This window comes from Mesoplodon densirostris, chromosome 2 (genome assembly GCF_025265405.1).
Source record: "Mesoplodon densirostris isolate mMesDen1 chromosome 2, mMesDen1 primary haplotype, whole genome shotgun sequence".
NCBI lineage: Eukaryota > Metazoa > Chordata > Mammalia > Artiodactyla > Ziphiidae > Mesoplodon > Mesoplodon densirostris.
Genome location: NC_082662.1, coordinates 105,691,583 through 105,763,671, shown reverse-complemented (window position 1 = coordinate 105,763,671; position 72,089 = coordinate 105,691,583). Strand labels below are relative to the sequence as shown.

The window sequence follows — 72,089 nt, the reverse complement described above, 5'->3', positions numbered from 1 at the left end:
ATAGACCTCAGGGCAGGGCAGAATCCTGCCTGTTCACAGAGGATGGCTTGGACCAAGTTCTGAAGAGAGTTTCTGAGGAGTGAGGATGACAGGATTATGGTTTGCTTTCTTCTATGCCCTTTTTGGTTCATGTAAGCCACATGTTGGCATTTGAAGGAAAATGGTAGGCATTTCAGTCAGTAGAGGGGAAAAACAATTTCTTTTGACCACATTGTTCTCTTCCTAAAGGAAGCACATTGATCAAACATATATTTCATAGATCAGTCCTCACAGGAAGACTCTACTGTAGAGTCATCCTAGCTGGCACAGGAATTCTTACCTGTTCGGAGGTCACAGATCCCTTTGAGAATGATCTCTCCCCAAGAAACACCCATTAATTTGGGCATACAATTTCAGGAGATTCTTAGACCCTTCATAAGGCCTCATAGTAGTTCACGAACCCCAGGTTAAGAAGCCTGTTTCATCTGACTTCTGGACCAGAGGCTGTAGATACTGAATATGCCCCCAACACCATGGCACAGCTACCACACTGTGGAGGACTTCACAGCATGAAGAGTCCCAGGTGGTCACCCTGTACCCCCTGCCTCTTCCAGCAGGATCTGCAGCTCAGAGAGGGTAGTTTGGGGTTACCAGCCTCTCTCACGGTGTCCAGAGGTTTTTCCTCTGAATACGTACATCAAGCCTGAGTATTTTCAAAGCTTCCTTAAGGCTGAAATTAAGGTCCAGGATCCTATATGATCCAAGAGCAGCTGCTGGCTGAGACAGAAGCAGGCTCACCGGGAGCGACTCCCAAGAGGTATGCCGGGGAGAGAAAGGAAAGGGAGGAAACTGGAAACACAACCTTTTGTTCTAAAGAGAAACGGCAAGATGGTGTCTGATCTGGGGATACAGTCACCACAGTTGGCCTTTGAGGTGAGGACGGAGTGTTTATCTTCCGCAGATCTCCACAGAGCCCGCGAGAAACAGACAGCCTCTTTCACCGTCATTTGTAAGGATGCAGCAGGAGAGAGCATGGGCAGGGGAGGAGAGAACATTCAAGTCGCAGTAGTCCCTAAAGATAAGAAAGACAGGTTTGTATTATACACTCAGGCATCACAGGTAATGAGCGGTGATGCGACTGGAAACCCGAGGTCCTTTGCAGTAGTGGGGCTGTAACTGCAGTAGTTCCAGCCTACCTCCCCATGATGCCACTGAAAAGTGCAATAGGACCAAGTGGACCAGATGTGTTTCCTTGTGTGGGTTTTAGGCCTGTATGCAATTCTCTCCCAAAGGTCCGATCTGCCCCTCAGACTGTCTTCATCCCAAGCTTCAAATAGACTGAAAAATATTCTGTGTTATACTGAATGGCGCCCTTCTCAAAATTCAGCCTCACTTTGCTACTAAACTGTGCTGGGAGCAAAGTTATACGTCTCTGGAATTAGAGGAGGGAGGAGGGAGGACAAAGCAGGAGGGTACAACAGAAGCTGACGGGAGAGAACACAGTGACGCTTGCAAGGAATTCATCAGAACATCAGATTAAGTCAGCATTTATGTTGCTTACCTTCTGCTGTAAAATTAATTTCCGAGACAAGTAGAAGATACATCCTGCTTGGGGGACATTTAAAATTAATACTGGATTTATGGTGTAGAGCAGGGGTCCACAGCCCCGTTAGGAACCGGGCTGCATAGCAGGAGGTGAGCGGCGGGTGAGTAAGAGAAGCTTCATCTGCTGCTCCCTATCGCTCGTGTTACCACCTGAACCATCCCCCCATCCCCACCCCATCCGTGGAAAAATTGTCTTCCACGAGACCAGTCCCTGGTGCCAAAAAGGTTGGGGACCGCTGGTGTAGAGTTTACATCCTAAAATAGTAGGCAACTGAGGCAGGCTTGTGAGAATGAGTGATAATTTTGAACTCTCACCTCCATCCAGTCCAGTCCAAACGATGGTCCACGACAACAAGGATGGGACATACTACGTTTCCTATACCCCCAAGGAACCTGGCATCTATACTGTGTTCGTCTGTGTCAAGGAACAACACGTGCAGGTGAGTGAGACCTTACTGGTGCTTCCCTTTCGGTGACCTCCTTTCACCCTGGCCCCCCTGGGTTTTGTCATCTTAGGATGTGGAGACATTTCTCACAGGATCAGCTGTATAGAGGACTTGAACAGGATTCTCTTCTTACTTCGCCTCACTTTAGAAATGGCCCAGATTTTGCAGCTCTTATTCTTACGAGAGGATGCTGGTGACCGTAAGAACTCTCTATCCCTACTTTACCTCCTGGCAGTTGTGCTTGTATTTTATCATTCTCCCAGTTTGTTGGAATTCTTAATTTGGGAAAGATGCCTTGATCAGAGGGGCCAATCTACCAGCGGACAAGCATACACACATTCGAGCAATACAATCTAGCTCAGGATTTTCCAGCTTTTTCAGACTATGACCAGACATAGACTTACTGGAATACCATTGGGAAAGTTATGTCCTCTCTTCTTGACTGACCAGTCATCTGTCTGCCTAACCATCTGCCCAGATAATTCTCTACTCTGTTTATATGTATATGCTTGTGTTACCTTCACAGATACATGTAACAGATACATGTAACACTTTCTGGTTTAGAGATTATGAATTTTTAAAAATTGGGTAATACTCAACATGTCCAGCAGAATCTCTGCTGACATTCGAGCTGTCAGAGGTTTCCCCCAACCAGAAATCAACACTGACAGGGACAATAAAACACCACAGAGCATCATGATGTGTTAGGCTTGTGGTCTGTGCCCTAGGAAGACTCATATTCAATAGCTACTTGCTGCTTGCCTAATTACAGGATGTCAGATGGGTTAGGTGGTTTTTTTTTAATATATTAATTATTTATTTGTAAATTTATTTATTTTATCTATTTATTTTGGCTGCGTTGGGTCCTCATTGCTGCGTGCAGTCTTTCTCTAGTTGTGGCGAGTGGGGGCTACTCCTCATTGTGGTACGTGGGCCTCTCATCGTAGTGGCTTCTCCCATTGTAGAGCACGGGCTCTAGGCACGTGGGCTTTGGTAGCCGTGGCGCGCAGGCTCAGTAGTTGTGGCGTGCAGACTTAGTAGTTGCGGCACATGGGCCCAGCCGCTCCACGGCATGTGGGACCCTCCCGGACCAGGGCTCGAACCCGTGTCCCCTGCATTGGCAGGTGGACTCCCAACCACTGCGCCACCAGGGAAGCCCGAGTTAGGTGTTTTTACAAACATTATTTCACTTTTCCTCCAAATCACTGAGGCATAAGGATCATCATCCAACTGGACCGAGAAAACAAACTTGCCACAATACACAGTACCTGTGTGGCAAAATCATAATTTGAACCCATAGCTTTGAACTCCAGGTTGTTTTTAAAATAGATTGTAAACTCTTTAAAGGAAGAGAGATTTAACATTTGAAAGGCTTCTAAGGTGCCAGCCTCTCTGCTTTGTGCTTTTGCAGAACGTGTGGTTCTCATGCAGGGATAGGCACATAGCAACACTTATTAAATATTTACTATTTAACATAGGGTAGAAATTGGAGAATGGAAGTTATCCTTGAAGGAAAAGAGGCAGGAGAGTTTCTAATCTGAGAATTTTTTTATTAACCACAGGCTCTTAACCTTCCTCCCTTCCATCTATCTTTACCAACCCAGAGTGAGGGGATGGGTAAACAGTTGTGTCCAGGATGGAGGGATGGAAGGAGAGGAGCTGGCTCAGTATGTGAGGGGAGGGGGTGTGTGGCTGAGAAACTGGAGAAAGGACCACAGATGTCCTCACCTTGTGGTTGTGTGCTCTATAGTTACCCAAGCTTGCTCAGGAATGGAGGAGATAGAGACCAAGGTCAGTGATGTGAAAGCACAGTTGGGTTTCCTAGTGCGTCAGGTGGTCTGCATGCTGGGAGAGCAGTACGGATTCCTCGACTCCCCCTCTCACTGCATTTGTATCTGGCCCCGTCCAGCTCAGCGCCCAGCTGGTTGCTGTCCCCCAGTCGCTGTTTCCCTCCTGCTGTCCTCGTCCCTCCAGGGACAGGCCCTGCGACTTACACTCCGTTTAGTATGTGTGATGCTCAGCACACCCCTGTTGACTCACAAGGTGCTGTTCTTTGCTCTTGGTCTGAACACTGAAGGGCTCACCATTCACTGTGACCGTGAGGAAACGGCACCGCTCACACCCAGGCGTGTTTCACTGCTGCACGTTCTGCTCCAGCGGAGGCCAGAAGACTGCTCGCTGCGCGTGTGGAGGCACCATGCCGGGTAAGGAGAACCAGTCGCTCCTGAAAGCCCTCGCTCTCCCCCTGCTGCTATCTCCCGGCGGCGGGATCAACTACCACAGCGACCAGCTTCGGGGTGTTCAGACTCAGGCTTTGTTTCTAGGAGTGCAGTCTGTGCATATAAATATATCACAGTTCTAAAAGTTTCATTTAAAGCTTCTTCGTTCTGGAAACTGAAATAGCAAGCTGCAAAGTTCTGAGTTTTTTAGTTTTGATACAGTTCACCAATCCTAGGAGCCCTGTGCTTCTCCTAGAATGCTCGATTTCAGCCTGTACCCTTTCCAACAGCCTGAGCAGTGTCAAAGATGTAAACCCGCTCCGATCCTTTTAAAACCTTACAGAAATTCCAAACAAGGCAGGGATGGGAGAACAGATGAATAAATTAACTGAACCAGGTCTGGCTCTTTTCTTGGGAGAAGGGAGGGTGGGCAAGAGGGTCAGCTCAGGCAAGAGATCTAATTATTGTCAGTATTCTGTGGTGTCCTTACTCCAATGGTGGGCCTTAATAGGCTGTTGTAAACTTTCATATAAACGCTTCAGGATCTATTTTGTTTATTTCTGCCACTCTGCCCTTCCCTTTCATCTAGATTATGTTACAGTTAAAATCCAAACCAGTTCTTCTCTTTGAGTTAGCAGAGTGTTAAAATAACACTCTTCTTAGAACTTCAGCTAACCTTAATTGATTTGCTGTCATCAGTCTTCAGAGTTCTCCTGACTACAGAGGCGTCGAATAGCTTGTTCCTCTCGCCGGGTTTTTATTAGACGTTTTCACGTCCATGAGTCTGAATGTCGCCAGAAGCATTAATTTCCGTGGTAACTGCTGGACTTTCCTCTAATGGTGGTTCTCCCCTCTCCTCTTTGAACCATGCAGGTGGGTACCTAGGCTGTGGCCACGGACACAAAGGCCACCCGGGGCGCCCCCACTGGTCGTGCTGTGGGAAGTTTACGGAGAAGTCGGAATGCGCGTGGGCAGGTGGGCAGAGTGCAGCGAGGAGTGTACTGAGGACGGTGGCCCTCTGACGGCTTCCTGGGTCTGTGGTCACAGCTGCGGCCAGCACGGCTTCAGATCACCAGAGGACCCCTGACCTTACTTCTGAAGAAACTGATGGAATTAAAAACAAAGTGCCTTATATTATACCCTCCAGTCCAAGTACCTTTTTGTGAGTTACTCACTGATTGTACGTGCAGGTAGTTGAGCACCACAGACCACGCTACCTTTCTCTTCTTCTTGGCCAAAGCTGTTTGGGGGGAGGGGAGGCAGCCAGCTGTCTGGTTAAAGTTAATACCAGATGGTGCCCCTCATTAGTGTCCCTTTAAAACATATATACTGTAGTCCAGTAGGAGAGCCACCATACAAAATAGGTAAAATAGATTTGAGAATCATACAGTGTGTATCTTAGTTCATCTTCAAAAGCAGACAGATCTTTGGAACTAGCAGTTGTTAATCAAAGCTGGCTTTATAGGAGGAGTATAATGTATGCATTACTGTTTTAAAAGTGTCAGTGTGTGCATGTTTTTGTATGACTGAGCCCATTCGTTGTAAGTCTAATAAACTCGTTAGAAATAATGTACTCATGTAGACTAGCAATATAGTATGTAGATGTGATCTCAGTTGTAAACAGAAAAATCTAATTGAATAAACTTTGTATCACCCCCTCAAAAAAAAAAAAAAAATGTCCTTTCTGTACCAAGGAGGCTCCTGTTTTGTACAGACATGGAGGTACCCGTGCCATTGGAATTCAGCACTCAGAGGGGTAATTTAGTTCCTCACTTTTTGATGTATAACTTTCTTATTTCTCCCCGAGCTACGTGTTATTTAGATATTTCCCTCAGAGAATAAAAACTTACTTTCCTCATATCCACTTGTTGCTAGCACACTAAATGGATTATAATGTGATATTGCTGTTTAGGTGGAGGCCCGCCACTTCCCCTCTACACTTCCCCTCTACACCTCTACATTCTCATAACCCCAGAGCCTAGAAGATTACTGTTTGGTCAGGGGCAGACACGTAGTCAGTAAATAAAGGGGAATGCTGTTGAAATATGCATTTGCAAATGGACCTCATAAATTCCTTGCAGATGTACTCAGGCCAGGCGATCCAGATACCTCCATCCTCCTCACATCTCTCACCCTCTTTGTCCTTTGAAGAACCGTCTTCAGTTTTGTCTGTATACCTAGGAAGTTAACTGGAAGCTTGGACTCCTAGGGCGTGCCTGCTTAACTGAAGAGAATTCTTGGGAGAGGAAGTACACAGCACTGGTGCCCCAGCCCTGCCGTGGCCTTCACTGTATGTAGTTTGCGTGTTCTTCTGGGACACCTGATTTCTTATATAGCAAAAACTCAGCATGTATTAAATATAATTATTGAAATCTGCAATCTAAGATCCATTAAGAAGTAACTCATTGGAATGGTGAATTGGGTCAGGCAAAGGACGTGAAATAATTAGACAAAACACACGGTCAGGTCATCCTGGAAAAATTTCCTCCTTAAGGCTGATAGACGTGAGCTACATTGTAGCTGTAAATACGAAGATATGTACTGTATGTTCTCCCTTTTCTGGAAAGATTCCCTTCAGCCCTCTCTCTGACCAAAATCTGATATTCCCAGAAGACCCTGATGGCCCTGTAACCCTCTGAAATTATTATTTGCTCTTCCTCACTCCTTATAATCACTGGGCCCAGAGGTCAGGTAGGAGTCATTCCCCCTTTTTCCGTGAAGATTTTAGCACCAAACTTGCTGCTACTCCAGTACTACTCCTCATCAGTCTTAGGAGAATTCAATATCCATGAAGACATCTTAACTCCATGACTCTAATGTTCCTTTTTCCCTCTCCCAGCAGTCAGTCATACCCTAGACCTTGATTCCAGCTGCTCCCTCTGCATCTCAATTTCAAGCATCCTGCAACCACGACCTCCCATCTTTCCAGCTCACCCACCTGACTCTACTAATTCTTCTACCTCCCTAGAATCCCCAGTGCAGTGACCACCTTCCCACTATTCCCCTCCCCCGCCTCATGTCCTTTCCTTCATCCTCACTCAGTTTAGACTCTACAGAGCATCATCACACTCTTGCGTGTAGTCTCCCTCTGTCCTTTTTGCCTGGCAAAACCCCAGATTAGATCCAGATCTCCATCTAACCCAACTGAATGATCCTGGAGAAAAACACGAATGTATGATGACTAGTCTACCTTTAAATCTATGACCACTGATCTTGATGGGCTCTTAGCATGGCCCAGTAGTCTGACATGTCTCTAGTCCATTTATTCTCCACTCTCCTAGACAATTGTATTTCCTACTTTCTTCTCCTCAAATTGCAGTTTGTACTCCACTTCCCCTCTCCACTTATGATCTTGCTTCCTATTTCACCAAGAAAACAAAAGAATTCAGAAGAGAATTTCCTGACCTTCCCACCATATCTACAAATCTACCTATATGCCTATCAAAAGCAAACTTTTATATGAGCTCTCATTCCATCTCTACAACCCAGGAACGTTGCTCCAGTAATTTCCCCCTCTACTGGATTGCTAATTTCAGAAAATAAACATGCTACAATATTCCCTATCTTAAAAAACAAATTTCCCTTGATTTTTTGTATGAGACTTCTAGGGCTGCCATATAGAATACCACAGACTGGGTGGTTTGAACAACAGAACTTTCTTTTCTCATAGTTCTGGAGGCTGGAAGTCCAAGGTGCCAGCGGGGTTGGTTTCTCCTGAGGCCTCTCCCTGGCTTGCAGATGGCCACCTTCTCCTATGTCATCACGTGGCCTTTTTTCTGCACATGCATCCCTGATGTCTCTCCCTCTTATTGACACCAGTCCTACTGAATTAGGGTTCACCCATATGATCTCATTTAACCTTAATTATCTCCTTAAAGGCCCTCTCTCCAAATACAGTCACATGGGGGGCTAGGACTTCAATCTATGAATTTGCGGGGAACACAGATCAGTCCATAAGAATTTTTTCTTCCCCCTCTGACAGCTGCTCCATTTTTCTGCTTCCCTTTAAAAAGACCTCAAAAAAATTTTGTTTGCTATCTCTACTTCCCCTACTTGAAGTCTCTCTTGGATCTAATCCAGTCTTTAATCCTCACCACTCCACTGAAACAGCTCTTGTAAAGGTCACCTGTAATATCCATGTTATGGAATCCAACGGTCAGTTCTTGATCTTTATCTTCTTTGACCTGTCAACAGCATTTAACACAGCTGATCACTTTTCCCTTCAAGAAAGATCTTCTTCACTTGGTTTATCTGGCATCACTCTTCTTTTAAAAAATAAATTTATTTATTTATTTATTTATTTTTGGCTGCATTGGGTCTTTGTTGCTGTGCACGGGCTTTCTCTAGTTGCGCCGAGCGGTGGCTACTCTTTGTTGCGGTGCGCAGGCTTCTCATTGTGGTGGCTTCTCTTGTTGTGGTTGTGGAGCACAGGTTCTAGGCGCGTGGGCTTCAGTAGTTGCGGCACGAGGGCTCAGTAGTTGTGGCTCGCGGGATCTAGAGCACAGGCTCAGTAGTTGTGGTGCACGGGCTGAGCTGCTCTGCAGCATGTGGGATCTTCCCAGACCAGGGATTGAACCCGTGTCCCCTGCACTGGCAGGCAGATTCTTATCCACTGCATCACCAGGGAAGTCCCGCATCACTCTTCTTAATCACTTATCTCATTGACTTCCTTTCTCTAGTTCCTCATCTCTCCAGTCCCTACACATTTAAGAGCTCCAAGGATTAGTTCCTGCATTTTTATCTTCCCCCCACTTCCTAGGTGATTTCATCCTCTCATGAGTTTAAGTACCTTTTATACACCGATGACTCCTAAATTTATCTCCAGCTCCAAACTCCATATGATTATATCCAAGAGCTTACTTAACATCTCCACTTGGATGTATCATAGGCACCTCATCTTTAAGATGTCTAAAACAGAACTCTCCATTTCCAATTCTCACTGCCCAACTGACCACCAACACCAAAGTGTTTTTCCTGCAGTCTTCTCCATCTCTTTGAAAGGAATGTCCAAATCCACTCTTACAGGGGGTGGAGCCAGTCACCTTGGAAACATCCTTGACTCCCCTCTCAGGCATTACATCCAATCCACTGGCAAATCCTATCTGCCATCCCTTCAAAATACATCTGCTGAGCACTGCTCTCTGCCTACACTGCTAACCACACCAGTCTGAGATACCATGATTTCTCACCTGGACTTTTGCAATGGCCTTCTAACTAGTCTCTCTGCTTTCACTCTCAACTGTCTACAGTCTATTCTCCACCCAACAGTCCTTTTAAAATACATCAGATCATGTCACTCGTCTTGCTCGACAACCTCCAAAGGCCTCCCATCATACTCAGAAGAGCCTTTACATCAGCATGTAAGACCCTGCAGGACCTGGATCCTTGATCTTCTCTCTTTCCTACCCATCCCCCCACCCCCATCACTCTTTTCCAGCCAAACTGGCCTGCCTGGGGCCCCTCAAACTCTGTCTTGAAGCCTTTACAATCACTGCCCCTCCACCTGGAATGCCCTTCTCACGGATACCTAATGATTCACTCTCTCATTTTCCTCAGGTTTCTGCTCCTTTGTCAAATACCATCTTATTGGAGAGGTCCCTAACCACCCTGTATAAAATAGCAACTCCCCACCCCAAGACTCTGTATCATCCTTAGTTTGTTTCATCACCATCTAACATATATATATTCTATTTCTTTATTGTCTGTCCTCTTATCCTAGACCGTAAGGTCTATGAAGGCAGGGGCTTGACATTTATTGACCACTATACTATCCCCATGGAAGACAGTTCCTGGCACATAGTAGAGGCTTAACCAATATTTTGTTGAATGAATAAAGATCTAATTGGTAGAATTTTTGGTTTGGATGTCCTTGGTACCTGTTTCTACAGGCCAGACTTCCCTTCCCTCAGACTGACATTTTTCCTTCAACCAAATACCACTTGGAAAAAAACCTCAGCCTTCTCTCAAAACTGTTGGATAAATTATATGCACCTTAGGGACCAGCCTTGAATTTTCCAATTACCTCAGACATCGAGGGAATTGCTTGCCATGAAGAAGCTTGTTGTTTTACATCATTTTGCCCCATGTGTCTTTTAATGAATCAGATTTCAGAACTGAGGATAAAAAGCTTATCATTTATTTCAGCTGGAAAAAGCTTTTGGTAATTGCATAACTCTACTGTAGATGAAGTTCTACTGCAACAGAAAATTTCTATAAGATACCTAGGTTCTGGCAAATGCCCTAGCCTTTAAGCAATATTAATGGTAACAGTTCCACTACAGATATTTAAAGTTTGTGCTGGGGTGGGGTGGGATGGTGGAGTGGGGCTGTTATTTTATCTGTGCTACAGTGGAGTGTAAACCTAGCTGAAAGACTTGGCAAAGCAAGACTGATCTGCAGAGCCCAAGATTCCAAGGTGAGGACAAAAAGAAGTCTCAGGATTTAGGAACTGTCCCCAGCGTAACAAAGTGCTTCAGAAACCACCTTTGAGTTATGAGCACTGAAGCATCAACAAGGTGCAGCAGCATGTTGTAAGCTATATCTCTGGTTTTTTGGGGTTTTTTTTTACATCTTTATTGGAGTATAATTGCTTTACAATGGTGTGTTAGTTTCTGCTTTATAACAAAGTGAATCAGTCATACATATATATATGTTCCCATATCTCTTCCCTCTTGCGTCTCCCTCCCTCCCACCCTCCCTATGCCACCGCTCTAGGTGGTCACAAAGCACCCAGCTGATCTCCCTGTGCTATGCAGCTGCTTCCCACTAGCTATCTATTTTACGTTTGGTAGTGTATATATGTCCATGCCACTCTCTCGCTTTGTCACAGCTCACCCTTCCCCCTCCCCGTATCCTCAAGTCCATTCTCTAGTAGTTCTGTGTCTTTATTCCTGTCTTACCCCTAGGTTCTTCGTGACATTTTTTTTTTCTTAGATTCCACACATATGTGTTAGCATATGGTATTGTCTTTCTCTTTCTGACTTACTTCACCCTGTATGACAGGCTCTAGGTCCATCCACCTCATTACAAATAGCTCAATTTCGTTTCTTTTTATGGCTGAGTAATATTCCATTGTATATATGTGCCACATGTTACAGGTAGGAGAAAACGGGCCGCAAATTACAGCCTCCGTCCCCTGGGATGTTGTAACTGGATAAACACCTGGGCCGTCTTGGATAACAAACATACACACATACCTGCCAGCCCACCCATTCTCTAATCTCTAAAATTCAGCAGTCACTCAGCTTTACTCCAGAGGATGTATACCTGTGTTAGGTTTTACTCAATTAAGAGGTGGTTGGGTGAAGTGAATGCTAATTAAAAGCAGAATATAGGAAGAGGCATTTCACTCTTTGCCTTATTAGTTTCTACGTATTGATTTCAACTCCTTCAACACTTCCTCAGAGAAGTCCCCCTTAACTAGGTCAAATCCCTGTTCTAAGCCCTCCCAGCCACGCGGACTCCCCCGCCACTGTAGCACTAATCACAATGGCCACTTCGCAGCCACACGTGATGATCTGATTTAATGCCTGTCTCCCCTTCTAGGCTGGAAGCCTCAGGAGGACAGGGACTGTTTTGGGTTTTGCTTATCCTTACGTTTTCAGTGCCCAGGAGTGCCCTGGCATGTTTAATATGTTTTTAAATTAATGTATATTAATGTATATTAATTATTAATGTATATTAATGAATAATTAAGCAGTAAAAGTATTCTTCCCATCCTTCCTTTCATATGTAATCTCTTCCTACACTCAGATTTAGCTAAGCATTCTGGTAAAAAGGACTTAAGCTAGCGAAGACATCATCTTCCCTGTTCCCCGCTAGGGGTTAGGCCGTTCTTTCATTTCCATCCCCGTCCCCTGGCTACTCACTCCGGTGGTACTTTGTACTATAACTGATGCTAATTTCATTTTTACCTATGAAAACATTTTAATTGAGGTCATATGCCTACAAATTCTAAATTCTTATTGTAATTCTCTTTGTGCTTGAAGGAATGCCTTTTAATTCTTTCTGGCTTTCTCTAGGGCTAGATGCTACATAGCAAATAGCAGTACCATATCCCACTCTGTAAACCCAAATTCTCTCAAGGCATTATGGTAGATATCAAGATTTCAGAACACCAGAGGGGCCACACCGAGCACTGGCATTTCCATGACTATCTGTGCAGGATAATCTGGCTTCACCTTTCAGCCCTGCAGAAGCTACTTCATTGCTCAAGACAATCAGAGAGAGGGAAGAGCCCAGTATTCATACGTAGCCATTCCAGATCACATACATGACTGCTAGAGGAAGGGGTCATGTCCCACAAAGACATCATTCTACCTATTGTGTTCATAATAATTGGATGGCAACAGGAGTCCTTGGTAAGGCTTTAAAGGGCCCAGGTTCCATCTAGCCATGGCACGCACGATGCCCTTTTTTGATTAACACTGCCAAAGAGAAGTCAAACTATAAACGTTCCATGAAGGCAACTCTGTCACATAAGAAATACCTTGTAAACTGGGTGCTCAGCAATGTTGCACTTTGGTGACAGATGCTCACCATCTGGCTCTTTCAGCTGCACCCATGCTTCGATTTTATTCTCATATTCCAAGACCTGGCCCCACAGCAATAACACTAGCATTTGGATGGCACTTCATGGTTAACAAGGCATTTACTGTTCTTGCCTAAGTCTGCTGAGGTAGCCAGAGAGATGTAAAAAGAAAATCTGACAGTTATGGTGTCACATAAAGGCAGGCTGGTTGACACTGGCAGAACTCATAGGGCAGCACCTCAATTAGATCACTACATTGTGGGATGCTGCCAACTGCTAGAGGGTGCAGAGACCCACCTTGTCATGCCCTGACCTTAAGGAATGGACTCACAGTAACTAAAATGAACGTGAGCCTGAGACAGACACCAGAATGCTACTTATATTAATTCATGAGACATTTCCACCCCAGGGCTAGGACTGAAGGATGCATGTCTGGTATGACAGTGGTTCCAATTTTTGCTGTATCCGCCTCCCATCGATAGCATCTCCCTGTTATAGGAACACCTACCCAAGACAAGACTGAGTGGCTTTGCTAGCTTAGAATCAGAATGAGGAACACTAGAGAAACTATGAAGGAATGTTAGAGTAGATTACATTGGTCAATGGGCTCTGAATATCTGAAGATTGTAGGTTATAATCCCTGCATCCATCTTCAGACTAAAAGCAAGAACACTTGAACCTCAAAGTTGACACTGCCTCTCTCCTAAACAGTACCTGGAGAGGACACTGACAGTGTTCACCTAACATGCCTTCTGACTGACATGACCCATCTGTCGATCTGGTCGAATGGGGTATGGTGTGTATGTGTGTTACTAAATTCCCAGTGGAGCACAGCGAGCTGTATGCTAATCCTCACATCTTACAGATGAAAGAACTGAGGTGCCTGGGGAATCTGCAACCAGCTGAACACCAGACAGTCAGCAAACAGCAGAGGCAGGGTTTGTATGTTCTTGCTGGCCTGGGAGCCACTTCTTCTCAGGTGACACTCCCTTTGCCCTGGTGTGTTGATCCTACAGCGTTAACTCCCGAAGGGTAATCTTACATCCTCCATTTCCCGATTTTATCAGGGACTTCACTATAGCTGCCGAAGTTCTAAAAACAACGCCCACCAGAAATGCGGAAACCAAAGTGTAGAGAAGTTAATGATTTTTTCAAGGCTACACCCCAGCTAAGGTGAACCTGGAAGTAGAGTTAAGTCAGAACTCTTCCTTCCAGGCCACCTGTCTTTGCCTCTGTGGGCCTTTAGACCATGTCCTCAGAGGGCACCTTTGCTTAAACAGGGCCCAGTGCCTCAGCCCATACTGTGACTGGCTTAACACAGGGTTTTGTCACCTAATCCTAACTCAAAGGAGGGCAACAGTTCTATCTAGGAAGAAATACAATTCTTTCTAGCAGAAATTAGCTGAGTAAGTGTTTCGGAAATGACTGCCAATGGGAAGAAGGGAATCTGAATACTTTCCCAAAGTAAGAAATTCTCAAGAGCTTGTATTAGTCAGGATACAAACTGCTATACAAACAAACACCTAAGTCTCATGGTTTTTTAAAAAAATTATTTCTTGATCATGTCATAGTCCAACGTAGGTGAGCTAGGGTGAGAAGGGAGGCAGATACAGGAGGCTTTGTTCCGATGTCGTTCAGGAACTGAGGCTTACCAGTCTGCCAAAGGGTCCGTGGCCAGCAGTAAGTTAAGAATCTCTGACCTAGTGGCTTCACAAGTCTCTAGGGCCCTGTAGTCATCCATCAGTTCCTTTGTATTCAGTGGGCCAACAAGAGAAGAAACAGCACAAAGAATCATTTGCAAGGTTTTAGAAAGGCAGATAAGAAATGACTTACATCACTTCTCTCCATATTCCACTGACTTAGAACTCAGTAATACGGACCCATGTAACTGCAGTGAAGACTAGGTAATGTAGTCTCTGGTGGCCATGAGGAAAAGGAAATGGGGGTTAGTGAACACAAAGCATTATCTCTGCTACACTGTCAAACACATGTTTATTGGATTATGCCAATGATAATACAAATACTAAATGACACAATAATACTGAATGAAACGATACTAAGTGCTACAAATACTGTGAATTTGTAAAAATACAAATACTAGAAAAATGATACAAAAATTAAATTTTATGGCACAAATACTACATATGATAGCAATATAAAATAATATAACACTAAATGATATGATACCAAATTCTAAATAATACGATGATACAAATACTAACCATCTACATATTACGCAGAGAGCTGCTTCTGCTCAGCCCATAAAGAGATGGTTATATGAGCAGCCTCGTTGGCAGGAGATGAAGAGATGGGATGGAGCCTGTGTTAGAAAAGGCAGTAACATTGGGTCCCCACCAGCTGAGAAGAGAAAAGCAACAGAGGGCTTTTTGAGCTTTTACTGAAGTTTAGGTACAACTCTCCCAGGGCTGTTTTCCAAATTCTCTAACTCTAAAGCATTTTCTCTTATCTGAAGTAATTTATTGGTTTCTATGTCACACATTAAATACGTTGATTGATTAACGTGACTGGTTAAGCAAGTGGTTAACATGGTAACTGATCCTCACTTTGAGGAGGGCTTGAAGGTGAAACTGAATGCCAGCGAGAGCTCAAAGGACCAGGGTTAGGTCATTCTCCCCAGATCCTAATACAAACCAACAATGGCACTATTCTGAGCTCCATAAACAGGAACTTAGATGCCAAAAAGGACTTTGAGATCGGCCAAGGTGAGCTTGGTGACAACTTCTCCAGTTCCTGATAGAATCTGTTTGGCCAAATTTTTCTTTTTTTCTTGGAGCTGCAAGATCTTCTCTTCCACTGTTCCCTCACAAACAAACCTGAAAAATAGATAAGCAAATAATCAAAAACCAAAAGCAGCATATCTAATGACATATTCAAACGTCTATTTATGCTTTAGTTTTTAAATGAGGTTTCTTCCTTTATTTTTTCTTAGGTTTAAGAACTCTATGTTTAGGCGATCTAAACAACTTAGACTAAATATATATCCATTTAAAGTGATCTGACCTTGGACTTCCCTGGTGGCGCAGTGGTTAAGAATCTGCCTGCCAGTGCAGGGGACACGGATTCGACCCCTGGTCCAGGAAGATCCCACATGTCGCCAAGCAACTAAGCCCATGCGCCACAACTACTGAGCCTGTGCTCTAGAGCCCATGAGCCACAACTACCCGCGTGCCGAGAACCCATGCTCCACAACAAGAGAAGCCACCGCAATGAGAAGGCCGCGCCCTGCGACAAAGAGTAGCCCCCGCTTGCCGCAACAAGAGAAAGCCTGCGTGCAGCAACGAAGACCCAACACAGCCAAAATAAATAAATAAAATAAAAATTTAAAAATAAAGTGATCTGACCTCAAATTGATCTTTTATTTCTTTCTGAAGCTGAGATAATTGAGAAGCACCAAAATAAGCAAAAGATATCCTGATCCAAAAAACAGTGTAGAGATCCAGCTTTTACACAAAAAGCTCTATCCTGATAAGGCCAGAAGGCTTAAAGCTTATCAAGTTTCTGCTAGGAATATGTGTGCTGGTTTAAGTACAGAGTGTCTTATCTCTTGGCTAATTCACACTGAAAACAGGTTTTACAAACTGAGGAAATACCACTGTTGTCCTTTATTCACTCATTCAGCAAGTGCTGATGAAGATTCAGTATATGCCATGCAGTATGCTACGTGTAGGAACGGAGATTTGAACATGGTCTTGCAGTCAAAGAGAACACAAAACAAAGACATGAAAATAAGCAGCAACAATAATAATATGACCTGGAAAGCGCTATAATGGAAGTATGTCCAGCGTACAAGAGGAGTGAAAAGAAATCTGTCTGCGGTCTTCAGGGAAGGCTCCATTGACAACTTGACTCTTAGTGTGACTTGTAGGATGAGCAAGGGTTTGCCAGATAGAACAGTGGGGAGGGCATCCCAGGGAATGGGAACATGTGTAAAACCATGGCTGAGTTTTGGAACACGGTCTGCTGCAAGGGTCGTAGAGTCTGGCCAGGGCAAAAGTCAAAAACTATGTTGTACAACAACAGCAGAAGCGCAAGAGGCTGGCGGGGGCTGGATCACGAGTGACTCTGCCTGTGATGCTAAGAAACTTAGTTTTTTTTTTTTTTTTTTTTTTTTTTTTTGCTGTACGCGGGCCTCTCACTGCTGTGGCCTCTCCCATTGCGGAACACAGGCTCCGGACACACAGGCTCCGCGGCCATGGCTCGCGGGCCCAGCCGCTCCGCGGCATGTGGGATCTTCCGGGATCGGGGCACGAACCCTAGTCCCCTGCATCGGCAGGCGGACTCTCAACCACTGCGCCACCAGGGAAGCCCAGAAACTTAGTTTTGAAAGGAGGAAATGGCAGTGGGATGGGAAGAAAGGGATGGTTACAAGAAACACCTAGAAAATAAAATGAATGGATTTGGTTTGTGAAACGAGAGCAAGAAGGGGGAGTCTAGTTTTGGCTCCATGATTAGATAAACAGTGATACTATTCACAAAGACAAGGAATTCAGAAGAATCAGTAGATATGAGGTAGCAGGGAGAAACAATCTCAGCTTGTGACACTGTGAGTCCCTGGAGCATGTACAGTAGTTGCTACATGGGGACTCCTCAACAGGTATTCATTTTTTGAGTTGAATGAGACAAATACATGAGTGAATGAATAATGGGTGTGGATGTGGACACTCAGATTCAGATATTTCGTGGGGATTTGGATATCTGGGCCTGAAGTTTAGGAAACCTTGGAACAGAGTATAGATTTTGGACTTACTGGAGTGGACAGGATTATTAAGAGAGATGCATACAAAGTGAGCTGAGAAGAGAACTAAAGACAAAACAACTGACATAATCACTGTACTTGGTGAAGTTTGGAATTCATTGGTGTCCCTTAGCAAGAGTAGCTTCAATGGAGCGGTGGGGGTGAAAGCCAGTTTGTATAGGTTGAGGAATGAATGGGAAGTAAGTAAAGATAGACAAGGATTTCTAATTATTCAGAAAACTTAGTCATGAAAAGATAGGAGAAAAAGAGGTCCATAACTAGATTGTATTGTACCATTAAGGCAGGTTCTGTTGTTTTTAAAGAGAAGAGGGTCTCAAGGACAGGGGCATTCTACAAAATAACTGGCCTGTGCACTTCAAAAATGTCACTGTCATAAAACACAAAGAAAGATTGAGGTGTTGTTCCAGTTAAAGGGGACAAAAGAGTCATGACAATCAAATGCTACACAGGACCTAGAATTTTCTTTGGCTGGTAAGGACATCACTGGGACAAGTGGCAAAACTGAATAAGGTCCATAGATCAGATATGAGTATTGTATCATTGTTAACATCCTGGTTTTGATAACTTTATTATAGTTATGTAAGAGAATGTCATTTTTAGGAAATGCATAGTTCACTATTTAGAGGTAAAGGAGCATCATGTCTGCAACTTACTGTCAAATAGTCCAGAAAAAATCTTACACACACACACACACACACACACACAAAAGTGTCACAGTGCACAGGAATTTTTTGGTATTATTCTTGCAATCAAGAACTTTGGGGTATTCTTGTAAGAATTCTTACATTCTTCTCTATATGTCTGGAATTATGTCAAAATAAAAGTTAAAAGAAAAAGAGAGAGAGGAAGAGAGGAAGAGAGGGAGGAGGGAGGAGAGTCCTTCCATGGGCGGCCTTGACTGAGTTAAGGCTCAGCATTGTTCATAAGCTTTTCTTTTTCTGCAGGACCAACTCCACGGTTATCCACAAATTGCTTGTGTTCCCTTCCTGACTGTGAGTACCAAAAAGGATGTGCCCCACAAGCACCATTAGTACAGTGATCATTAAATACTTTACACATTCTATTAAAACATTACCCAAGAAAAATTTTCATGAAAGCAGACCTTTGTCCTGGAGACCTTTACTTACTTACCTGTGTATGACAACATCTTTCTGCTGCCCTACTCGGTAAATTCGGTCACAAGCTTGATCTTCAAGTGACGGATTCCTGTTAGAAGACAAGTAAAGCTCAAAGGTACTGACATCCTAGACCAGGGGTGGGCAAATCCCATGGGCCAAATGCAGCCCACAGTCTGTTTCTGTATGGCTCTTGTGTTTAAAATGGTTGTTACATTTTTAAAGGTTTGTAAAACAAAACAAAACAAAACAACCTACAACAAAGAATATGCAACAGAGACCTATGTAGCTGGCAAAGCCTAAAATATTTACTATCTGGCCTAAAATACTTATAGAAAAAATTTGTAGATCTCTGTTCTAGTCTATGTGGGACTCAGAAAGCCCCAGATGTCTTCTTGCCCTCTCATAAGAAACTGGGATCAGATTGCTAATAGGAATGCTTAGCACCATCATCAGTTGGAAACTCTTAAGTAACAGAGGTTAAACCAATGCTCAAATCCTGTCACTAACTAGTTGAGTGACTTTGGGCAAGTCATCTAACCACAACCCTCTAGACTTCAGATGGCTACTTGGAAACAGGAGGGCTGGCAAATGATCTCTAATGCCTTTTTCAACTTTAATATTCTATGATTCAACTAAGGAGACTTAATTTGTTTCATTCTTTCTAGATTCTCATTATCAATTTCAAACTAGTTTCCCATCTTACCTCTTTAAAATCTTGGATAACATTGCTCCAATTCAGAAATCAGCATGATCCCCATTCTGCTTTCCTCACTCACGAGTATAGGGGAGTCCCAAGTAAGACCTAACCACATTCTCCAGGAAGATAATAACAGGTTGGCCTGTTTGTGCCCATCTGGGCTGCCTGGAGAATTAACAAGTGACAATCTCTGGCAGCAGCGCCTGGTGCAGCAATCCCTGACTGGCATCACTGAAAACTCAAAACTGGGACAAATTATGACGCTTTCTCCTAGCAATACATGAGTCATTCACTTCGTATATAGGAAGGATGCTGCCATACTCCTGGTGTTGACACTATGTGCAGTGAGTCCAAGGCTATGTGTTAAGTGTGTGTCTAACATAATTAGAGAATTCCTTTGCCTTTTCCCTTTGGAGTAACAGTTCTCCCTCTTCACCAAGGCTGAGATTTCCTTGGACGTCAACAAGTATGTCTGAAATACAGTGTTTTGAAAAGAGATAAAACTCTTCATTGAGTGAAGCAGCTCTTGGCCATAAGGAAAAGCACCCCCCACCCCGCTCCCAGTTTCCAGATGTTAGATTAACAATAAACAGTGAACAGACTATTTTAAATAGTCATTTGAAGCCTTGCTTGCTCAGGAATTCAGGGCCGGCAACTAACCCTACACCAATTTTTTTTCTCTCTCTTTTTTAAAATTTATTTATTACTTTATTTATTTTTGGCTGCGTTGGGTCTTCGTTGCTGTGCACGGGCTTTCTCTCTAGTTGCGGCGAGAGGGGACTACTCTTTGTTGCGGTGCGCGGGCTTCTCTGGTTGCGGAGCACGGGCTCTAGGCACGCAGGCTTCAGTAGCTACGGCAGATGGGCTCAAGTAGTTGTGGCTCACAGGCTCTAGAGCACAGGCTCAGTAGTTGTGGTGCACAGGCTTAGTTGCTCTGCGACATGTGGGATCTTCCCGGACCAGGGATCGAACCCGTGTCCCCTGCATTGGCAGGCGGATTCTTAACCACTGGGCCACCAGGAAAGTCCCTAGCCCTACACCATTTTGATCTGTATCTTATACACATGTATGCACAGAGGCAGCTCCATAATATGAAAGGAACGCACTCAATATAAGAAGTCAGGCCTTACTGCCCCTCTGGTCTCCCTGCTATGCTGTGACAACTCAAGAAAAATCCACAATCGTTACCAGTGCATGTCCAGAAGAAAAAGATGGTTTCCTCCAGTCAGGTTTAGACCAACACCTCCAGCCAAGAGAGAGATTAGCATAACCTTCAAAAGGAAGCACACCATTAACTTTACACAGACTTGGTCTCATAAATCACCTCTCCTTCTTAGCAACATGCTCTTATCAAATTTCCTTCTGCTGTCATAAAGGCACTGTTTCGAAACTCTGAGATCCTATCTCCCATGCCTCACCTTTGAGAAAATTCTCATTTAACCTTTCTTTGGTGAGTCATTCTCAAAACATTAATTGTGCACCTGCCGAAATATATGAATACTACCATTTAGAGCACCGGGGCTGGGTAGCTCAATAAACTTTCCATCAGCCGGATGCTGTCTGTTCCATCAGTCCCCCAACCACTGCCATGATTCTCCTGCCATCACTCAACCAGTGCTTTCCAAATTCGCATTATCCATAATTAGATGCCTTTGTTCTCCCACTTCCCTCCATCTTTCCTCATATCAAGATCCCACCCATCCTTCCAGGCTTGCCTCCTCCACAAAGAGTCTCTTGAACCTAACCAGTTATGTTCTTACTCTCTTTTTAGCCCTCATAGCTTATTCTCTTAGAGTATTTGCACACTTTGATATGTACCCCCAATAAATGTTGAAGGAATCAAAAACACCTGGAGGGATCAAAGCTATGAATATTTTTGAATCGAGCTATGTTAAAATTTCCTCTGTATAATTGGGAACAATTTGCTCGTGATTACAGGGTTCTGCTGTGATCAGCTTGTACCTGAGGGCCCCTGGATTTGTTAAATGCCTCCACCAAGTCCATTCTTTGTTTGGGGTTAACAGAGCCATCGATGGTGGAGTAAGTCAGTCCATGTCTCTTAAGGTGTAAGGTTACGACCTTCAGCATGCTGGTCCACTGAGAGACGATGACACTGGAAGGAAGGATAAAACAGAAAACCAATGCCCCCAAACAGATGAAACAAACTCATCCGCAGGGCTTTAACGCCTGTTATTCGTACAATCCAGTTATCAAAGGTGGACGAGGAAAGGCCTTCTACTACCTAAGCGTACACACTTCAGTGACATTATAAGATTACAATATTTCCAGCTATTTCTAGATCCAGTCTACAACTTATTTTGTGCAAAATGAAGTCAGAATAAAGTGGTGGCTAAGCTAAAGTACTGGCTGCAGCCTCTGATTATCTGGGGCCTAGTGTTTATCCAGAGGAGGTCTGTGCTCCTGCAAAGGGATAGAGGCCCCTCCCTCCGCCAGTCAGAACCATAAGCTGCTAGGGCTTCTCTGTTCCCCCAGTGCTGTGCTTTAATTAGAGTTTTATGTGTTTAGATCAAAATATTTCCGATCTACAAATGCATTGAATAGCACACAGTAAAGTCAAACAACGAATGAACCTCCCATATCTACGTCCCCAGCTTAGGAACATCCCCAGCACCATGGGGGCTCCAGGTCTGACCCCACTCTTCTCCCTCCCTCGCCCACCTATTTATTACTCTCTTGCTTTTCTTGAGATGCTTCTTCTCTGCTCTTAAACACTTCTTCAGATGCTCAGTTTACTCGGATCCTCTAGGGACTGCCTTTTCAACCAGTGCCACAAGGATTTTAATTAGAAATCAAAGAGAATCTGTGTTGTAACTTGAGTGCTTTCTGCTAAGCATGACTCAAGGTCCTTGATATAAAAAGCGAAGATTTATAACTATCCACAATATTAAATTTTCTAGCGTAATTACAAGCAATGCTTGGATAATGAAATAACACATTTACCTCTTTTGGGACCCTGAATTTCTTCGGATTGCCTCCAATTCTGCCAACAGAGATGAAATCTGGGAAAAGGTGCAATTAACATATGGAGGTTTAAGCAAATTTGCTTTTCTCCATTTTCTGAATTAAAGAATCGGTCTCCTCCACAGCCTCTCGGCTTCTGGTCTTACTCCTCTCTAGTTCCCTTTCCTCTCTGCAGCCAGAGTGCAGACATATTTCCAAAATGTCAGTTTCTTATTTTCCTCCTCTGGCTGAAGCCCCTGCAGTGGCTTCCCGCTGAGAATAAAGCCCAAGCTCCGTACAGTGGCCTCCCAGGTCCTTGCTACCTTGCCTTCCGCTCACATCTCCAGCCTCAGCCCTCACTACGTGCTCTTCAAATGATGCTTGGGTGATACCAACATTCTCCCTCCACTAAGCCATGCTTTGTCTCATCTTTGTCCATTCTGTTCCCTCTGCCTAGGACAGCCTTACGTGTCAGCTTCTTGGACGTTCTCTCCAATCCCAGGAGCCCACTGCCTACATGCTACTATACCACCTTTTCTTTCTATAATCATGGTCTTTTTCATACTATATATTAATTGCTTATTAGTCATCTCTTGCTTTCATGGCCGGAGATGCTCCAAAGAGGCAGAGCTAGTGTATGTCTGGCTCATTTCTGCACCCCTAGCACTCAGCATATTGCTGGACCAGAGAAGATACTATCCTAACATTTGCAGAAGGAGAAAGTGAAAGAGCTTGACCCAGTTTGAGGCCTGCTGCAAATGGTGTTGAAGAAGAGAACCTGTCCAGACTGAGGAATACTTGCTCAAGCTTCACGACAAGCTCTCTGGGTATTTTACCAAAACTGCTCAGGGCATATTCAAGTCTATGAGGGACCAGGCGATAAGAACACAGGGGCGGGACTCTGGAGAGCAGCTGGCCTCATTCTTCCTGACTGCTAATGTGAATGACCGTTCCAAAGGCTCTAAAGTTCACCCCCAAAATGGCGGAAGAGGATGAAAATTAAACCAAGAATCAGGAGATGAAGAGAATTCTTATTCTGCCATCACAGGGCTGGATCTCTTTGGAACTCCCAGTTAAGAGCTCAGCTTCCTCATCAGTTAAAAGGGACTGAGCCAGAGGAACTGAGGTGCCCTTAGCTCTTCCATTCTACGCCGTCATGGTGCTAGTGGCAACCTGTTGAGGCCCCTGCGTAAGGCTGCGTTCCCACCTGAACAAACACGCTGATGCCTGGGCAGGAAGACAGTCACAGGACTGTACCATTTTGAATTAGTAGGAAGGAAAAAAGCAGGTACACGAAGTGCCTGGTGTCTTGGCAACTCAAGGTTGTGGAAAGTTCTCGAACTGCCTCATGAAAAACCTGGCGATAGGTATTTTGAAAAAAATGCAGTGGGAGAGCAGGATTCATGGGCTGTGAGCTGGGGCCAAATTCTAATAACGTTCTGTATGAGTTTAGGTTTGTGCTACCAAACAAAACTCCCTTCCTCACATAAAACCACCTTAAGTGGTTTGAACTACAATTAATGGGGTTCACATTAAGAACCTTGTGAACGATGACCTGAGCATCAGACAAGTTGTTAGGAACACAAATTATTAGGAACATGAATTTTAACCCAATAGCTAACTGAGGGTGCCAGGGCCTGAAGTCCGGCCATATGTGGTGCCCTTCTTATCTTTCTCTCAGTTACTGATGGTGAAGACCTAGGTAAATATTTTAAAAATCTAATTAAAAGTAATTCTTTGGTAAAACCATTCCCCTGGCAGTGACCTCCTTTCCAGTTACATCTTTTAAAGCCTTTGAAGCAGTAGAGCAGGAACCCAGCCCTCAGGGCAGGTGAGACAATGGGTAGGTTCCAAGCGAGCCAGTGGAGAGGCAGAACACACACCCCGGCCCTCCTCTGATAGAACCCTTCAGTTCTTAAAACGTTCAATGAAAACAGAACAGAGTGACTAATGAGGAGAGGCTGGTAGGAAACAAACCCAGCAGATGGAAGCCTCTCAACAAAGCAAAGCAACTGGCGCTCAGACGTATTACACAGTCTCGAGGCTCAGGCCTTCGTTGTTTTCCCAAAACAAACTGCTCACCTGACTGGGCCCTGTGGCCGGCATACACCTGATAGGCCCCTTCCCCAGGAATCCATGCCAGAAATCTGCCCTGATGCCAGGTCGGCCCAAGCCACTTTCTGAAAGCCCACTATGTAGTAAGACTTCAGTTTTATTCGTCAAATCAAACTAGAATTTAAGATTGGAGGGAGAATTTGACCAGCCAACATCTAACAGCTCCAGCTCTGCTGTCAAATGGCTGGACTCGCTTGGACAAATGTGGTGGTGCTCTCACTCAGGGAAATGTATGAGGACTCAAAGTCTTTCTACTAGAATAGAGGTGATCATACTACCTTGGTGCTCTCTCTCCTGTCGTCAAAAAGCTCCACCTTGAAGCATTTGCCATTGAGGGAAACAGACGGCTCTGAGTTATGGAATTCGGACAAGGTCAAGTCTCTGAGCTGCTCTTCCAGGGAAAGGACCAGGCCTTCACTCTTCAGCTCTTTTGGATCCAGGGCCTGAGCAGAATCAGACAGGGGACAGAGCAGATGGGCGGTTGAGGCAGCAAGGCATGTGACCTGCCAAAGTGCTAACTGTTTAACACAGCACACGGCAAAATGTCTCATAATTTACCACCAGTATCTCCTCGGGTAAACCCAGATTAAAATGTAATCTTGCAAGCTTTTTTCACCAGATCAAAAATAAATCAAGGGACTTCCCTGGTGGCACAGTGGTTAAGAATCCGCCTGCCAATGCAGGGGACACGGGTTCAATCCCTGGTCCGGGAAGATCCCACATGCTGCGGAGCAACTAAGCCCATGCGCCACAACTACTGAAGCCCGCGTGAGCCTAGAGCCCATGCTCCACAACAAGAGAAGCCACTGCAATGAGAAGCGCATGCACTGCAACGAAGAGTAGCCCCTGCTCGCCATAACTAGAGAAAGCCCATGCGCAGCAACGAAGACCCAATGCAATCAAAAATAATTTAAAAAAAAAAATAGGAATCCGTTTAATAAATCAATCAATCAAATGATGGAACTTCTTAGAAAATTGCCAGATTGCAAGATCATTCTATTTTCCCCAGCTAGAACAGTACAGTTAATTAAGCTATTGATAATCAAGATGCAATTTACTACCAAAAAAAAAGATACATTACTACAGCACCTCAGAAGAATAACATACTTCAATAAAATTTTTTTTTAATAAAAGAAAAAATTTTCAAATACCAGGAGTAGTTCTTTTTCTGTTCATAAAAATAACATATGGGGCCTCCCTGGTGGCGCAAGTGGTTGAGAGTCCGCCTGCCGATGCAGGGGATACGGGTTCGTGCCCCGGTCTGGGAGGATCCCATATGCCGCGGAGCGGCTGGGCCCGTGAGCCGTGGCCGCTGAGCCTGCGCGTCCAGAGCCTGCGCGTCCGGAGCCTGTGCTCCGCAATGGGGGAGGCCACAACAGTGAGAGGCCCGCATACCGCAAAAAAAAAAATAAATAAATAAAATAAATAAATAAAAATAAATAACATATGCTCATTTTAGAAAATCTGGAAAAGTTCAGAAGAGTATAAAGAAAGTAAGAATCCTTGATAACCAAGGAGAAAATAAATTTTAACTTCCAAGAGAAAAAAAAAAAAGAATAACATATTCCCCTTTTTTTAAAAAATTGAAGCATATTTACAATATTGTGTTAGTTTCTGGTGTACAGCAAAGTGATTCCCTTATACATACATACACTCACACACACCTATATATTCTCTTTCAGATTCTTTTCCATTAAAGGTTATTACAAGATTTTTTTTATTTTGGCTGCACCACGTGACTTGCAGGATCTTGGTTTCCTGACCAGAGATCAAACCCAGGCCCTGGAAGTGAAAGCACCAAGTCCTAACCACTGGAGTGCCAGAGAATTCCCAGGTTATTACAAGATATTGAACTTAGTTCCCTGTGCTATACAGTAGGTCCTTGTTGTTTACCTATTCAATATATAGTAGTGTGTATATGTTAATCCCAAACTCCTAATTTATCCCTTCCTCACCACCCCCTGCTATCCCGTTTGGTAACCATAAGTTTGTTTTCTATGTCTGTGAGTCTATTTCTGTTTCGTAAATAAGTTCATTTGTATCATTTTTTTAGATTCCACAAATAAGTGATATCATATATTTGTCTTTGATTACTTAACTTAATATGATAATCTCTAGTTCCATCGATGTTGCTGCAAATGGCATTATTTCATTCTCTTTTTATGGCTGAGTAACATTCCATTATATGTATGCATATATATATATATATATACACACACAAGCACCACATCTTCTTTATCCACTCATCTGTTGATAGACATTTAGGTTGCTTCCATGTCTTGGCTATTGTAGATAATGCTGTAATGAATATGAACATTGGCGTGCATATATCTTTTTGAATTAGTTTTCTCCAGATATGTGCCCAGGAGTGGGATTGCTGGATTATATGGTAACTCTACTTTTAGTTTTTTAAGGATCCTCCATACTGTTCTCCAGAGTGGCTGCACCCATTTAGAGTCCCACCAACAGTGTAGGAGGGTTCCTTTTTCTCTACACCCTCTCCAGCATTTATTGCTTGTCAACTTTTTAATGATGGCCATTCTGACTGGTGTCAGGTGAGGACCTCATTATGGTTGTGATTTGCATTTCTCTAATAATTAGTGACATTGAGCATCTTTTCATGTGCCTCTTGGCCATCTATATGTCTTTGGTGAAATATCTATTTAGGTCTTCTGCCCATTTTTTGTTTGTTTGTTTTTTTGATATTAAGCTGTATGAGCTGTTTGTGTATTTTGGAAATTAATCCCTTGTTGGTAGCATTGTTTGCAAATATTTTCTTCCATCTGTGGGTTATCTTTTCATTTTGTTTATGGGTTCCTTTGCTGTGCAAAAGCTTTTAAATTTAATTAGGTCCCATTTGTTTATTTTTGCTTTTATTTCCATTTCTCTAGGAGAAAGATCCAAAAAAATATTGCTGCAATTTATGTCAGAGTGTTCTGCCTATAACATGTTCCTCTTAATTACAGGTGTGCCTCTATCCAATATCAAGACAACTTTAAATACTTGAGTTTTCATACCTAGACTTAACACTAGTAGCTAAATAAGCTTTATGACATCCTAAAATACCAAAGTATTCATATATGGCTTCCTTTTTAACAAGATGCCATTTTCTATTCTAAAATAAAGCTTATTTAAACAAACCAGGGACTTCCCTGGTGGTCCAGTGGTTAAAACCCCATGCTCCCAATGCAGGTGGCCCGGGTTTGATCCCCAGTCAGGGAACTAGATCCCACATGCCACAACTAAAGATCCCGTCATGCCACAACTAAGAGGATCCCACACCCTGCAACGAAGATCCCACATGCCACAAATAAGACCCAGTGCAGCCAATTAATTAATTAATTAATTAAAGAAAAATAATAAACAAAACAAATAATAAAAACTGTTCTCAACATCATGGGAATTATCTCAAGATCAATAAAGATTAATATAAAATAAAGTAAAATAAAGAGTCTTCTCTTTCCTATCCCACAAGAAAACAAAACACACTCAAACCCCATTTTCCTTGATCCAACAGACTGGATCCCAGTTTCAGGAGACTGAGGTGGACTTCTCCACAGCCCCTCTGGGGTCCCACACAGGTGGCTTTGCTTACCGACTTCAGTAGAGAAAGATGACAACAACACTGGCGGAGTCTCAGCAACTGTGACAGTATGTGGGCGGTGCTAGATGTCTGCGAGTCTGCTGCCACGGAGAGCTGAGGCCCACTGGACCCAAACTCCTGGGCCACTTGCAAGAAGGAAAACAGACGCAGGAAACAGTACAGGGTTTAAAACAGAAATATGGGGAAGAACCGTGAACTAAATGAGGAGATTTTAAACTTCTTTGATCTGAGGTTCAATCATATAGTTTTAGCTCACTTCTCTACCAATTAGAGAAGTACGAAATACTGGTTTTCTTTATAGACCTACTTGTATTTTAATCAAACAGATTTTGAAAATAACTAAAAAGAAGTTTAGATCACCAGGTCTGGTGCTTGCACGTCAGTAGATTTTACCTTGTTTGAGGTTCCAAGCTAAGGTCAAGTCTCTGCAATCAAGAATTCATGACCCACCCCCCCACTTCTGTAAGTTTACCAAATCTGCATCCACATTTTCATGCATTTTCTGTATTTATGAGTGTCCCACTGCTTACCTCTACTGAATGGATTATCAGGGCTTCTTCCAGATTGGCTGCCCCCACTTTCATGTCTTTTTAGATAGGATTGCAGAGCTGACCTGCCTCAGATCGAAAATGAAAATGCACATAAAATGGTTGTTAAGACCAAACAGGTTTACAATGGTCAGTGTTTAACTGTGTTTGTGGTAGGACCTTGAAAAATTATAAAAGCGAACTTGTTAAATGAAAGTCGGCTCACAGCAAGTATTGGGCAAAGGTAATAAAAAATAATTACTTTAAGAGCCAAGCCACTTAAAAATGATTAATAAATATTAACAAGGATTAATATCAAATATTAGTATTATATTTAATATCAATTTAATATTAACATGTAATACAGTAACATATTATTAATTAGTATAAGTTAATATACTATTATAATATTAATAAATATAAGGTATACAAAGAGAAAAAACTAATTTACATTGGAAGTGAGAGGTACCAAATAGGAGAGTAGAAATCTGGAATTCAGGGATGGATAAGAGCTTTAGAGCAAGTGCAAAGGACAGATGACAAGAAGGGTTACTGAGCAGTTTTTTAAAAGTTCCAATGAGAGGCTGGGTAACAGGTCAAAGGTCAAAGAGATATACTTTCCTAATACAGCCCCATGAGGAACAGAAAGACCTGGTGTACAGTGTGAACACCCTAGACCTTCTATGCAAGGAAGCCAATGGAGAACAGGTTCAATGTGTATGTGAGACAAAGGTGAGCTGAGGAGAGGTGAGGAGAGAGAAAGGGAGGTGTTTTTAAAAAGGAACACAGATATCCAACTTGTCAATAATACCGTAATTACAGTTAGAGGAATCTTGACCCTCGACTCACTCCCAAGCAAGAACAAGAATAAAGTAGATGTGAGAAGGTGCTTCTTCACTGCACACACCTTGATCTTGCAAAAAGGACACTATAAACATTCTCTTCATCTTCAGAAAGCTTTAAATGGTGCAACTGAAATTTACGCTCGGGGAGCACCACCTGGAAGAGTAAAAGAAAAAAGCAGCTGGGATGAAGTTATACAAATTAACTGAACATTAGGGAGTACACTCCCCAGAGTTGGCACCAGAAATCTAGTCAGGCTCTGGACAGCAGCTCCCCGCCTTCCCTGAAAACAGGACTGCTCTAACACACTGCACACGGGACTGCTGTGACATGAGGGGCAGGACAGCAACCCGAGGGCCTCCTCCTAGGAAAACGGGAGACTCAGAGGCTCCTGAAGCAAAGCAGATGGCGGTTCAAGCTGAGTCAAGGACATGGTCGCCCTCCTTCCTGGCCTCCCCCAGGGACATGTGTCAATGGGATTACCAAGGGCTTGCCGGTGGGGTCCAGCTGGTCTTTTGTTCTCCTCAGCAAAAGGCTCTTGGTTAAAATATTTAACCGTTCTTCTCCTTTCTTTGAACCATTGTCAACCTGACTCCTCCACAGATTCAGTTCATCAAATGGAGAACAACGGAGAAATCTTTTTCATTGAAGAAGGAGGATAAAGAATAGGAAAGAAGCATGGGAGGATGGAGGAAAGGTTCAAAGGTGAAAAGCAAATCAGATTTTACATGTCATCCAATCATTTGTAAACATCAATTTCATAGCAAAACTCTGCTAGACAGAGCAAAAGGATCCAAGTCAATAACCACATTATAAAAATGTGTATTTTCCCATGAACAACATCTATATCGTCACAACAGGACATATAACGAATAGCTAGCATTCATTCCTAAAACTTCAAAGGCTAATAAAGAAATTCTGTGTCCTCTTGATGAGCTGACTTGAATTAAAACAAGTATTTTAAAATCAGCCTTCATTTCTGTTTGCTTCAGATAAATTGTAGTCCTGTCCCCAGGCCATATGTTTTAAAGCAGAAGTAGCCCAAAACATTCCTGGGACTGAAGAAAGTTGACTGTTGTTTCCTTTAATTTAATTGGTCCCTTATTTTTCCATATATAGGGGCTGGATGTCATCAAAGTCCTATATCAGACAGTCAATCAACAGATTATATCTCATAAATATTAATTCTTCTTCCCTTTAAAGGCTGACAGGCTTGCCATCTGCTACACAAGATAGTCTGGTATACACTGGAGATATGAGATATGAAATAATTATGAAACATTACCGACAGGGCTCACATCTACATAATCCAAAGAGTTTTACTCACTTCAGCAGTGAATACACGTCCAACAAGTTGTTCTGAATGGGGGTTCCAGTGACAGCCCAGCGGGCTTGGGCTTGGAGTTTACACACAGCCAAGGAAGTCTGCACTCGGGGATTCTTAACATTGTGAGCTTCATCCAATATGATTCGAGCCCAGACTACTCGAAGCAAAGGTGATGAGATACGCTGGAAGAAACACAGGTGAAATCCAATAAGAGTATGGGAAAACGTGCATGTCATCAAGAAGATAAGGGAAAATAACAAGCAGGTATCGAAGACCCGCTCTTACCTTCAAGTTTGAGGGCTTAGATCAGGTACACTGAAATAAGAATTAAGCTTAAGAAACCAAGAGTGGTTGGACAGCTACATATAAAAGAATGAAATTAGAACACTCTCTAACACCATACACAAAAATAAACTCAAAATGGATTAAAGTCATAAATGTAAGACTGGACACTATAAAACTCTTAGAGGAAAACATAGGCAGAACACTCTCTGACATACATCTCAGCAAGTTTTTTGATCCACCTCCTAGAGTCATGAAAATAAAAACAAAAATAAACAAATGGGACCTAATGACACTTAAAAAAGCTTTTGCACAGCAAAGGAAACCACAAACAAAATGAAAAGACAACCCACAGAATGGGAGAAAATATTTACAAAGCGACTGACAAGGGATTAATCTCCAAAATATACAAACAGCTCATGCAGCTCAATATCAAGAAAACAAACAACCCAATCAAACAATGGCTGGAAGACCTATATAGACATTTCTCCAAAGAAGACATACAGATGGCCAAGAGGCACATGAAAAGATGCTCAACATCACTAATTATCAGAGAAATGCAAATCAAGACTACAATGAGGTATCACCAGTCAGAATGGCCATCATCAAAAAGTCTACAAACAACAAATGCGGTAGAGGGTGTGGAGAAAAGGGAACCCTCCTACACTGTTGGTGGGAATGTAAATTGATACAGCCACTATGGAGAACAGTATGGAGGCCCCTTAAAAAACTAAAAATAAAGTTGCCATATGATCCAGGAATCCTACTCCTGGGCATATACCCAGAGAAAACCATAATTCAAAAAGATACATGCACTACAATGTTCATTGCAGCACTGTTTACAATAGCCAGGACATGGAAACAACCTAAGTGTCCATCAACAGAGGAATGGATAAAGAAGATGTGGTACATACATAAAAGTCTGCTTTTATATATAAAATACGAAGCCAGATGCAAAGAACATTTCCTACCCTCAAGGAGCTCACAATCTAGCAGGGGAGGAAAAAATAAAACAAGCATAAAGATCATTACACACAATGTATATATAGTAAATCCCACTGGATAATTCAATACAGGACAGTAGAAATCTAATTGGTCTTGTTCACTGCAGTATCCCTAATACCTGAAATAGCATCTGGCATGGGGTAGCGTCACAACAAAAATAGAAATGAGGTTTTCCCTCTCCTGATAACAAGGAAAATAAAGGGAACAATGAACAGGGTGGAGAAGGAGCATAAACTGGCCTGAAAGAGTTAATCAATCCTAGTTTTATTTTAACTGTTACTAATCTGTAGTGTCTGTAACTACATGTGTCCTTCACAAAGCTAACCCCTAACACTCTCTGACTCTGTGTGAATTACATCCTGCACCTAACACTCTCCATCTCCATGTGAATTACATCTCGCACCTGGTGTTCACACTCCCTACACTCCCTTGTAGCAAATCACCCCTTGTAGTGTTCTGCATTTCAGAAAGAAGGTTGCAGGCAGATAACCCAGAGACGAAGAACGGACCCAATTACCAGGTTGCTTGATGCCAGCTGTGACTGTTTTGAAATAATGCAGGAAGAAGAAAAATGCAAGACCTTCACTACTTTGATCCCTATCACCTACCCCAGACTGCAAGCCCCACCTATAAGACTTCTCCTGATTCCCTAGGGATTGGGGGGGGGGGCGTTTTTGAGGTGCTGGCCTGCTGTGTTCCCTCTTTGCCTGGCAAAGAATAAGACTACCCTTTCTTTTCTCCTCCAAACTCTGTCTCCGTACTTCTATTCGACATCGGTGCACAGAGAGCCAAGATTTTGGCATCAGTAGATACTCAATATTTGGGGAATTAAAGGAGTGCGCGGTGACATAAGCAAGCACAAGGTGCTCGGAGATGCATTTAACCAGAGGGGGAGGCAAAGCATTCCATTCAGAGGGAGAACAAAGGCACAAGAGCGCGCGACAGATCATGGACGGAAGTACACTCCTTGGTACAGCTGAGCATGGCGTGCCACTGGGAGGGCTGGGGTGTGGGGGAAGAAGACCACACAGGAAGGCAAGACCGTAAAAGGCCTAATATATCATTTAAAGGGATAAGGGTTTTAGCCTCAAAGCTAAGAGGAATTACAGAGGAATCTGAAAAGTTAATCATCCAAGAGAAGGCAGAGTTGGTCCTGAGATAGAGAAGCGTTCTAGAGATCTCCCCAAATACAGAAAGCTGTGAATATCCTATTGTACTAAGAATAAAAGCATATGCAAAAGGGTAGTTCTTGCAACAACACTATTTTCAGAGGGAAAAAGCCCACAATACCTATGCAATAAAGCCTCCACTCTATGTAACTGAGACTACCCTGGACACAGCAACAAACAAACATTCAGGTTTTTTCCCTTGGTTATCATTTAGCCTCTGGCCCACTGTAGCCTTATTATTTGCAACCCCTTTTCCTGGAAAGTGGAGGAAGGCAGGGAATTAACGGCTTCATGTGAAAATACTAATCCTAACACGAAATATAAAACACATCCTGAGAATGTACCCCTAGAACTCTCAAATAAACACTGTAACAAGTGAAGTTTTCCTTTATTCATGTGATATGACCACCACCACAACTGCAATGTAGTTATTGTTTCTAAAACACAGCAAATTACTGTACTCTCTCCACCTTTATTGCTGAGGAGGTTGTCTAGAGTAAAAGAGAAGGACAGAGGAAAGAACTCTCTGTTTTTACAGGTGAAACAGTTTGAATGCTCATGACCTTACGGGAGGGTACCTTTGCCATCTCTAATGCTGTGAAAAGACTCCTATTAAACGATCCGCGGTTCCAACCCTACTTCCCTGGCAGCACCCACGCCTCACCTCCACACTGAGCTGTGCACCTGGCATCTCTCCCTCTTGCTTCTTTGTGGGAATCTCCTTGGCCAGAAGGCTGTAGGTAGTGACCACGATGTCATATGTGGAGAGGCTGCATAGATATAACATAGAGCAAAAGTTAAACCATCCAGCCACGACTCTGACAACGTGAGACAGAGTTGATTCCTTCACAAAAATGCCTACGGCTGGAAGGACAGACAGCAGAACTCATTAATTTATGTCCTTAATTCACACACACATGACTCTGGAGAGGTAAATTTTATACACCTGACTTCCTTATTGCTTACCACTGGTCATTTTTACAGATTATTCACTATAACTAGAACAGCCTCCCTCTTCCTAGCCAAGTCAGAAAAGATCATCTCTGGCGGGGTCATATTAAGCTTGAAGTGGTCTGGCAAGAACAGAAAGCCGGGTAGGGTTGGAAGTTAATATTTAGTTAATTTGACACAGTCCCAAGGAAGTAAGAAACCCTCGAAGTACTGTTCATCTTACAGCAATGGTGTTTTCTCCTCCTCATTCTGTAATGGATTTGTGAAAACCCACTCATCTAGCTTTGACATTTGGGCATAAAGATACATGTCGTACACTTTCAGTTTACCTCACCTATTCTCTTTACATGTAAAGATTCTTAATGAAAAGCACAATTCTTTTTCCAAGGAAGCTTAATATTGTGTACCTGAGAGAACTTCAATAAATACTTTGATAAAAATGTATGTGGGGGCTTCCCTGGTGGCGCAGTGGTTGAGAGTCCGCCTGCCGATGCAGGGGACGCGGGTTCGTGCCCCGGTCTGGGAAGATCCCACATGCCGCGGAGCAGCTGGGCCCATGAGCCATGGCCACTGAGCCTGCGTGTCCGGAGCGTGTGCTCCGCAATGGGAGAGGCCACAACAGTGAGAGGCCCGCGTACCACACACACAAAAAAAAAGGCCCCCTAAGCCAAGATGCTGAGCACCTCATACTGACTGCAATATTTCTGCACTTACACTTTTGCACGCTGATCCCGGTTTGGCCCATGATAGAGACAGACTCTTAGTTTGTTGTTGCTCACATGTTTCTCCACCTCACTTTTCCAATGATGGATCAGGGAAGCAGGACAGATGATTAGTGTTCCATGGGAAGTGAACTCAGAGGAGTCTTGAGAGGGGAAAAGAAAATCAACACCTCGTTACACTCATTAAATAGCTTTAACTTCTTAAAGTCATTACCTCTTTCCCTTGACTGACATTTATTCCTTCAATCAATATTTTTAACAACTGCTGCTTCTATTTCTACACATAGCTTATACCTTGGAGATACTGCGGGTTTGCATCCAGACCACAGCAATAAAGTGAGTATCGCAATAAAGTGAGTCACACAAACTTTCTGGTTTCCCAGTGCATATAAAAGGTATGTTTACACTACACTATAGTCTGTTAAGTGTGCAAATAGCATTACATTTTTTTAAAAAGGTGCATAGCTTAATTTAAAAATAGTTCAGGGGGCTTCCCTGGTGGCACAGTGGTTGAGAGTCCGCCTGCCGATGCAGGGGACACGGGTTCGTGCCCCGGTCTGGGAAGATCCCACGTGCCGCGGAGTGGCTGGGCCTGTGAGCCATGGCCGCTGAGCCTGCACGTCTGGAGCCTGTGCTCCACAACGGGAGAGGCCACAACAGCGAGAAGCCCGCGTACCGAAAAAAATAAAATTAAAAAAAAATAATAATAAATAAATAAAAATACTTCATTGCTTAAAATGCTAACATCATCTGAGCCTCCATCAGGTCGTAATCTTTTTACTGGTGGATGGTTTGAAGTATTGCAAGAATTACCAAAATGTGACATGGAGACATGAATTGAGCAAATGCTGTTGGAACAATGGCGCCAAAAGACTTGCTCAACACAGGGTTGACACAAACACTCAATTTGTAAAAAACAGTATCTGTGGGCCTCCCTGGTGGCGCAAGTGGTTGAGAGTCCGCCTGCCGATGCAGGGGATACGGGTTCGTGCCCCGGTCTGGGAGGATCCCATATGCCGCGGAGCGGCTGGGCCCGTGAGCCATGGCCGCTGAGCCTGCGTGTCCGGAGCCTGCGCGTCCGGAGCCTGCGCTCCGCAACGGGGGAGGCCACAACAGTGAGAGGCCCGCATACCGCAAAAAAAAAACAAACAAACAAACAAACAAAAAAAAAACAGTATCTGTGAAGCGCAATAAAGTGCAATAAAATGAAGTATGCATGAAGTAGAATAGAAAACGGAAGAAATAATCTTTTAACTCAAAACCATTATTTATTTTCCCCTATAAAAGTGGAAGAGAGAGAGGCTAAAGTGGGCGAGGAAAGTGGGTAGCACATGACTTCACTTTAAAAACCCAAAAAACCTCAATGTGCTTTCACAGTGGCCAGAATGTAGAAGCTGGATCATTTCCTAACTCATCCTAAGTTGATTCATTACAAGGGAGTATTATTACTTTTCTCTGAAAAGCATAACTTAATTACATTCACATTAAAGTATAAGTACAAAATTCCCTAGGACAAGCGAACATTACTTCGGAACCAGTTAGTGCCGGAGTATTTGTACCACTGCCCCCCATCCTTTGTGTGTCTGCAGGCGCGCACATGCTGCTACTACACACAGGGACACAGGGTCCAGCTGCAACAGTGGTCACTAGAGGCCCTGAGAGCAGATGGCCACAGATTCCTTAACTATCTAACCAACTGAGAAATGTACATGGGTACATGGCAATTTACATGTGGTGTTGGCTCTACATAATATATAGGACCTTTAAGGTACTTATTCAGTTATTACATTTTAAAAACAGAGGTTGAAATAAGAGAAATTGTCTAGAATCTGGAAACTTCTGGAAGTTCAGAAACATGGAAAACAGTGTCTGCTATGGTGGCTAAAATCTGAATTTGTCACAGATCTTCTTTCAAAAAATAATATATTGACTAATTTGGATCTATCCTATAGTTATATCCTCAACATTAACAAAAATAATCATTAGGTTTAAACTAAGTTTTCTGGAGCCTTAGCTTTCTCCATAAAATTGTTCCTAATCACAGGTCAAGCTAACCTTATATTAAAAGGAAAAAATGATCACTTCTAGTTAGCGTATTCAGTGTCAGAAATGATACTATAGGAAAGTAGTCTAATGCTAGTTTTCCAATAAATTAAATATGACCAAAGGCATCCTTTCATGGCTGAAAAATTTCCACTCTCCGCTGCCTCACATGATTTAGGAAACAGCAGGTTTTTGAATACCATTTTTGGAAAGCCAAGCCAAAGCCTTGGTTTTGTCCTTTTCTTTGTTTTTCTCTTGATTCTTCTGGGTCAGGATGAGTGCAATCATTGTCAGGGTTTTTCCTAACCCCATATCATCCGCTGGAAAATAAAAACACAAATAGGAGAGGTAACTATTTAGGGCAAAGAATCAGCTCAGCTTCAAGAGAAGCAGCCCTGGGCAGACACCAGCCCTGGTCCTCTGCTGTCAGTGCCATTCCAGTCACCATGCTTTGCCTCCTCTATTGTAGCCTTTGTCTTTCTTATTAAAATGAACACTAACTCTTGATATTTATTTTGAGATCTAGGTCAAAGACATTTACTAGGACTTTTGTAAAATTTGAAACTTATTATTTAGATCTTATTCAAGTCTCCATGTTATACTGTTACTTATCCAATACATTCATTGATACCTCCCTCGGTTTGATGATGTTGCCTAGTCTTCTTATTTACTTCCCTGCAAAAGCAAAAAGGTCCAGTAGATATAGCCTACCACCCACTTTACTACCACACTTTTGGAGTTAGAGCTAACTCAAGACAGTCCTCCATTCCCTTAATTTATTCATCAAAGAAGGTCATAAATTAGCAGTTCTTGGGCACCATCCTTGTGCCGGTTACTGAGCTTATCCAATTTACTATTTATACCCTATAAAATATTACTATCCCCCTTTTAACAGTTTAAATACTCATTCTGATGTAAGCAGAAGTAAAATGTCACAGCATGGGCTCTGGTTCCAAGTCTGGTTCTGCCACTGTGCAGAGCTAACACAGCAGCTGACTACTCTCCTTTGGAAGGCCAGCTTACAAGGCTGGCCCTTGGCTGGCATCTGGGAACTTGGATTTCAGGAGGGGTCCTCCCATTCCCAGACTAGGTAAGGGTGGCTCACTGTCCCTAAACTGCTTGTACCAACAGTACAGTTTACGCTGAACACCTGCTTTCCTTCTGCAATCTGAAATTTCAGTACCTGCCAAGCCTGAAGCTGCCTATGTGACCAGCCCCCAGTAAAAACCCTGGGTACTGAATCACTAACAAGCTTTCCTGGTTGGCAACATTTTACATGTGGAAGACTTAAGCACACACTGAGGGACTCCACTGGGACAGGCCTCTGGAACTTGAACCTGGTTTCCCTTGGACTTTGCCCCAAGTGCCTTCGTCCTTTGCTAATCTTGACCTATATCAAATCAAATCGCTCACTTATTATTCAATTTATTTGACTGTAATAAATTACACCCACGAATGACTATATGCTGTGCATCCTAGCAAATCACCCAACCTGGAGGTGGTCTTGGAGACACAGACACAGCCACTTACTAGCCATAGTGGACATCTGTCATGCTTTCTAGAAGTTGAGCAGGAAAATTTTAGCGTGACGAGTCTGCAAAGCAGAGCCTGGAAAACTTACTTCCTGCCTCTTCTGCAGCTAAGACACTGGCAGCATGACCTGGCTCTACAGAGCACTTACACTCACAGCAGCCTTCGATTCAGATGTGAGTAACTTTAGAAAAGAGGCTCCCTGTGAAACGCTTTCTACAGGAGAGGTTGGAGATGGCAGTGTTTGATTTGGGGGCGGCAGTGCTTTCTTCTACTGCTCGATGGCACAGAGCAGCCATGACGGTTCTTACAGGACACTCCGTTGATGACTTGGCTTTGGCCATTGCTCCTAGAAGTCCAGCCCGGCCCTCCACATCTCCCAGAGATTCTGTGGGCCACCACAGAATAAACCCTCCCTCTGCTTCATCAGCCAGAGCCAATCTCTACTGCCTGCAACCAAGACCTGACTGATCCTATGGCTGTGTACTCTGGAGCACGTGGCTTAAACTTCCCACACCGCAGTTTCCTCATCTGTCAAATGGGGCATTAGAGTACCTACCCAGAGTTGAGAGGACTGAACGAAGCACTGCATTTGTTGGCTCTTAGCCTAACACCAGACTCACCCAGAATTCCTCCTCGTGGATTCTGACTTTCCCGCCATAGCAGCCAGGCTAGTGCCTGCTTCTGGTGCGGCAGCAAAGGGATCTGATAAAGGTAATAACCGAAAGTTAAGTACCAGTTCCTGAGGAGAGGCTATGCTGCAGCCTGGCCACATGGACTCCATACTCTACTTGTTTGTTTTCTCTAAGTGACCCTCCCAATAGTCTAGTTGTCACATCAGCCGCTCATTTCACCTTGAAGTCCTGGACTCCTCCCTCTCACCACACATCCTGGTCTGCCCAGGACAGTTGTCATTGATGCCAGTTGTCCAGCATGTCTATCAAGAGCCGCCTCTCTCACTCTCAAGTGAGAGTCCTGCTTTGTCTGCTTCATCAGCCCAAGTCAGTTTCTACTGTTTGCAGCCAAGACCTCTGACTGGTCACCTGACTTTTACCAGCCATTCCACTAGCTCTTCCTCATTATCTCTTAAATGTGCCTCTCCTCTCTGTGGGCAATGTCCCAGTCCGCACTGCTAGTCATAAATTGATAGCCTTTTAACTGGGGGCCCACCTTCTAGTCTTTCCTTCCTCCAGTTTATCTTGAACTCTGTGACATAAATAACCTTCACAAAACATCCCTGCTCAAAATTCTACAGTGATTCCAATAATATCTCTTGAGCCATTCCAGTCTAAGTTCCTTCACCAATGCCAGGCTCCACAGCAAGGGACTCTTCCTGCCTAGTTACATCACCTGCTGCTCCCAGCTCAGGCACTGAAGTCACCTGATCATCACTTATTCATACCAATCTCTGTATCTTCCCTCTGAGCACCACTCCCTCTAACTGGAGTATTTGGTTTCTATCCTATCTCTAGGCTTGCAGTTTCTTTAAGGCACAAATAATACTGCTGACCTAGAGCAACTTTTCCTTTGTTTCGAATCCCTTTGGACTTTGCATACAGTCCATGGTACATGACAAGGCACGTTTTCTGTCTTACAGTCATTGTCTAGTTGTCTTACATAGGTTGTACATGCACCTTCACCCCAACTAGTCCACTAACAGCAGCAATTCCTTTGCAACCTTGTGGCACCTATTGAAGCTCAATAGATGGATCTGTTACTGCTACAGACGTATATAACTGTATGACTTTAAGAAAAAAAAAAACTGTTGTTTTTTTCTTCTCACTGCTAAACAGAAAAAAAGAATATACTGCAAGGGAAGCCACTTGAGCATTATTTGTAGAAAAGATGTGTCAGAACGGCACTCTGATGGGCACTTTTACAGTAGCTGGTCCCCCTCCTCGTGGGCGCTGGGATACTGTTATAAGACACTCTGCCCTGTGGGCCTTCCTGGCTCACCTTCAACCCAGCTGGATCCTCTGCTACAGCTGTCTCGCCAGGACGTGACTCAAGTGATCGATGCAGCTCATCAATGGCTTCACTTGTGATTTGCCACACTGTGCGAAGGCGACCTTGGCTCATAGGGCCTGCGTACAAATCGAGGTTACCTAAGAGTTGCAAGGATTATGTTCTGGCCAGGGCCGCAAAAAGGCAATTCATTATTTGCCAGATGATGGATCTGTATGGACGAAAAATTCCTGCCTCCAGATTCTCCTAGACTCACAGGCTTCATTATCCCTAGTCTCTGTCTGTTATTTTTTAAAATCACATGATCAAGTGTTCTAATAGAGGACAAAATAAAGTCTAATAAAAAATAAGATAACCCATAATATTTTTTTCTCTTTCAGCCCTGAAGAGGTGGCAGGGAAGAAGGTAAAAAACCATGAGAATGTTCAGAAAAAAAGACCCCTGGGGCTGGATGCAAAGAAGAAAAGCCAGCAATAGACGAGGTTGAGCAACAGGAAGTCTGCCAAAGTTTAGGCAGACAGGGAGAGACAGCCCCTACAGTGGGCATCCCAGGCTGCCTGCACAGCACCGAGAATATAATACTTCAGTGCTGGAGCCCACTCATTCCACACAGAGAACTTCTACTGAAGTTCATTAATAAACACAAGCACCTTATTTGGTTGCAAGTTTAGGGATGAAGTATCCAAATAAGAGATTTCTAAGACAAATAAAAATTAATTATTCACTTAAATGTTAAAATGTTTTTAAATGAAAAAGTATTTTAATGGAATTCTTTCCTAAACATATTACATAACTTCTTACCTTAATAATCCACCATAACTTAATTTCTCTAGGCAGCTCCATCACCATGGTGATTACTGAATGACGCTGTCACACAGCAATATTGTTCAAATAGTCTGGAGCACAGCTATGCTGTGCCACTGGACCAAGTATTTTTTCTTTTTTTTTTTTTTTTTGCGGTACGTGGGCCTCTCACTGCTGCGGCCTCTCCCGTTGCGGAGCACAGGCTCCGGACGCGCAGGCTCAGTGGCCATGGCTCACGGGCCCAGCCGCTCCGCGGCATGTGGGATCTTCGCAGACCGGGGCACGAACCCGTGTCCCCTGCATCGGCAGGCGGACTCTCAACCACTGCGCCACCAGGGAAGCCCTTTCTTTTTTTTTTTAATGGAAGTATAGTTAATTTACAATGTTGTGTTAGTTTCAAGTGTACAGCAAAGTGATTCAGTTACATACATATTCTTTATATATATATTCTTTTTCAGATTCTTTTCCATTATAGGTTATTACAAGATATTGAGTATAGTTCCCTGTGCTATACAGTAGGTCCCTGTTGTTTATCTATTTTATACATGTAAGTATGTTTTCTCTGTGCCCTTTTAGAGGGACCTTTCCTTCATCTGGCACCCCATCTATTCCTTACCCCCTTGTTGACTACTGCTCTTCAACCTTTCTCCCCTCCCTTCCTCCTGTTTTCTTTTTGCTCTCCTTTCCCCTCCCTATATCTTGAGCAGTTCTCAGTTGGGAGAAAACTGGCTTTAGCTTTTCGCCTCACTGCCAGCCCACTCAAGGTCCTATGTCCTGGTCAGCAAACCAACCGACCATATTACATAGCTGAGGCTCTACCTGGGATCTTCATCCTGCAGGTGCTTCTGAATTCACTGTTTTCTGCAGAGTTCAGGATGGAAACACTCATTTAAATCGGGTGGTACTGCTCTCTGTAGAGAGTCTACTGGTCATGGTCACATAGTCCCCTGCTCTGCCTCAGCGCACATGCACACGCGCGCGCACGCACGCACACACACACACACACACACACACACAGAAGGACTATAAACATATCCACTGGCCTGCCTCCCTCATCATGATATGAGTTCAAGTTTTCATTCACAAACATTTACTGGATGACTCCCATACGCCGACCACCGGGCTGACCGATCAAGGACCGTGAACAAGGTCAGTGAACAGGGCAGACACAGTCTCTGCCCTAACAAAGATCTAAATTACCCTGTGTATAAACTTAGCTGAGCATCACGAGCTTTATCACACAGGCAACTCAGAATGGTTTCTCCCTTTTCGTGGTTACAAAGGTATCTACGAGGCAGCATTTAACTCATGGGTGTAGCGGTTCCCACCAGGGCCTGGCCCTCGGATCTCACCTCCACAGCACTGATCAGACCCTCCAGCAGCCTCCTGGTGGGCAGCCTTCAGTCCTAGACACCCCAGAGGCTGGAGATCCCGGCCCTGCAGCGGTTTGGGAGGCACCAAGTGGGGAGGGTCACTGGTCGTTTTGATGAAGTTACTCTGCTGTGGTACTTGAGTGTTACTCTTCTCATTAGTGCCTGCTCAAAAAACAAGGGAAGAACAGATTACACTTCAGAAAAGTGAAGGAATTCTATGCATGAGGTGAGGTCAAGAGAGGGTGGGATCGCCATGAGCTGGGGAAGACTTCTGAGAGAGCATAGCATTTAAACCATTTCTTAAACAATGGGAAAAAGATTTGAGTCCACAGGAAAGAGGAGGAAGTTTTTATAAATCACAAGTGTAACTTATAAAGGAAGCTCAGTAACAGATAACAAGATGAGCAGGTGAATAAGTCAACCTATTCTTTATTGAAACACCCCTTGAACGCCTCCTGAAGTTCATGCAAACTGTGGGTTTGGGGGCCGAACCCCTTTTACCTTGCTCTGGGGAGAGGGCCAGGGCACTGAGCGCATCCTCCAGCTCCTGAAGTTGCTTGAACAACTTCTGACCCTTGTCTGGAAGAGCCTGGATGTTCACAGATGCCAGTGTGCTCTGGAAAACAGGTCCTATAACATGGGTCGCTCCTCTCAAGTCATTAGATAGTTTCAGATTAAAATAGCCTAAAATGCTAAAACTCTGAAATCACGGTCTTTTAACTATATGTGTGAAAACCAGAAACTTTTTTCTTTCTAAACCCAGGTGACTTACCAAGCCTGAAAATATAAACATAGCAAAAGACAGAAACTAAACATTCACCGCTAAAACCTTTCTCATGTTAATATATTTAACTCGTTTGTGGTGTCCCTTATCCGCCCACAGCAAGCAATGCTCCAAACTTAGAAACAAAACACAGGTCAGTAGTACCTTCTTTTGTTTCAGCTGTGTTGTGAGGTACACACGTTGGGCTTCTGGGTCTGAAGATTCTCCCTTCTTGGAAACGCCTGAGTCAGGAGAAATTTTTCTTTGCACACTCTGACCAGGGAATTTAAGGTTCTCCTTCTTCTGTGAGTCTAGAGTCAAGTCAAAGAGCAAGGGGCTCCCTGGCTTAGAGGAAACAAAAACAACATCATCTTCCTCCCTGTCACCACAGCTTGTATCGGCATCTCGCCTCTCTCCCTGGGGATGCCCTGCAGCCAGCGGTGCAGGCTGAGCAGCCGGTCCCTTTGGAGCAGGCGTGTCCCGGGTCTCCGGCTGTGCCTGCAAATGGCCCTGGAGCAGACTTTTATGGAGGGTCTGCATGCTTGGGTCATTCTTCGCCTTTGTTTCTCTAGCCTCCCAGCTCTTGGGGTGCTCCTTGCTGAGGTGTCCCCCTTTCAGGGGTTGGCTTATTGGATGTTGACTGTGAACAATTCGAGGCAAAGGCTTAGTTTCTTTTTCCTTTGGAGGTTCTGATTCTTTTTGGACAGAATGACTCTCACCATTTGACTTCTCCTGAGATGCAGATGGTTCTCTCAGCTCATTCCCACGGACCTGTTTGGATTTCATCTCAAAAAGGTTTCTTTTGTGCATCCCTTCAACCTCCTTTGCGGCACTATGAAACTCTGTCTTCTCCCCTTGCTGAGTCTCTTGAACAGCAGATTGTTTTTCCTTTACCACCAGGCCAGATGAGAGATCTTTCTCCATCCAGCACTTAGATTCAGGCTTCTGTTCCTTCTTTTGATCCAGGAGTGGATCTCTCTTTTCCCTTTGCTTCTTATCAGCTGTCTTTTCCTCATCTTCACCTTTGATGAATTGCTTCCGGAGGGATGGTTCTTGATTCTTGTCAACTAACTTGAACGGGTTTCTCTGCTGGCTGGAAGGATAACGAGATGTCTCAGAGGTATGCTGAGACTTACTGGTTACAGAATGTTCTTTGGAATTAGGATCCTAAAAGACAAAGGAAATAATCTTCATATAAAATATTAAAGCAACCTTAACATCTAGAACACCTTTTTTCAGAGGAAATGGAAACACAATAAAAGCAATCCAATTTTTCTGAATGTTCCTGGGATCATTTCTCCCTCTAGAAAGGACTGCCAAACTCACAAAGTATTCGTTTCTTAACAGTACTTTCACTGCTTGGTTCCTTCTCTGTCTGTGATCACTGCTTTTCCAGGCCTCAAGGAACAGTAGTGACCAAGTCAAAGTGTTTTAATAATAGCAATAGCCACAATGTATACTTTTCATGAAAAACTATTCTCTCAAGATGAACTTTTCCCCAAACCTAAACAGTACACTATACTTGCTTTGATTTTGGCTTTAGGAAGGTTTCACGGTGCAAATACAGAATCTTAAGTCCAAGCTCTGTCCCTACAAAAACAAGTTTCATGACCTTGCACAGTCTAGCTCCTCATGTACTGGATTTCTGTAGGGTCTCTCCTAATTCTCACATTCTAGAAGTTTATGAATTATACTCAGCTTATAGCAACATCAAATAGATATCAGTCTATAAAAACATGCTGAAGTTAGTCAAGTAAATTTAAATTTTTCCCTAAATAGCAGGATACTAACTATATTTAAGACCCAAATGGTCCTTTGAATTAAGAGTCCCAACAAAGGGCTTCCCTGGTGGCGCAGTGGTTGGGAGTCCGTCTGCCGATGCAGGGGACACAGGTTCGTGCCCAGGTCCGGGAAGATCCCACATGCCGCGGAGCGGCTGGGCCCGTGAGCCATGGCTGCTGAGCCTGTGCATCCGGAGCCTGTGCTCCGCACCGGGAGAGGCCACAACAGTGAGAGGCCCGTGTACCGCAAAAAAAAAAAAAAAAAAAAAAAAAAGAGTCCCAACAAGGTCTACCATGCTTAAAGAAAAGAACTGTCTTTCAGGGCCTCCCTGGTGGCGCAAGTGGTTGAGAGTCCGCCTGCCGATGCAGGGGATACGGGTTCGTGCCCCGGTCTGGGAGGATCCCATATGCCGCGGAGCGGCTGGGCCCGTGAGCCATGGCCGCTGAGCCTGCGCGTCCGGAGCCTGCGCGTCCGGAGCCTGTGCTCCGCAACGGGGGAGGCCACAACAGTGAGAGGCCCGCATACCGCAAAAAAAAAAAAAAAAAAAAAAAAAAAAAAAAAGAACTGTCTTTCAGAGACAGTACAATGAAAACCAGTTTATACTGGACTTTAGGGTCTTTTCCGGTGATCCCACAGATTAAACAAACTTAATAATCAGGTTTGAAAACAGATGAATAATTCCTACCTGCCATGGGATATTTCCACACCATTGCTTCCCCTCTGCCTTACTTCTAACACATCGGAAGAATAACCTAATGAAGTATAAAACAGAAATAATCAAATTTGTGAAAATACATTAAAACAAGAGATAAATTTGTTTTTAACCCAAGAAAACATCTTACAATTATTTGATACCAGCTTTCAAAGGTCACTTGAAACCAATTACTCTTATATGTACGACATTTAAAAATTCTTTATCTCACAGGATATTTATAAGAGCTGAGAAGTGAAAGGATACAGATGTCATGGTAACCAGAGAGTATTCATAGATTTATTCTTTTAACTCTACAGAATGACTGACATGGGAACACTGATCAGCAAGGACTGCTAAAAAAGGAGATAAACAGACATTATGTGTCCCTAATGGGAAGCCATAATACTTCCCATAAAGTAAAAACAAACAAACAAACAAAAAAACCAAGCCATGGACTTCCCTGGTGGCGCAGTGGTTAAGAATCTGCCTGCCAAGGCAGGGGACACGGGTTCGAGCCCTGGTCCGGGAAGATCCCACATGCTGTGGAGCAACGAAGCCCGTGCGCCACAACTACGGAGCCTGCGCTCTAGAGCCTGCAAGCCACAACTACTGAGCCCACGTGCCACAACTACTGAAGCCCGCGCACCTAGATCCTGTGCTCCACAACAAGAGAAGCCACCACAATGAAGAGCAGCCCCCACTCTCCGCAACTAGAGAAAGACTGCACGCAGCAACGAAGACCCAACACAGCCAAAAATAAATTTAAAAAAAAAAAAAAAAAAACGAAAAACACCAAGCCAAACCAAAACAAACAAAAACTAACCTGAATCTGGTCAAACTTGGATCCAATTACCGATTTACAGGAAATACAAACAACAGAGGAACACATAAAACTAGACCAGGGGATGTAATCTGCAAACTCTTAACAGTGAGAAATGCTATTAAGATAAACAACTTGATTCCTTCAACAAGTAAATCACAAGGGAGAAAAAAAGATTTGGGGGACCTACTTAAGAGACTTAAAAAACCTATCAATCAACAGCAATCTGTAGACCTCATTTGGATCTTGACTTAAGCAAATAAACAAAAACTATCAAAAAATAAACTATTTAAAACATTTATGAATCTAGTGGAAATCTGTACTCCAACTAATTTAAAAAAAAGAGTTCATATCTTTTAGAGCTACACACTGAAATATTTACAGAAGAAATGACATTATCTGGGATCTGTTTCCAAATATGGCAGGAGTTGGGGGGTGGAGTGGGTAGGATATATATGGAACAAGATTAGCCATGAATTGGTGATTGTTGAAGCTTCCATTAACAAAAAAAAGACTGAATACAGACTTACATCCCAGTGCAAGACAGTCCCTGCTCACACAAACACTACCTACACTCCAGCTCTCCAGAAATGGCTACTCTGTCCCACCCTCAAACTAAGCCACACACTCTCCATCCTATTGGACTTTGCATGTGTACCATCCTCCATCCAAAGGATGTCCTCCTTATCCCTATTTGCCCACCATTACCCCATCACCAGCTGTCAAAATCCTACAGGTCCCTCCACACCTTGTTCAAGACATACCTCCTGGGCCTCCCTGGTGGCGCAAGTGGTTGAGAGTCCGCCTGCCGATGCAGGGGATACGGGTTCGTGCCCCGGTCTGGGAGGATCCCATATGCCGCGGAGCGGCTGGGCCTGTGAGCCATGGCCGCTGAGCCTGCGCGTCCGGAGCCTGCGCGTCCGGAGCCTGTGCTCCGCAACGGGGGAGGCCACAACAGTGAGAGGCCCGCATACCGCAAAAAAAAAAAAAAAAAAAAAAAAAAAAAAGACATACCTCCTTTGCAAGGTTTTCCCACATCCCCTGCCCTGTTCATTCATTGTACTGCTTCTGTATTTTTGATGTATATAGTTGTATTAAACTTGTATCTGCCTGTCTGCCCAACTATATTTTCAGCAACTATATTTCCACTATAAGGATGTTCCATTATTTGTTTAACCAGACCCTCTTGATGGGGACAGTTTGGTTGTTTCCAATTCTTTCCTATTAAAAGCAGTATCACAACGAATAACTTTTTGTATATGTCATTTCACATGTGTTTTAATATATCCATAAGGCAACTATCTATATCTCATACTGTGGATTAGAGCCTTCTCTGTTTTTCTTCATCAATTAGCTTCTAGGTTTTATTTATTAGTTCTCCTTTTGCTGCTTTCTAACTCATTAAATTTCAGTTTTACCTGTGCTAATTCCTTCTTTCTGCTTTCTTTCCATTTAATTTCTTGTTCTTTTTCAAACTTCTTAAATTAGTACTGTGATATACAACAGGAATCACAACAGTCTGAGTCCTAACTCAAAAACAAATCCTGAGCAGGTCACGACCCCTCAACACCATACTTCGCTTGGACATAGAAGCAAAGATAACAAGCCCCAAATGGACAAGTATTCCATAAACGCTAAGTTAAAAAGAAAACAGGACCAGCTCCTCTCACACAAACTCACAATTTTCCCATTCAAGCTCACAATTTAAAAAAAAACATGTATCAGTCTCTAATTTTTCTTACTGCAATAGGATACTATACTGAATATATAGTTCTGAAAATTTCTGAAATGCCTTGAATGCATAAAAATTCAAAGTACTGGCTACTATTAGGGAGTACTACTACTTATGAAAATAAGTCAAGAACAAATTCCTGCTGTTGTTAAAAGTGTATCAAGTTCTTGAAACCTTTACTGAAAGAATATTTTATAGTATCTGTTCTAAAGCCCACGCCTCAAAGACTTTCAGGAGAAGGGCAAGATTTGGAGAAAGAGGGAAGAAAACAACACACACTGAGCATCAACTATGTGCTAGGCACAGTGCAAAAAATGCTTCTACTTACATTTTTATTAAAATCAATCTGGGTGGGCTTCTCTGCTTTTAGGATAAAAAGTTTGTTACATTTATTAAATTGTAAATCAACAGAGAAAGCAGTAGAAATATATTCTCATAGAGAAAGCAAATACTGATTCCACTATGAAAAAAGAGCATAATTTCTACAGTATATTCATTAATTATTTTCCAGGACATAGGTTATGAACAATAATGATGAAGAAACCAGCAAGAGGTCATTCAAGGCCAAATCCAAGTCTCAGTTCCTCCACTTTCTCAGTAACCTTCATCAGCCTTAATCTCCTACTGTTAGTCTTACAGTCACAGAAGCATCTGGCACCTGAACACATCCAATATAGCACTCTAATGTGCAGATCGGACTGCTCGCCAACCTCCATGTGTCTCTTATCCCAGTTGTGTCACAAGGACCTTAGAAATATGGGTTCACATCTATATATGAAGCAACGGAGAAACATAAAGCTGGAGTTCTACCTCATTCTTTTACACAAAAATTCAAGATGGAACAAAAAATGTAAAGAATGAAACTGTAGGGCCTCCCTGGTGGCGCAAGTGGTTGAGAGTCCGCCTGCCGATGCAGGGGATACGGGTTCGTGCCCCGGTCTGGGAGGATCCCATATGCCGCGGAGCGGCTGGGCCCGTGAGCCATGGCCGCTGAGCCTGCGCGTCCGGAGCCTGCGCGTCCGGAGCCTGCGCGTCCGGAGCCTGTGCTCCGCAACGGGGGAGGCCACAACAGTGAGAGGCCCGCATACCGCAAAAAAAAAAAAAAAAAAAAAAAAAAAAAAGAATGAAACTGTAGGACTTCCCTGGTGGCCCAATGGTTAAGAATCCGCCTGCCAATGCAGGGGACACGGGTTCAAGCCCTGGTCTTAGAAGATCCCACATGCCGTGGAGCAACTAAGCCCGTGCGCCGTAACTACGGAGCCTGCACTCTAGAGCCCGTGAGCCACAACTACTGAATCCCGCGCGCCTAGAGCCTGTGCTCCACAACGAGAAGCCACCACAATGAGAAGCCTGCGCACCACAACAAAGAGTAGCCCCCGCTCACCACAACTAGAGAAAGCCCGCATGCAGCAACAAAAACCCAACGCAGCCAAAAATAAATAAGTAAACAAATTTATTTTTTTTAAAAAAAGAATGAAACTGTAAATATTCTAGGAAAAAAATGGAGATGAATATTTTTGTAATCCTAAAGTGAAAAGGGAATGACAAAATCCTGCAGCTGAGAAAGGATTTAGTAATTTGACTCCATAAAAGTATTAAACTTCCATATAGTAAAAATACTACAGGTGAAATTATAAGACAAAAGGCAAACTGGGGGGGGCTTCCCTGGTGGCGCAGCGGTTGAGAGTCCGCCTGCCGATGCAGGGGACACGGGTTCGTGCCCCGGTCTGGGAGGATCCCACGTGCCGCAGACCAGCTGGGCCCGTGAGCCATGGCTGCTGAGCCTGCACATCCGGAGCCTGTGCTCCGCAACAGGAGAGGCCATAACAGTGAGAGGCCCATGTACTGCAAAAAAAAAAAAAAAAGCAAACTGGCAAAAGTAATTGCTACACATATTACAAAGGGTTAATATCCTCTCCATACAAGGATTACTTCTATGATACAGCGCAGTGCACGACACTCTACAGCACCTAGTAAAAGTTCTGGCTTTATTGAGTGGAATTCTTCATGGGTTGCTGGGCCTGAAGTCCTTCTGCATGGGTCTGGTTCATGCCCAAATGCCTCTCTGTCATCAGCCTAGATAATCATCACTGGGTTAAATAATCTGCATGTCAATTCTACCCAGTAACCAACCATACAAGGAGTTTCCTAGACATGCAAAGATTCAAGTGGTACGAAAAATGAAGTATTTTGAACATCCCACTACAACCAGTTATTTAAAGAACTAAAATAACTGGTTGGTTTTACCCAACTACAGACAAAAGAATATTACCATCTATTTTGACCCCATATCCTTGAGAATAAAAGCTAAAAGAGAGAGAGAGAGGGGAGAGAACATGAACTCAGGAGCTGGATGACAATGTCCAACAACTGTATATCAACGTGTGCCACATCATGAACGTCAAAGCAAGGGTTCTTCCCCCTGGTTCTACCGAGGGACTATCATAGTTTTCTTTAATGCCCATAAACTGGGCATTAAAAATGCCCATGGCTGAGGGTCAGTCAAACGCTGGTGAGTGGTACCATCTGGTGTTTAGTTAGAGAACTACACACAAAAGCGGCTTTACTCCAAGGTACCAAAAATGGGCATCTTAGTCCTACTTTGGTTTATACCTCCCCTGCCTTACTCTGCTACACCTGTCTCCTAGCTAGGTTAAGTGTTAAACATAATGGTATTAATTCAAGCATATAAAGTACTTTAAGTTCCTGAAAAGAAAACCCAGTTTTGGGGAAGGAAAGGCTGTACTCCCTGACATCATTCTCCAGAGCACAGGGGTTCTGGCTAAATGCCTTACTGTCTGCTAAGAAAGTCATCATCCATAGACACATTACCTATTTCTTTTTAAATTTCCAGCCTGTACCACCTATCAGGGTACTTGTTGGATTTTTTGCTTTTTTTGCTTTGTTTTTAATTTGTTGTGTGTTGCAGAACTGTATTTTATTTGTCCTAAAACAAGCTTTTTACAGCTCTAGTAAGTACCTCCTAATAAGTGTTCTAGATTTGGACTGAAAGAAATACATTCAAGCATTCTTTTTCTATTTTTAAAATAATGATCACCTCTCAGCCTCGTCTACCTAGTGTGAAGAATATTAGAGACAAGTTCTCAAACTTCTGTCTTCAGCTTAGACCTTTCTTCAGAGCTGCCCACTCACTCTGCTATCTGGTTTCATACATACATAAGACACAATGAGTCCAAAGCTGTATGTGTTAGTCATCCTCTACTGATGTTAACTTTCCTTCCTTGTCTTGCTTAATGATAAACTCATCATCCATAAACCCAATTAGGCAACCATTTCCTGAGCACTGACCACGTGCCGAATGCCAGACTAAGTGCACCACACACACGGCCTCATGAACCCTCACAACCCAGTGAAATCGGGGCTACCATGACCACTGCCCCAGCTGTGTAAATGGAGGAAAGAACATGCTTAAACGTGCTTAAACACCCTACCAGGAAACGTGCCATATCCATTTCAGCAAGTGTTCTCCAGTCTAAGTGCACCCAACTCCACTGCCAGGGCTTCAATCCAAACCCATCTTTCACTTAGAGAAGGTGGGTGTGCCTGGAGTTGGCTAGACCTAGGCTCAAATCCCAGTGATGCCACATCATAACCATGGCACCTCAGATTCCTTTTCTAACCTCTCTAAATGTTTCCTCATCTGTCTATACAACAGGGATATTGAAACGTCTCACAGCAGATTCTATGAAGATAAGAGGTAAAAAACATGCCACGTAGTAGGCATCCAATAGCAACTATTAGTTCAGTGGGCTCCATGCCTCCACTGCCTTCACTTCCTAATCTAACTTCCACAGTTCTTCTTTTTTTTTTTAATGTATTTTTATTTATTTATTTTTTAAGCAGAGGTCTTCTTAGAAGCCCGTATGATTTAAATTTATTTATTTATTTATTTATGGCTGTGCTGGGTCTTCGTTTCTGTGCGAGGGCTCTCTCTAGTTGTGGCAAGCGGGGGCCACTCTTGGGCCTCTCACTATCGCGGCCTCTCTTGCTGTGGAGCACAGGCTCCAGACGCGCAGGCTCAGTAATTGTGGCTCATGGGCCCAGCTGCTCCGCAGCATGTGGGATCTTCCCAGACCAGGGCTCGAACCTGTGTCCCCTGCATTGGCAGGCAGACTCTCAACCACTGCGCCACCAGAGAAGCTCCATAGTTCTTCTTTTAACGCAAATTGAATAAAAAATTCTTCAGCATCTTCCTACCACATAGAACAATATCTCTGTATGATTCAGGGCCCCCAGTAGTGTGTAAAGGAGAACATCCTAACTTCATGTACTAGAGGCTTACTGGCACCACTGTACTAGCAGAAAACAATAGAAAAGTGAATTTTTTAAAAATTCCATTTATAGGGAATTCCCTGGCGGTCGAGTGGTTAGGACTCTGCACTTTCACTGCCGATGGCCAGGGTTCAATCTCTGGTTGGGGAACTAAGATCCCGCAAACCGCATGGTGCAGCCAAAAAAAAATTCCATTTACAACAGTGTCAAAGAACATTAACACTGAGGACTAAATTTAACCAAAAGGGTATAGTACTCTATAATGAGAACTATTCCATAATGCTGAAATTTTAAAAGTCATAAATAAATAATATACCATGCTCATGAACTGGAAGATCAATATTGATGTCAGTTCTCCCCAAACTGATCTATATAGGTTCAATGAAATCCCAACTGAGTTTTCTGAGGAAATTTTAAAAGTCGATTCTACATTTTATATGGAAATGTAAAGGACCTAGAATAGCCAATCTTGAAAAGTTAAGTTGGATTCACACGATCCTATCTGATCATGTCAGGATAGGCAAATAGATCAATGGAAGAGCTTAGCAAGTCCAAAAATAGACCCACACATGGTGGTCAACCGATTTTTCGACAAAGGTGCCAAGCGTTTCCATGGGGAAAGGAAAGTCTTCAAAAAATGGTGCTGAAACAATTGAATAACATTCATTCATTACTAAATGAAAAACTAAATGAACCTCAATTTGAATCTCATGAGGTACCCCAAATTATTGATAATATGAGGTAGAGCACAGACTAAACAAAAAAGCCATTAAAAAAAACTATAAAACTTCTAGAAGAAACCACTGGAGAACTTTATGATCTTGAGGTAGGCAAAGATTTCTCAGAGAACACAAAAAGCACAAACCATAACAAAATGATAAATTGGACTTCATAAAATGAAAAGCTTCTGCTCCTCAAAAGATAGTCGAGAAAATGAAAGCCACAGATTGGGAGAAAACATTCACAATCCATATATCCACCAAAGGACTTCTACAGAGAATACATAAAGAACTCTCTCAACTCAATAACAAAAGACAACTCAATTTTAAAAATAGGCAAAAATCCCCCAAAGTTATGCTGTATGATTCCATGTATGTAACATTTTGAAATGACAAAATTTTAGAGCTGGAGATCAGGTTCATGATTGGCAGGGGTGAACAGGGGGAAACGAGGAAGGTGGGTGTGGTTATAAAAGGGCAACAAGAAGGATCCTCTGGTAATGGAACCACTCAATACCTTGACTGTTGTAGTGAATACACAAAACTACACTTAATAAAGTTGTATAGAACTAAATGTATACGTACACACACAAATTAGTACAAGTAAAACTATCTTTACAAATGAGATCAGTGGATTATCAATATAAATATCAATATCCTAGTTATGATATTATACTAAATTTTGCAAAATGTTACCATTAGGTAAAGTCTGCAGAGGATCTCTCTGTACTATCAATATTTCTTTTAATTGCTTGTGACTCTACAATTATGTCATTTAAAAATTTCAATTTAAAAAATGGGCAAAAGTTTTAAACAGATACTCCATCAAAGAAGATATATAGAAATGGCAAAAAACCACATGAAACAAAATGGTTTTCATAAATGGTATTCAAAATGGTATTCATAAAATGGAATTCAACTGGGCAATAATAAAGAATGAATTACTGGGGACTTCCCTGGTGGCGCAGTGGTTAAGAATCCGCCTGCCAACGCAGGACACGTGGGTTCGATCCCTGGTCTAGGAAGATCCCACATGCCGCAGAGCAACTAAGCCCATGTGCCACAACAGCTGAGCCTGTGCTTTAGAGCCCGCGAGCCACAACTACTGAGCCTGCACACCACAACTACCGAAGCCTGCATGCCCTAGAGCCCATGCTCTGCAACAAAGAGAAGCCACTGCAATGAGAAGCCCACGCACCGCAATGAAGAGCAGCCTCCTCTCACCACAACTAGAGAAAGCCCGTGCACAGCAATGAAGACCCAACACAGCCAAAAAATAAATAAGTAAATAAATTTATTTTTAAAAAATGAATTATTGATACACACAACCACATGGATGAATCTCACAGATACTGTTACATAAAAGCCAGATACAAAAGAATACATACAGTATGAATCAAAACAATGATTGGCTACAGTGGGTGGGGGGATTAACTAGAAGGGATCCAATGGCACTTAATGGGGTAATGGAAATAAATATTCTATATTTTGACTGGGATCTTGGTTATAAGGATGGGTATATACCTTTCTCAAAACTCAACCGGTTGAACACTTAAAAGAACTGTGCATCTTACTGCATGCATAACTCAGTTAAGAAATATAGTAGTACAGGCAGTTTTCAGTTATGTAAAAATTGTGAAGATGGTACTTGAATGCCTATACTTGGAGGGAAAAATTGATCTAGAATATATAAATTCCAAACTGCAAAGAATATCATATAAGAACATTACATCTGGCCCCTGCCTTCCTGGCCAGTCTTTATCTTCTGAAGTCTCCACTTAAATATATGCTAAACTACCACTGAACCAAATGCTTGCAATTACTTCATGCCCCTGTACACTAATGATCTGTTAAATATGACCTCTTTTTTGCCCCTAGCGAATTCCTACTTATTTTTCAATACTCATGACAAATATCTGCCACCTATATAGACTTCTCTGCCCTTTCTCTGAGTTCCCATAAAAGGGAAACTAGCATTTATTGAGTACTTAACATACATTAGACATTCTTATACATTATCTCGTTGTACTACCAGAATGAGAAAGTTGACGAGTTAGTACAAGTTAATGACCATTGGTGGGCTGATGTTAAATTGGCTACGTGAGAGCTGGAGAGGGAGGGAGGTAGAGCAGTTTATCCAGAAATTAACCGGAAGTCAGGCTTCTCACATTAACCAGTAGCTCAGAAGTTAGGAAGTGACAGCCCAAAAGATATTCAATATATATAGAAATACCGTTTGTTTTTTAATGACTTTTAAAGAATAGTCAACCCTAGGAAAACACCTGACTGTAACCCCACCAGGCCAAGCAAAACAAAAACAAAAACAAATACACTTAGCTGTTCCTTTTGGACACTTACCTGTATTCTTTCTTGCCCTGTGATAGAAACAGACCCTGAAGCTCTACTGCAAAGTCCTCATGCAATAAACAATGAGAAACAGGAATGCTAGAGAGAAAAAAAAATGAAATTTTGTTTTAGGAGGCAAAGAACAGAGGTCAATATCCTAAAATTAAATCCAGAATATGGGTTTTAAACTTAAGGGTCCATGTATGACCTCTACTGGCTTTGTAAATCCCACACACTTTTATGTCTATGTGCATTCCTCTGGGGAAAGGGCCCACAGCTTTCATCTTTTCTCATGCCCCCAAATAAAACATGACAGTAAATATACCTATCTTTTTCCTGAGGACTCAAGTTTAAAACAATACCGTGCTATGTGACCACTATACTGCGATACCTCCAAGCTGTGAATTTTCCCCAGGTTCTTCCATCATCCTTTTTCCTGATAACCTGTTAGCTGTCACTCAGTGTTGTTCACATGCCAACTCTGAAAACACACTCTACTGATTTGCTTCATGCTTGGTTGGCATAAGTTCAACTCCTCCCTCCCAACTTCTTACTATGAAAGAATTTATGTATAACATTTGAGAGTGAAGATCTAAAGTAGTCTCACATGACCTGTGGCATTTTCTTTGTCTTTTTGTTTATATTCTGGTTACTAGACATTCCAAAGAGGCCAAATTTATCAAATAACCGTCTTCATGTCAAATATGTACTAGTTTGTGTAGTAATATGTTCTTATAAATGGTAAGCTATATAAGGGCATTTTTCTCTTCACTTAAAACCAAATCTTATGCTTCTATTAATGTTTAACTCCTACAAATCTGAATGTGATTTTACGTCTCATGAAACTTGAGCTAGGTACTGAACCTAAGAAGCTCCATATAGATACCAGAAATTAAACAGTAAACTCTGCCATAATGATACGGTGTTGATAGCTTGAGTATTTTTGTTTGGTCCCTTCTATCTTAAGATTTAACACTGATTTAAACAGAGTCACTTTGTATTTAATTAAATTAGATCCCAGTAATTTCTTTCAAATGTAAAAATTTATTAGAAGGCTAAGAAAATATTTTCTCTAAAAATTTATTTTCTAAATCTGAAAAAGGGCAAAAATCTTCCACTTAGTTTCAAAGCATAACAAAAAAAACAAATCACCTAAATCATTTGGGGGAAACATGAAAAGTTAATGTATGTGTTGAAAAAATACTTTAATTTCTAGTATTGATATCCATTATGTGCCTTACGTATGTAGAAAAGTACCTTTTCTAAACCAAGTTAAGTAGAAAGCAAGAAAAATGCATCATGATATGACAGTTTAAACTTTCACATAGAAACTGTGGACACTTGGTGCTGTGAAAACATTAACAACACTTTATGAGAACAGTATTAACTTTCCTCACTTCAAAGAAGATGCTTAATATTTCTGGGTCTCAGCTTTCACCTTTGTAAAGAACTAGACTGCTGAATCAGATTTCTGATGTTTCTTTCAGCTTTAATCCCTAAAGTAATTTGTTTCTTTGGAATATCAATCTCACCGCTTAAATGCAGAGAATACTATTTTTAAAGGGGGCTGTTAATCTGACTACCAGAATGTTTTAACTTCAAACATTTAAAAACCAGTTGGAGGGCCTCCCTGGTGGCGCAGTGGTTAAGAATCCGCCTGCCAATGCAGGGGACACCGGTTCGAGCCCTAGTCCTCCAAGATCCCACATCCTGCGGAGCAACTAAGCCCATGTGCCACAACTACTGAGCCTGTGCTCTAGAGCCTGCAAGCCACAACTACTGAGCCTATGTGTCACAACTACTGAGCCTATGCACCACAACTACTGAAGCCCACGTGCCTAGAGCCTGTGCTCAACAAGAGAAGCCACCGCAATGAGAAGCCTGCGCACTGCAACGAAGAGTAGCCCCCGTTCTCCACAACTAGAGAAAGCCCGCGTGCAGCAACGAGGACCCAATGCAAACAAAAATAAATAAATAAATAAAAATTTTAAAACAAGTAAAAACCAGTTCGGCCTAAAACTAGTGCAAAGCTGGCGCCAGTTAATTTCTGCTATGCCTGTATGCCTCACTTAAATGGGAAGGGGTAAAGTTCAAGCAGGAGAAGGGAGGGTCAAGGCCTGACAGGTGAACAGAAATCCAGAACTGAAAAGGACCAGAAGGATCCAGATGTAGCCAATCCTCCATGTAATAAGTGAGGGAACTGGCGGCCCAGAGAGGGAAAGTAACCAGCCTTGGGTCACACAGGAAGCAGTGGCGGAGCGTGTCCCTAACATGCCACGCTTTCCTGGGATTACCAACTACTTAAAGGGCCCTGGCTCCGCAGACCAGAGGTCCCAGCTCTCCTCGTCCTTGTGGGAAGCGGGGAGCCGGAGACTCCTCCTGGGAGGCCACGCGCAGTCGCAGGGAATCGTGCCCAGCTCGAGACCTACTCGGTGGCCCGCACGAAGCTGCATGTGTCCGCCCGGCACACGTAGAAGCTCTTTCCTTTATTCGGGCCATCTCGGACGCCGGTCTTCAGAAAACATATGGTCCCTGAGGAGAGAAGGTCGACAATGATTACGCCACGCTAGGTTAACAGACCCCGAAGGACCCTAGCACCCTGACCTCCTACCGTGCTGCTGACACCTAACTACTTCCATCCCACTGCTTCTTTCCTCTTCCCCGAAACCACCCCCACCCCCAACGCCTGCTTCCGCCTTTTACTCCGCCCTCCTCATTCAGGAACCAATCGTCACCCACCTCCTGTAGTCTTAACCCCCATAATTCACCGCCGCGGCCTTAGCCCCACCCACCCTAGCTACTATCAGTCAATCAGACGGGAAGTGTGCTCACCTCCAATCAATCACAGACGCCCTAGGCTCGCGGCGCGCAGAAATAAAAAATGAGGCGAGGGGGCGGAGGGGGGAACCTGGTCTGCCTGGTGGGGCGTGGCTGGTGCTAGACGGAGGCTTGGGGGCTGGCAGGGCTTCCGGGCCGAGGGAAGCTTTGTTTCGCAGGTCCTGGAAGACGAAAGAACGGGACTGTGAGCGGGGCGACTCTAGCGTATATTCATTTAAGATCTAGAGGCGGCCCTAGAGGAAGCAGACGTTACAAACTCCTCTGCAAAGAAAGCTGCCTTCTCCCGGAGACCAAGAGCGCCTGGAGCTTCGCGGTCATCTGCGAGCCGAGGCCTGGCGCTAGTGGGCGCTCTGCCTCCGCGAGGGGTCACTGGGGAGGGGAGGAGTCCCTGAGAAGCGGCCACCGCAGGAGGAGGCACTGGATTTGCAATTTAGGGGCGAGGGGCGGGGCGCGAGTGAGGGCCGATGGGGCGTCCTTTAAAGCTGCGGGGTGAACTGGCAAATCTATCATAAAGCAGGCATAAAGACTAGGGCTACACAACACAAAGCGCTAATCCATACTTATCTCTCTTGACAACCTGGTGACATGGGCAGCATTTTAAGGACCCCCGACACTCATAGAAGGTTGAGTGACTCACCCGAGGTCAGAGAATTAGCGAGTGGGCCGTCTGCCGACGGGTGCCCAGGGGACAGCGCAGCTGCCTCCTCTGTGTACTGAATGTTCTCTAGGCGCTCATTGTAGGAGACCTGAGTTAGAAATGTCAAAGTGGAAACAACAGGAGAAATAGATTGCCTTTGGTGAAAGGGAGTTTTATTTTGCACACTGTATTGTCAGACTTTTTCTACTAGTATGCTTTTTGTAATATTAAAAATCGAGGGTGAAGTTAAAAGAAAAGGGACTATTTGAAATCGTAATCAGATCTCTTAGTCAACAAAAAGGGAGGAATAGAAATCAGAGACTTATTGCAAGAAAGATGGCTTCGTCTTACAACTACTGAGGACCATATGTCCAGACACATGGCGTGTGCAACTGTACTTATGGAGACCGTAGGACAGGAAATCTGCAAATTCTAGGAAATCTGGGCTGTATGATAAATGTAAATGTCCTAGGGGTTCCAGAGGAGGGGAGACAAACCTGAGGTATCATTTATATTTTTTAAAATAGATTTTATTTATTTAGTTAGTTAGTTAGTTAGTTGTGGCTGCGTTGAGGCTTCGTTGCTGCACTCGGGCTTTCTCTAGTTTCGGCAAGCGGGGGCTACTCTTCGTTGTGGTGCGCCAGCTTCTCATTACGATGGCTTCTCTTGGCGTCTCTTGTTGCGGAGCACGGGCTCTAGAAGCGCAGGCTCAGTAGTTGTGGCGCACGGGTTTAGTTGCTCCGTGGCATGTGGAATGTTCTCGGACCAGGGATCGAACCCATGTCCCCTGCACTGGCAGGCGGATTCTTAACCACTGCGCCACCAGGGAAGCCCCAAGGTATCATTTATTAATTAAATGAGTCCTTATTAAATAGCTTTTTGTGTGCCTGATGTGGACCACGTGCGTGAGAAATATACAATTCATTTATTCATACACAAAGTTTAAGATGACTTTTTTTTTTTTTTTTTTTTTTTCGGTACGCGGGCCTCTCACTGTTGTGGCCTCTCCCGTTGTGGAGCACAGGCTCCGAACGCGCAGGCTCAGCGGCCATGGCTCACGGGCCCAGGGGCTCCACGGCACGTGGGATCCTCCCGGACCGGGCACAAACCCGCGTCCTCTGCATCAGCAGGCGGACTCTCAACCACTGCGCCACCAGGGAAGCCCTAAGATGACTATTCTAACCACAAAGATCTTGCCCAATATTTGGAGGAGACAGAACTAGCACACATTGAACACTTAGATAACAATGTAAAATAGTATTTAAATGTCAAGATGAGTGGAGTTAGCAGTAAACTCTGTAGGACTAGATAAAGATGTGTCTGGAAGCAACGTGGAGTTAGTTTATACATAACTATCCCTTCTGAAATACCTATAGATAAACGTAGAGACAGGAAAGGAGCAAAAAACAAATAAATAGAGGCATTTTCATTATTCCCAGATTGTATTCTTGCATTGGGAGTTTTTATGCACATTTTTAATAGATGCTGTATTAAGAAAAGAGGACCATGAATACTGGATTTGCAGGAAAAGGGGCATGATAATTTAATCATTTCTTGAATAATGTCTTTTTGAAACAAATAAGACAAAATTGGGGCCTCTTAAATATCCCATTGAGGAAGAAGCTCTTCCTCTGCAAGTATTCAAGCCAGTATCAGGTTCAACCCCATGAAAGTGTGCACAGCCAAATCACAGAAAGGGAAAATATTTCTCCCATAAATTTGGGATATGCTAGAACAAAATGTTTAAGCTCTGGACAGTTTGTCCCACTTAATCATATTTATAAGAGTGAAAATACAAACAAGTTTTTTTGTGAAAGGTGGCCATAATATTGGCATAAACTATAGTGAATTATACAATATACACTTTTCAAAATACATACATTAGTATGTATATATTTACTTATTTTTAATTTATATCCGTAATTAGCCTGTAGACTCTTGGAGAGCCCTTTGGACACGATGTGCTTTATGGACCCCTATTTTGAGTAAAGTTGAGACTTTGAGTTTGTTTTTCTTTAAAACTTGATTGATTCAGAATGAATGGCTAGGCTAGGTCCTAGAGCTAGATAGTTTAAATCCACAGGTTAATGAGCCAATAAATTCTTTCTGTATGGGGCTGGTCAAACGTAAAGTATGTGATGGAACTATTCTAAAACTGGATCGTAGTAATGGCTGCACAACTATATACATTTCCTAAGACTCAGGGCACTGTACACTTTAAATAGGTGAATTCTATGGTGTCTAAATTATCCTTCAATAAAGGTGTTAAAGACAAAGATACACTGTATAAGCAATGCCAAAACATCTGCATGGAAAATAAAACCTAAGATCAATCACCTAGATGTTTTGACATTCTAAGGAAATTAATGGATGAAGGAGTAAATAGTAGAAACCCTTTAGTTTTAGATGGTATTAATCCTTAAGCAGAATGGTTCACTGACTTGTGGAATAAAATCCAGAGTGGAGCAAACACTCATTTTAATTCTTGCGGAAATGAAACAGTTGTATTTTATCTGGTCAGAATTGTGCTGGCTGGCATATATTAAACATGACAGGCATCCATAAGATACTGGTGGTGAGAGTACCAGGTAGAAGTCACCCCTTGACATCCCTGTCACTGTCTGGATTGTTTTAAAATAATCAGCAAGTCCAAATTTCAAGTTATTTGTAAAATTCCAAGTTCTACGCAACCTTTACCTTTACTCATTATTTTAAAAAAATGAAATTATCCAAATATGTTTTTCCAATTAGCTGATAATCTAAGTATATTTCGAATTTATATCCTTCTGGGTTTTTGCTCATTGCTTTGGGGTGGGGAGTGGTAACTAATTTTAAACAGTAGATAAAGGATCTTTTGTCCCCATGAGGCACATTATTACTATAGGGAAACATCACTGTAGCCTAACTTCTGAAGTATATTTTGAGATAAGTGCTTTTACACGCATTCTTACATGTAGTTCTCACAGGTACCCTGAAAGTGGGTATTCCTCTATCCCCATTTTTAAAAATAGGACACCAAAGTTTAGAGTAGTTAAGGAGCTTGCCCCAAGACCATGCTATTAGCCACTTCCTTACAGAGCCTCTCCTTGAACTTTGGAACCAGAAGATTAATCTATTCCTGGCTCAAAGTCAGAAAGCTGACACTGGACAGATCAGGGACTGGAAGCTGTTTTGGGGGGACTCCCAATCCAGTTCTTGCCACCACAGTATTTTTAGGAAGCATAAATTATTCAGTGATTCATTTAGATATTTAACCTACAAATAGCCAAGCGTTCAGATATTTCTGTTATACAGATGTGGCTCAACAAATCCAAGACAAAAAACAAAAAAAACAAAAAAAACCAAGTCCTGCCATTTTATAAATGATCACTAGGTAGCAGCATATTAACATAAAAGCCAAACACAAGGTCCACCTTTTCTGCTGTTTTCACTTTTTATTTAACGATATGTAACGGTAATTCGATTTCATTTTATTTTGTGCCTTTCAAATATACGACCATTTTAAACTTTGATAAAGGCACAGTCAGGATGAGAATATAGGAAAGACAAATCTGGTTATAATTGGGAAAGTGAAGAGATTTTACAAATTCTTTTGTTGTACCATACTTTGTATTACGTTCCAAATGTCACTGGTCTTAAAATATTATCCCCAAAATGGTTCAAATCAGGCCCTCCTTCATCCACTTTTCTTTTTTGGTAAGTGTACGATTCAATACTTTTTTAGCAAATTTATAAAGTTGTGCAACCATCACCACAATCTAGTTTTAGAACATTTCCATCACCCCCCAAAACTTCCCTCAAATTTGTATGTAGTCAGTTCCCACTAACACCCTCAGCACCAAGGCCACCACTGATCTGCTTTCTGTATTTATAAGTATGCCTTTTGGGACATTTCTTATAAATGGAGTATGCAATATGTAGTCCATTGCCTCTGTCCCCTTTCATTTAGCATAATGTTTTGAGGTTCATCCGTGTTGTAGTGTGTGTCAGTGTTTCAATCATTTTATTGCTGAATGGTATTCCATTATATTTGGATTATTTTCCCTTGGGGTTTATTAGGAATCATGTTGTTACGAATATTAACAAGGCTTTATATAGACTTTTTTTTTTCATTTCTCTTGGATAGATACCTTAAGAGGAATTGCTGGTCAGGTGGCAAGTTTATGTGTAAATTTTTAAGGAGTTACCAGCTGTTTTCCAAAGTGACTGTACCATTTTACATTCCCAAGAGCAACATATAAAGGTTCCAGGTTCTCCACATCCTTACCAACACTTGTTATTGTCTGTCTTTTTTATTATAGTCATTCTAGCAGCTGTGAAGTGATACCTCAGCTTGTTTTAATGTGCATTTCCTAATGACTATTGATGTTGAGCTCCTCTTCATGTGCTTATTAGCCACCATCTTCCTCTTTTATAATGGTCTTGAAAGGCTTTTTCCTTTAAAGGTCTGTATGAAACTTAAACTAAAACCTAAGCAAAATTGACATTAATTGTTATTAACTCGAGGAGATCAAAGAAATATTAATGTATAATGTTAATGTTTGTAGAATGTTAAGTAATAGAATTGCATATATACTATAATTATAGTCCTTTGAAAAATGGTTTTAACAACAAACTATTAACTCTTTTTTTTTTTTTTTTTTTTTTTTTTGCACGGGCCTCTCACCGTCGCGGCCTCTCCCACTGAGGAGCACAGGCTCCAGACGCGCAGGCTCAGCAGCCGTGGCCCACGGGCCCAGCCGCTCCACGGCATGTGGGATCTTCCCGAACCGGGGCATGAACCCGTGTCCCCTGCATTGGCAGGCGGATTCCCAACCACTGCGCCACCAGGGAAGCCCCTATTAACTCTTTTTAATTGAAGTATAGTTGATGTATAATAATATTATACAGATTACAGGTGTACAATATAGTGATTCACAATTTTTAAAGGTTATACTCTATTTATAGTAATTATAAAATATTGGCTATATTCCCCGTGTTGTACAATATATCCTTGTAGCTTATTTTATACCTAATAGTTTGTACCTCTTACTCCCCTACCCCTATATTGCCCCTCCCCCCTTCCCTCTTTCCACTAGTAACTCCGAGTTTGTTCTCTATATCTGTGAGTCTGCTTCTTTTTTCTTTTTTTCGGGGATCGATTTTATTTGGGCTTCTCACAGTGGTTAGAGCCACCCTGTCTTCAGAACAACCACAGCACAGGAAATGCATCACCAAGACTGCACAGAAAAGTCTGACCAGCTGAATCTTATTGCTTAAAATACACATATTCGCAATAACTGACAAAAGGTGATGTGCCTCACAGGGGAATGTGTTAGCATTTGCAAATCTTCCGACTGTAGCACCAAACCCTCGACCAACCCCTTTCTTCTCATTCACCTGGAACACAAGACTCCCTCAAATCTCCCCGGCCCCCTCCCGAGTCCTTCAGCTCCTTACTTCCATCTTTCGTCATACAGGCAGCCTCATGTAGCAGGAGCCAGACTGTGACTCTGGACTTGAACCCAGCTCCTCCAGCTGCATTTTCTTCTCATGCCTTTCGCATTGGATGCTGCAGTAAAACCAGCAGTAAACACGTGGACCAGGTCCCCACTCTGACTGGAGAAGGAATCCTGAGAAGGCCAGAATCCATCCCTTCAACCAGTTAACTCAAAAAGGGTTCATTTTGGTAAAACTTGATCTCCTTTGAGACACTTCAGTGAGTTGTTTGGGATAAAAACAAAAAACAAAAAAAAAAGTGGCAGGAAAGGCATCTGAGGGCTGTGGCACACTCCTGGCCACTCTCGCCACACATCGGCCACGCGCTGGACCTCAGCAGAGGGAGGTAAGCCCTATGACACTATGGTGGCCGCCAAACTCTCCTGGCAATTCTGGGCAGGGCTGACATCTGGGCCACCGCCAGTCCGAGCTGGACAATAAAGATCCAATCCATCTTCTGTCTGAGGTTCCACCCTGGCCTGCTGTCCCAAGCTGTTGTGGACACCCCCGGGGGCTGAGGCCGAGGGCCAGGAGCAGCCGAGGGAGGCAGACAGGCTCAGAGCACGTTTCCGTTTACAGGGAGCAGAACACAGGCCTCCGAGTCTCCACAGAGCAATGTGCAAATTGCAGTGATGGGTAGAGTAAAACCTCTACTTGGAGCACAGTATCTCTGGCAAACGTGGGGACTGCCGCCGACAGCGCTGCTGAGTACACCCAAGTGCACAGACATTTGCTCAGCAAACAGTAAATGCGTAAAAGAAATTACCTTGAGAGGGCTGCTCCTGCTCCAAACGCGTGGGTAACATGAGCAGAGTGGCTGCTGTTCAAAGTGTAGTCACAGGAAAACAGGGCTGCGGGCTCACACACAACAGACAGACACACACAGGTTATCCAAAAAGTCGCTGTATACGGACTGCAATGTGGATTTTGGTTTTGTGGACTCCAAACTCAGACACTCGTTCACCTCACAGCCTTGGATTTGTCTATTTTGTGTGTGTGTGTATATACATATATACACACATACACATATATACATGTGTATTCATATATACCTTCCTTTCTTACCATAATATCAATGCCTAGTCTGAACATCATCATTCAACAGTGGGGGAAGAACCAAACTCTTCATATGAACAGGGCTGGACAGAGAATGTTAGTTTCAGCAGTTGGCTTTCTCCATTCAGATTATTCCTGTCAAAGCTCAACTGGTTTTTGAAGCCAAACTACAGTAATAAGGATCCTGTGGTCCTTCAGGGTGGCTGCCTTCACCCTCCTACCTGGGCCACTTAGACACTTTACATAGGCTACAAAAATTAGTTACCCCACTCAAGGGGGCACGGAGCAGGGAAAGGGCACGAAAACCACAGATAACCAAGGCATTTTTTTCTAAATGGTCAGTCTGAGAAAACAAACAAATAAACAAAACAGCTTATTCAGAATCAAGAGAAAATACTGTGTGAGAGTCAGGCTGCGGGACCGCCCTTTCTCAGGACCCACAGCTTCCTCATTTGTTCGTAGAGAACAATGAGACATGAAGGCCGGCAGACATGTGCTTGGGATGGGGGAGGGGACTGGTCACCTGTGGGCACAGATCAACGGGCAGAGATGCGGTAAGCTGCACCTCTATCCACTGCCACAGCGCAGGGCCTCCTGCTCACCTGCAGAAATTCCAGAGATAGCCCCCAGCCAAGCCTGCACACAAAACATCTCTTTCTGGCTCACCTGTAGCCAGGACTCTTTGAAGGCCAAGTTGGGAAAAAGCCACAAATTTTCCTTTTCTAAAACAGAATTCTTGCCTGCCCACTGGTCAAGTTCTTATTTTCAGCTCGCTTTTGTTGTTGTTGTTGTTTTTTTAAAAAGAAAATAAAGAGAAGGCAGGTGTAATCTTCCACACTGAACCAGTCCGTGGCCAGCCAGGACCTGCTGGGAAGGGGCCCCTCCAAGATTCATCGTGCCACTTTGATCTCATCACCTGAAATTTGAGAGAACAAGCCCTTTACCAACCCACCACGAAACCGCCTGTCAGCTCTCATCCTCCCACAGGAGGGGCCCAACTCCGGCTCCGGAGACACTGGCAGCGAGAAGCGACAATCCCCGGGCCTCTGGGGGTTTCATCCAGGGCTGAGACCTGCCACCTCTCAGACTGAGACGCGGCGAGGTTCTCAACAACTCGCACCAGAACATGAATCCACTCCATCACCAACAGTCACCTCAGGGCACAGTCTCATCCCCTCCTTGGGGGCTTCTGAGACGCCCATCTCTCTGACCCAAGCAGGTAGTGACACGTGACTTGAAAAGAGGTAAAGGGGGACGGGGTGGGGTATGAGGAATGAGTCACAGGACAACTTCTCGGCCCTCCGTGACACTGTATCTATGGGGGGCGAGGCACCCACACCCCAAACTGTACCTGGAGATGCAGGAAAACGCAGGAGCAGAGGGGAAAGAAAAAAAGAAAAAGGAACACAGTCACTTAATGCTTCTCTCACAGTTCTCCCCTACCCTGGTTGCGTTGCCAAGTTCTCGGGCACAGGCAGGGCCTGTCTAGCTGGGGGAGCTGCTGCTCTGGGAGTTTGGGGAGTCCTGCTCGTTGATGGTGTTCAGCAGGAGGCAGGCAGGCAGCCGCGGCAGGTGAGGGTGCCCAGGCTCCCGGGCCTGCTCCTCGGAGGGCTGGCAGAGCCCTTCCTCCTCGTCGCCAGGGGGCGGCACGTGGCAGCTGTCGCAGAAGTCAGGGGCCCGTCCAGAGCATCGTCGAGGAGCGTGTTGAACTCTTTGAGGTCGTCATCATGGTGGCCCCGGTTGCACACACACACACCTTGATGCCCGAGTCACCTGTGAAGCGGCGACGTCTGCCGGGCGTCTTGTCTTTGCTGTCAGGGAGGGCGCCGCCCTGCTCGGAGCTGCACCCTTTCAGCAGCTCCTCCTTACATTCGGGATCCTTGTCCAGGAAGGCCCCATGGTCCACCTCCCCCAGGCCGGCTGGGCTCCATCCCAGGGGCTTTGGCGGCTGCGGGGTCTGCTGGCACGTCGGAGGGCTCAGGGTCAGCGATGCTCAGGAGTCGCGTGCTGCTTCTGCTGGGCCTGGACGAGGGGCTGCTCTGAGCCCCCTTGGAGCCCCTGGTGGGGTCGGCGCCCGGGGGGCTGCCGCCTGTAGGGCCACACTGTGCAGGCAGCTGTTGCTGGAGCTAGAAGGCACTGTATGGTGGGGGAGGAGTCGGAGGTCGGTTCCACTTCCTCATAAGGAGGTAGTAAAGAGTTCGGCAAAAACCTGAAATAAAATGGCAGCGCTGAGTAACTGTGGGCTTCCCGGTAGGCGATCAGGTGGATTTCATGTTGCCGCTGTTGGGCCTGAAGGCGGTGCTTGGCTCGGCGGTGGTGGCACACGCAGCAGCAGCTCAGGATGATGATGATGGTCCACACGAGCCAGAACCACCAGAGTTCATAGTAGTAGCTGCAGCCCTGAGACTGTCCACAGCAGTGTCCTGTGTCACAGATGTAGCTTTGATTGTCGGGACCCACGCAGGTTTCCTTATCCTGCGGGGGTTCAGCCCTGGCTGACAGGGGGCTGGGCAGCATCTGGGGGAGCAGGTGTGCCATGCCACCCAGGAACCTTCTCCTCTCCATCCCCCTCCCCCGCCTCCTCTTCCCTCTTCTTCCTGCTTCCTGCTTCTTGTTTGTTATATTCACCAGTTTGTTATATTTCTTATACTCCATATAAGTGAGATCAGGCAGTGTTTGTCTTTCTCTGACTTATTTCACTTAGCATAATGCCCTCCAAGTCCATCTATGATGCTGCAGATGGCAAAATTTCATTCTTTTTTTATGGCTGAGTAGTATTCCATTGTGTGTGTGTGTGTGTGTGTGTGTGTGTATGTGTGTAAAGATATATCTCATCTTCTTTTGACTTCTTTTAACAAACTATTAACTTTTAAGACTATATTCCATTTGTATACCTCTGAGAGGTTGGGTTGGGAGACCAGAGCAGGTTTCATTTTCTGCAATTCACATGTATTGCTCTTACGACTTAAACAAAAATCTAATAAAGATATTAAAAGCAGATGCAAGGGAAAAATAACAGAAGACATGCACAAAGTTAATAATAATGCCAATTAAGGTGGAAGACTTATTGGTGGCTTTTTTCTCTTTATCCCCATTTTTCTATATGGCCTGCAATGTTATTATACTATCAGTTGTAGGACCCACATCTCCACACCTCACCACAGCACCTCTTAAACTTGCTTAGTTCTCAATCTAGCTATTTAATGCTGACCTTCCTGTAATTAATCCTTTCTTGTACTTTTTTAATTCATCCCATTTCCTTTTTGGTATCGAATGCCAACTTTATAGCAAGATCTCTTTTCCCTTAACTCTATTCTAGTTATTTTACTTAATTCTAACCTTATCCTCAACTCCAATTCCAAATATTACTAGAAAGAAGGGACTCTTCTGACTTGTTTTGTAAGACATTTGCCTCTTTAGAAATTAGATCATGTAGAGTCTCAAGGTCACTTGTGGCTCTGTACTTGTTTTCTGGCAGTCACTCTGAGTTGCATTTCTTCTGGAAGGCCACAAATGACAGTAGGGTAGATTCCAGGTTCTCAAGTTGAGAATGAATACACTGCCCAGTGCTTCAAATCCCTCTACCATGATGTTTTGAGCCTCCCTAGAGGCTGGGCTCTTAAGAGCTGAGGAAACTCTGGCAGAGTTCTGGCTAGTTCTCCCTACATTTCCCTTCTGAGTTAACCTAGGTGCTGGAACAGAACAGCCTCTGTTTTCTGCTATTTTTTCAGTACTAAAACAGTCTTAAAGAACTCATCAACCTTTTTATAATGTGAATCAGATTCTGTCTCTCCTTGCTTAAAACTCTTTAGTGGCTTTCCATTGAACTTAGGAAAAAAGTGTAAATCCTCATCTTTGTTTGCACAGGGCGCCATGTGATCTGGCTCTGCCTATTTCTCCCTCTCACCTCTGCCATCCTGTTCCTCGCCTCCTGTGTTCCAGCTACCCTGACCTGCTTTCCCTTCCTCAGTGTGCCCAGCTTTGTCTTACCAAGGAGGCCTTTGTTCATGTTGTGCTTTCTGCTGGGAGTGTTTCTCCTAGTTCTTTAAAAAGCCTATCCCCTCACCCTTTAGGTCTCACTTAAGTATCCCTTCAGTGAGACTTTCCCTGACCATTTTACCTATGGAGGGCCTTCCTAATCTTTCTCTATCTCAGCACCCTGTTTGCTTTCTACATAGCATTTCGTTTATAGTAAGTCGTCGCTTACCTGTTGATTGTCTGTCTCCTCCATCGATCATATACGTAGGTGCCAAGAGAGCAGCTTATGTTTTGCTCACCACTTACTATATACACGGTGTGTAGAAATTCAATACATACCTTTTAGAGACGGGCGCGAGTCGCGGCTGAAAGCGCGGAGCCCAGAGACGGGCGTGGGACGCTGGGGCTGCTGCTGCCGCCGCCAAGAAGCCTGTGTGCGAGCGCAGGTCACTGTCCACACCGCCCTTCCGGGAGAGTGTGCAGCCTGCCACTGCCGGGGTCCCGGGATCCAGGGGCGGCTTCCCTGGGAGAACGCACGGCGCGCCTCGGGCTGGTGCAACGTCACGCCGACCTCTGCCGCTGCAGGCTCGCCCCGCACTCCGTGCCCCTCCCTCCCGCCCGGCCTGAGTGAGCCAGAGTCCCCGAAGAGGCTGCTCCTTTAACCCTGTCCTGTCTGAGCGAAGAACAGACGCCCTCCGGCGACCTACACGCAGAGGCGGGGCCAAATCCAAAGCTGAGACCCAGGAGCTGTGAGAACAAAGAAGAGAAAGGGAAACCTCTCCCAGCAGCCTCAGAAGCAGCGGATTAAAGCTCCACAATCAACTTCATGTACCCTGCATCTGTGGAATACATGAATAGACAACAAATCATCCCAAATTGAGGAGCCAGGAGTCAGTGCTGTGCCTCTGAGGTGGGAGAGCGAACTTCAGGACACTGGTCCACAAGAGACCTCCCAGCTCCACATAATATCAAACGGCGAAAATCTTCCAGAGATCTCCATCTCAACACCAGCACCCAGCTTCACTCAACGACCAGCAAGCTACAGTGCTGGACACCCTATGCCAAACAACTAGCAAGACAGGAACACAACACCACCCATTAGCAGAGAGGCTGCCTCAAATCATAAAAAGTCCGCAAACACCCCAAAACACACCACCAGACGTGGACCTGCCCACCAGAAAGACAAGATCCAGCCTCATCCACCAGAACACAGGCAGTAGTCCCCTCCACCAAGAAGCCTACACAACCCACTAAACCAACCTTAGCCACTGGGGACAGACACCAAAAACAACGGGAACTACGAACCTGCAGCCTGCAAAGAGGAGACCCCAAACACAGTAACATAAGCAAAATGAGAAGACAGAAAAACACACAGCAGGAGAAGGAGCAAGATAAAAACCCACCAGACCTAACAAATGAAGAGGTAATAGGCAGTCTATCTGAAAAAGAATTCAGAATAATGATGGTAAAGATGATCCAAAATCTTGGAAATAGAATAGACAAAATGCAAGAAACAGTTAACAAGGACCTAGAAGAACTAAAGACGAATCAAGCATCGATTAAAAACACAATAAATGAAATAAAAAATACTCTAGATGGGATCAATAGCAGAATAACTGAGGCAGAAGAACGGATAAGTGAGGTGGAAGATAAAATAGTGGAAATAACTGCTGCACAGCAAAATAAAGAAAAAAGAATGAAAAGAACAGAGGACAGTCTCAGAGACCTCTGGGACAACATTAAACGCACCAACATTCGAATTATAGGGGTTCCAGAAGAAGAAGAGAAAAAGAAAGGGACTGAGAAAATATTTGAAGAGATTATAGTTGAAAACTTCCCTAATATGGGAAAGGAAATAGTTAATCAAGTCCAGGAGGCACAGAGAGTCCCATACAGAATAAATCCAAGGAGAAATACACCAAGACACATATTAATCAAACTGTCAAAAATTAAACACAAAGAAATCATATTAAAAGCAGCAAGGCAAAAACAACAAATAACACACAAGGGAATCCCCATCAGGATAACAGCTGATCTCTCAGCAGAAACTCTACAAGCCAGAAGGGAGTGGCAGGACATACTTAAAGTGATGAAGGAGAAAAACCTGCAACCAAGATTACTCTACCCAGCAAGGATCTCATTCAGATTTGATGGAGAAATTAAAACCTTTACAGACAAGCAAAAGCTGAGAGAGTTCAGCACCACCAAACCAGCTTTACAACAAATGCTAAAGGAACTTCTCTAGGCAAGAAACATAACAGAAGGAAAAGAACTACAATAACGAACCCAAAACAATTAAGAAAATGGGAATAGGAACATACATATCAATAATTACCTTAAATGTAAATGGACTAAATGCTC

General features: G+C 43.6%; 2 protein-coding genes and 1 pseudogene across 4 annotated transcripts in view; 1 reads left to right on the top strand and 2 right to left on the bottom strand.

Annotated features, from left to right (window-relative positions):
- The window catches only part of TRIM45 (tripartite motif containing 45), a 9,506-nt gene extending 3,517 nt beyond the window's left edge, over positions 1–5,989 (top strand). The window contains 4 exon segments of the mRNA XM_060090355.1: positions 941–1,070; positions 1,910–2,024; positions 4,108–4,234; positions 5,123–5,989. Coding sequence (XP_059946338.1) covers positions 941–1,070; positions 1,910–2,024; positions 4,108–4,234; positions 5,123–5,271 — 521 coding nt within the window. The 3' untranslated portion in view covers positions 5,272–5,989.
- Positions 5,990–14,839: 8,850 nt separating this feature from the next.
- TTF2 (transcription termination factor 2) lies at positions 14,840–58,426 on the bottom strand. Of its 3 annotated transcripts, none has more exons than XM_060090352.1 (23): positions 58,353–58,426; positions 58,171–58,273; positions 55,754–55,840; positions 45,823–45,889; positions 43,521–44,522; positions 43,094–43,208; positions 42,572–42,754; positions 40,407–40,555; positions 39,074–39,155; positions 37,121–37,240; positions 34,870–35,020; positions 33,869–33,974; positions 30,749–30,930; positions 29,905–30,058; positions 29,486–29,577; positions 28,582–28,664; positions 28,043–28,176; positions 24,726–24,890; positions 22,333–22,391; positions 21,334–21,484; positions 20,560–20,642; positions 18,688–18,762; positions 14,840–15,613 (listed from the first exon to the last, which is right to left on the bottom strand). In XM_060090352.1, exons 1-23 carry the CDS (start codon positions 58,378–58,380, stop codon positions 15,469–15,471), a joined length of 3,516 nt encoding a protein of 1,171 aa, XP_059946335.1. In that variant the 5' UTR covers positions 58,381–58,426; the 3' UTR covers positions 14,840–15,468. The 3 variants fall into 3 exon arrangements, with proteins under 3 accessions (XP_059946335.1, XP_059946336.1, XP_059946337.1); XM_060090353.1 differs by having other exon boundaries at positions 40,407–40,534; XM_060090354.1 differs by lacking the exon at positions 18,688–18,762.
- An 8,809-nt stretch (positions 58,427–67,235) lies between these two features.
- LOC132481893 (WW domain binding protein 1-like) lies at positions 67,236–68,315 on the bottom strand (annotated as a pseudogene).
- Positions 68,316–72,089: the final 3,774 nt, after the last annotated feature.

What these genes read in the sequence shown, in the direction of transcription:
- TTF2 (XM_060090352.1), bottom strand. Translation starts at nt 58,380, where the DNA reads ATGGAAGTAGTTAGGTGTCAGCAGCACG. An exon ending in GGCCCTCTCCCCAGAGCAAG is followed by an intron (nt 42,755 to 43,093) that starts GTAAAAGGGGTT and finishes TTTTTTGAGCAG; the next exon opens with GCACTAATGAGAAGAGTAAC. An exon ending in AGGATCCAGCTGGGTTGAAG is followed by an intron (nt 39,156 to 40,406) that starts GTGAGCCAGGAA and finishes TACCTTTATCAG; the next exon opens with ATCCCTTTGCTGCCGCACCA.